This window comes from Mesoplodon mirus (genome assembly GCF_964341445.2).
Source record: "Mesoplodon mirus genome assembly, contig: SUPER_7_unloc_1, whole genome shotgun sequence".
Taxonomy (NCBI): domain Eukaryota; kingdom Metazoa; phylum Chordata; class Mammalia; order Artiodactyla; family Ziphiidae; genus Mesoplodon; species Mesoplodon mirus.
Genome location: NW_028295815.1, coordinates 322,792 through 394,491, shown reverse-complemented (window position 1 = coordinate 394,491; position 71,700 = coordinate 322,792).

The following is a 71,700-nucleotide window of genomic DNA, read 5'->3' as shown; positions in this document are numbered from 1 at the left end:
TATAGCTGTAGTAATATTCCCTTCAACCTGGAGAGGTGGGACCCATGGAATGGTTGCCATGCATTATTGCTTTAAAGGGTCTGCATTTGCTCACCCAATCTCACCAATCCTCTCAGTCCCAAGTGTCCAGCCTCATGCCACATCCAGCTGTCATCGTAGATAGGGTCATTCCAGGTTGCATCAGAGACCCTGAAGGAATTGTAAAGAATTTCCCTGTTTCTTTGTTCTGTTTTTGAAATTCCTTTTTAGAGTGGGTTTGAGCTGATTCTCGCTGCCATGTTTATGCCAGTCTAGACACACTTGATTCCCTTACGGAGACATATCAATACATAGGTTTTAAGATTCTTACTAGTCAGATCTATTCCTCTGCGGGAAATATGGGGTTTTGAGTCCCTTTCACTGAGGAAGGTGTAGGTCTTGTCTATTCCATAGTTGGTTTTTGGAACAGTACCTGTGCTTATATCAAACTCTGGTTTGATGCATCACCCCACCTCTCCTTCCCCCTTAAGCAGGCATAAGAGTGTTTTCTAAATGTGAGACTCTGTTCTCTTTCCTAACTCAGTTCATGTGTAGCCATGTTTACAGGATCTTCCTAAGTGATATCTTATGATAAGTTTCTTTTCCTGTGTGACTTCTTTCCCTTAGAATCATCGTACCTGAATCCACTCATTTTGCTGCTACTGGTCTTATGACATTGATTTCGTGGCTGAGGGATATTCCATCGTACGTAAGTTCCACAATGTTTTGAACCATTTTTATATTTCCTGGGATATTTCAGGTGTACCCAGGTTGAGGTTCTTGTAAGCAGTGCAGCCCTCAATTTGGGGGTGGCTCTGTCTTATGGATTTTCAGTTTTCCCAAGGTATATTCCCTAGACTGGAAGTGCCCTTGGCTCTGTAGCTCTGTTGTTTACTTGTTTTAGGGAACACAATGCACTCCTCCAGTGAGGCAGTTGGCAACTTACATCCCGCCCATCAGCATAACAAGGCTCCCTGTTCTCCAGGGCCTGTCTTGCCTTTCTGGTTTTTACACATTTTGTGGATGTCCCTTTTGACCGGTGGGAAGTGATACTTCTTTGTAGTGCAGTTTTGCATTGCCCGCTCGCTTGCTTGCTTGGCCAAAAAGGGCGTATGCGTTTTCTCCTGAATATATTCAGGAGAAAACGCATACGCCCTTTTTGGCCAAGTGCATCATTGTCGAAGTTGTGCCCCTCTTCCTGTGCTTTACAGGCGATTCTAACGTACCTCTTGAAATCTGTTTCCTGCTATTCTGCCTCGCATTCAAGTCCGCCTCGTTGCCTTCCCTCAACAGATTTTTGGACGATAGTTGGCCTTGATTACTCTGCCAGTTTGTGAATTGCTGTGCCCCTGAGCTCCATTTTTCAACTCGTTTTTTGTGAGCTGAACGCAAGTCCAAACATTTGGTTCAGGACCTATACTGGTTCCCCGTGGGTGGCTGAGACTTTGGTTAATTCTTCTTCCTGCCGTGAAATTAGAGTGAGATGTGCCCATCCAAATGCCTAACAGCTACTCTCTCATTGGTTCTCCCTCTTCCCTTTCCTCCTCTGCCAAATGGGCAACCTGTGTGAACCAGGAGCTTAAAGGGGCTGTCTCTCCAAGTTGGGAGATTGATAGTAAAGCTGTTGGAAAGTCAAACCGGAGCACCAGGAGAGGGACTCTTCGTTGAGTTTTAGAAACCTTTCGTATTCACAGTGTGTCCATTCTCTAGGTTTCCCGTACATGTTATAGCTGTAGTAATATTCCCTTCAACCTGGAGAGGTGGGACCCATGGAATGGTTGCCATGCATTATTGCTTTAAAGGGTCTGCATTTGCTCACCCAATCTCACCAATCCTCTCAGTCCCAAGTGTCCAGCCTCATGCCACATCCAGCTGTCATCGTAGATAGGGTCATTCCAGGTTGCATCAGAGACCCTGAAGGAATTGTAAAGAATTTCCCTGTTTCTTTGTTCTGTTTTTGAAATTCCTTTTTAGAGTGGGTTTGAGCTGATTCTCGCTGCCATGTTTATGCCAGTCTAGACACACTTGATTCCCTTACGGAGACATATCAATACATAGGTTTTAAGATTCTTACTAGTCAGATCTATTCCTCTGCGGGAAATATGGGGTTTTGAGTCCCTTTCACTGAGGAAGGTGTAGGTCTTGTCTATTCCATAGTTGGTTTTTGGAACAGTACCTGTGCTTATATCAAACTCTGGTTTGATGCATCACCCCACCTCTCCTTCCCCCTTAAGCAGGCATAAGAGTGTTTTCTAAATGTGAGACTCTGTTCTCTTTCCTAACTCAGTTCATGTGTAGCCATGTTTACAGGATCTTCCTAAGTGATATCTTATGATAAGTTTATTTTCCTGTGTGACTTCTTTCCCTTAGAATCATCGTACCTGAATCCACTCATTTTGCTGCTACTGGTCTTATGACATTGATTTCGTGGCTGAGGGATATTCCATCGTACGTAAGTTCCACAATGTTTGGAACCATTTTTATATTTCCTGGGATATTTCAGGTGTACCCAGGTTGAGGTTCTTGTAAGCAGTGCAGCCCTCAATTTGGGGGTGGCTCTGTCTTATGCGTTTTCAGTTTTCCCAAGGTATATTCCCTAGACTGGAAGTGCCCTTGGCTCTGTAGCTCTGTTGTTTACTTGTTTTAGGGAACACAATGCACTCCTCCAGTGAGGCAGTTGGCAACTTACATCCCGCCCATCAGCATAACAAGGCTCCCTGTTCTCCAGGGCCTGTCTTGCCTTTCTGGTTTTTACACATTTTGTGGATGTCCCTTTTGACCGGTGGGAAGTGATACTTCTTTGTAGTGCAGTTTTGCATTGCCCGCTCGCTTGCTTGCTTGGCCAAAAAGGGCGTATGCGTTTTCTCCTGAATATATTCAGGAGAAAACGCATACGCCCTTTTTGGCCAAGTGCATCATTGTCGAAGTTGTGCCCCTCTTCCTGTGCTTTACAGGCGATTCTAACGTACCTCTTGAAATCTGTTTCCTGCTATTCTGCCTCGCATTCAAGTCCGCCTCGTTGCCTTCCCTCAACAGATTTTTGGACGATAGTTGGCCTTGATTACTCTGCCAGTTTGTGAATTGCTGTGCCCCTGAGCTCCATTTTTCAACTCGTTTTTTGTGAGCTGAACGCAAGTCCAAACATTTGGTTCAGGACCTATACTGGTTCCCGGTGGGTGGCTGAGACTTTGGTTAATTCTTCTTCCTGCCGGGAAATTAGAGTGACATGTGCCCATCCAAATGCCTAACAGCTACTCTCTCATTGGTTCTCCCTCTTCCCTTTCCTCCTCTGCCAAATGGGCAACCTGTGTGAACCAGGAGCTTAAAGGGGCTGTCTCTCCAAGTTGGGAGATTGATAGTAAAGCTGTTGGAAAGTCAAACCGGAGCACCAGGAGAGGGACTCTTCGTTGAGTTTTAGAAACCTTTCGTATTCACAGTGTGTCCATTCTCTAGGTTTCCCGTACATGTTATAGCTGTAGTAATATTCCCTTCAACCTGGAGAGGTGGGACCCATGGAATGGTTGCCATGCATTATTGCTTTAAAGGGTCTGCATTTGCTCACCCAATCTCACCAATCCTCTCAGTCCCAAGCGTCCAGCCTCATGCCACATCCAGCTGTCATCGTAGATAGGGTCATTCCAGGTTGCATCAGAGACCCTGAAGGAATTGTAAAGAATTTCCCTGTTTCTTTGTTCTGTTTTTGAAATTCCTTTTTAGAGTGGGTTTGAGCTGATTCTCGCTGCCATGTTTATGCCAGTCTAGACACACTTGATTCCCTTACGGAGACATATCAATACATAGGTTTTAAGATTCTTACTAGTCAGATCTATTCCTCTGCGGGAAATATGGGGTTTTGAGTCCCTTTCACTGAGGAAGGTGTAGGTCTTGTCTATTCCATAGTTGGTTTTTGGAACAGTACCTGTGCTTATATCAAACTCTGGTTTGATGCATCACCCCACCTCTCCTTCCCCCTTAAGCAGGCATAAGAATGTTTTCTAAATGTGAGACTCTGTTCTCTTTCCTAACTCAGTTCATGTGTAGCCATGTTTACAGGATCTTCCTAAGTGATATCTTATGATAAGTTTCTTTTCCTGTGTGACTTCTTTCCCTTAGAATCATCGTACCTGAATCCACTCATTTTGCTGCTACTGGTCTTATGACATTGATTTCGTGGCTGAGGGATATTCCATCGTACGTAAGTTCCACAATGTTTGGAACCATTTTTATATTTCCTGGGATATTTCAGGTGTACCCAGGTTGAGGTTCTTGTAAGCAGTGCAGCCCTCAATTTGGGGGTGGCTCTGTCTTATGCGTTTTCAGTTTTCCCAAGGTATATTCCCTAGACTGGAAGTGCCCTTGGCTCTGTAGCTCTGTTGTTTACTTGTTTTAGGGAACACAATGCACTCCTCCAGTGAGGCAGTTGGCAACTTACATCCCGCCCATCAGCATAACAAGGCTCCCTGTTCTCCAGGGCCTGTCTTGCCTTTCTGGTTTTTACACATTTTGTGGATGTCCCTTTTGACCGGTGGGAAGTGATACTTCTTTGTAGTGCAGTTTTGCATTGCCCGCTCGCTTGCTTGCTTGGCCAAAAAGGGCGTATGCGTTTTCTCCTGAATATATTCAGGAGAAAACGCATACGCCCTTTTTGGCCAAGTGCATCATTGTCGAAGTTGTGCCCCTCTTCCTGTGCTTTACAGGCGATTCTAACGTACCTCTTGAAATCTGTTTCCTGCTATTCTGCCTCGCATTCAAGTCCGCCTCGTTGCCTTCCCTCAACAGATTTTTGGACGATAGTTGGCCTTGATTACTCTGCCAGTTTGTGAATTGCTGTGCCCCTGAGCTCCATTTTTCAACTCGTTTTTTGTGAGCTGAACGCAAGTCCAAACATTTGGTTCAGGACCTATACTGGTTCCCGGTGGGTGGCTGAGACTTTGGTTAATTCTTCTTCCTGCCGGGAAATTAGAGTGACATGTGCCCATCCAAATGCCTAACAGCTACTCTCTCATTGGTTCTCCCTCTTCCCTTTCCTCCTCTGCCAAATGGGCAACCTGTGTGAACCAGGAGCTTAAAGGGGCTGTCTCTCCAAGTTGGGAGATTGATAGTAAAGCTGTTGGAAAGTCAAACCGGAGCACCAGGAGAGGGACTCTTCGTTGAGTTTTAGAAACCTTTCGTATTCACAGTGTGTCCATTCTCTAGGTTTCCCGTGCATGTTATAGCTGTAGTAATATTCCCTTCAACCTGGAGAGGTGGGACCCATGGAATGGTCGCCATGCATTATTGCTTTAAAGGGTCTGCATTTGCTCACCCAATCTCACCAATCCTCTCAGTCCCAAGTGTCCAGCCTCATGCCACATCCAGCTGTCATCATAGATAGGGTCATTCCAGGTTGCATCAGAGACCCTGAAGGAATTGTAAAGAATTTCCCTGTTTCTTTGTTCTGTTTTTGAAATTCCTTTTTAGAGTGGGTTTGAGCTGATTCTCGCTGCCATGTTTATGCCAGTCTAGACACACTTGATTCCCTTACGGAGACATATCAATACATAGGTTTTAAGATTCTTACTAGTCAGATCTATTCCTCTGCGGGAAATATGGGGTTTTGAGTCCCTTTCACTGAGGAAGGTGTAGGTCTTGTCTATTCCATAGTTGGTTTTTGGAACAGTACCTGTGCTTATATCAAACTCTGGTTTGATGCATCACCCCACCTCTCCTTCCCCCTTAAGCAGGCATAAGAGTGTTTTCTAAATGTGAGACTCTGTTCTCTTTCCTAACTCAGTTCATGTGTAGCCATGTTTACAGGATCTTCCTAAGTGATATCTTATGATAAGTTTCTTTTCCTGTGTGACTTCTTTCCCTTAGAATCATCGTACCTGAATCCACTCATTTTGCTGCTACTGGTCTTATGACATTGATTTCGTGGCTGAGGGATATTCCATCGTACGTAAGTTCCACAATGTTTGGAACCATTTTTATATTTCCTGGGATATTTCAGGTGTACCCAGTTTGAGGTTCTTGTAAGCAGTGCAGCCCTCAATTTGGGGGTGGCTCTGTCTTATGGATTTTCAGTTTTCCCAAGGTATATTCCCTAGACTGGAAGTGCCCTTGGCTCTGTAGCTCTGTTGTTTACTTGTTTTAGGGAACACAATGCACTCCTCCAGTGAGGCAGTTGGCAACTTACATCCCGCCCATCAGCATAACAAGGCTCCCTGTTCTCCAGGGCCTGTCTTGCCTTTCTGGTTTTTACACATTTTGTGGATGTCCCTTTTGACCGGTGGGAAGTGATACTTCTTTGTAGTGCAGTTTTGCATTGCCCGCTCGCTTGCTTGCTTGGCCAAAAAGGGCGTATGCGTTTTCTCCTGAATATATTCAGGAGAAAACGCATACGCCCTTTTTGGCCAAGTGCATCATTGTCGAAGTTGTGCCCCTCTTCCTGTGCTTTACAGGCGATTCCAACGTACCTCTTGAAATCTGTTTCCTGCTATTCTGCCTCGCATTCAAGTCCGCCTCGTTGCCTTCCCTCAACAGATTTTTGGACGATAGTTGGCCTTGATTACTCTGCCAGTTTGTGAATTGCTGTGCCCCTGAGCTCCATTTTTCAACTCGTTTTTTGTGAGCTGAACGCAAGTCCAAACATTTGGTTCAGGACCTATACTGGTTCCCGGTGGGTGGCTGAGACTTTGGTGAATTCTTCTTCCTGCCGGGAAATTAGAGTGACATGTGCCCATCCAAATGCCTAACAGCTACTCTCTCATTGGTTCTCCCTCTTCCCTTTCCTCCTCTGCCAAATGGGCAACCTGTGTGAACCAGGAGCTTAAAGGGGCTGTCTCTCCAAGTTGGGAGATTGATAGTAAAGCTGTTGGAAAGTCAAACCGGAGCACCAGGAGAGGGACTCTTCGTTGAGTTTTAGAAACCTTTCGTATTCACAGTGTGTCCATTCTCTAGGTTTCCCGTGCATATTATAGCTGTAGTAATATTCCCTTCAACCTGGAGAGGTGGGACCCATGGAATGGTTGCCATGCATTATTGCTTTAAAGGGTCTGCATTTGCTCACCCAATCTCACCAATCCTCTCAGTCCCAAGTGTCCAGCCTCATGCCACATCCAGCTGTCATCGTAGATAGGGTCATTCCAGGTTGCATCAGAGACCCTGAAGGAATTGTAAAGAATTTCCCTGTTTCTTTGTTCTGTTTTTGAAATTCCTTTTTAGAGTGGGTTTGAGCTGATTCTCGCTGCCATGTTTATGCCAGTCTAGACACACTTGATTCCCTTACGGAGACACATCAATACATAGGTTTTAAGATTCTTACTAGTCAGATCTATTCCTCTGCGGGAAATATGGGGTTTTGAGTCCCTTTCACTGAGGAAGGTGTAGGTCTTGTCTATTCCATAGTTGGTTTTTGGAACAGTACCTGTGCTTATATCAAACTCTGGTTTGATGCATCACCCCACCTCTCCTTCCCCCTTAAGCAGGCATAAGAGTGTTTTCTAAATGTGAGACTCTGTTCTCTTTCCTAACTCAGTTCATGTGTTGCCATGTTTACAGGATCTTCCTAAGTGATATCTTATGATAAGTTTCTTTTCCTGTGTGACTTCTTTCCCTTAGAATCATCGTACCTGAATCCACTCATTTTGCTGCTACTGGTCTTATGACATTGATTTCGTGGCTGAGGGATATTCCATCGTACGTAAGTTCCACAATGTTTGGAACCATTTTTATATTTCCTGGGATATTTCAGGTGTACCCAGGTTGAGGTTCTTGTAAGCAGTGCAGCCCTCAATTTGGGGGTGGCTCTGTCTTATGGATTTTCAGTTTTCCCAAGGTATATTCCCTAGACTGGAAGTGCCCTTGGCTCTGTAGCTCTGTTGTTTACTTGTTTTAGGGAACACAATGCACTCCTCCAGTGAGGCAGTTGGCAACTTACATCCCGCCCATCAGCATAACAAGGCTCCCTGTTCTCCAGGGCCTGTCTTGCCTTTCTGGTTTTTACACATTTTGTGGATGTCCCTTTTGACCGGTGGGAAGTGATACTTCTTTGTAGTGCAGATTTGCATTGCCCGCTTGCTTGCTTGGCCAAAAAGGGCGTATGCGTTTTCTCCTGAATATATTCAGGAGAAAACGCATACGCCCTTTTTGGCCAAGTGCATCATTGTCGAAGTTGTGCCCCTCTTCCTGTGCTTTACAGGCGATTCCAACGTACCTCTTGAAATCTGTTTCCTGCTATTCTGCCTCGCATTCAAGTCCGCCTCGTTGCCTTCCCTCAACAGATTTTTGGACGATAGTTGGCCTTGATTACTCTGCCAGTTTGTGAATTGCTGTGCCCCTGAGCTCCATTTTTCAACTCGTTTTTTGTGAGCTGAACGCAAGTCCAAACATTTGGTTCAGGACCTATACTGGTTCCCGGTGGGTGGCTGAGACTTTGGTTAATTCTTCTTCCTGCCGGGAAATTAGAGTGACATGTGCCCATCCAAATGCCTAACAGCTACTCTCTCATTGGTTCTCCCTCTTCCCTTTCCTCCTCTGCCAAATGGGCAACCTGTGTGAACCAGGAGCTTAAAGGGGCTGTCTCTCCAAGTTGGGAGATTGATAGTAAAGCAGTTGGAAAGTCAAACCGGAGCACCAGGAGAGGGACTCTTCGTTGAGTTTTAGAAACCTTTCGTATTCACAGTGTGTCCATTCTCTAGGTTTCCCGTACATGTTATAGCTGTAGTAATATTCCCTTCAACCTGGAGAGGTGGGACCCATGGAATGGTTGCCATGCATTATTGCTTTAAAGGGTCTGCATTTGCTCACCCAATCTCACCAATCCTCTCAGTCCCAAGTGTCCAGCCTCATGCCACATCCAGCTGTCATCGTAGATAGGGTCATTCCAGGTTGCATCAGAGACCCTGAAGGAATTGTAAAGAATTTCCCTGTTTCTTTGTTCTGTTTTTGAAATTCCTTTTTAGAGTGGGTTTGAGCTGATTCTCGCTGCCATGTTTATGCCAGTCTAGACACACTTGATTCCCTTACGGAGACACATCAATACATAGGTTTTAAGATTCTTACTAGTCAGATCTATTCCTCTGCGGGAAATATGGGGTTTTGAGTCCCTTTCACTGAGGAAGGTGTAGGTCTTGTCTATTCCATAGTTGGTTTTTGGAACAGTACCTGTGCTTATATCAAACTCTGGTTTGATGCATCACCCCACCTCTCCTTCCCCCTTAAGCAGGCATAAGAGTGTTTTCTAAATGTGAGACTCTGTTCTCTTTCCTAACTCAGTTCATGTGTTGCCATGTTTACAGGATCTTCCTAAGTGATATCTTATGATAAGTTTCTTTTCCTGTGTGACTTCTTTCCCTTAGAATCATCGTACCTGAATCCACTCATTTTGCTGCTACTGGTCTTATGACATTGATTTCGTGGCTGAGGGATATTCCATCGTACGTAAGTTCCACAATGTTTGGAACCATTTTTATATTTCCTGGGATATTTCAGGTGTACCCAGGTTGAGGTTCTTGTAAGCAGTGCAGCCCTCAATTTGGGGGTGGCTCTGTCTTATGGATTTTCAGTTTTCCCAAGGTATATTCCCTAGACTGGAAGTGCCCTTGGCTCTGTAGCTCTGTTGTTTACTTGTTTTAGGGAACACAATGCACTCCTCCAGTGAGGCAGTTGGCAACTTACATCCCGCCCATCAGCATAACAAGGCTCCCTGTTCTCCAGGGCCTGTCTTGCCTTTCTGGTTTTTACACATTTTGTGGATGTCCCTTTTGACCGGTGGGAAGTGATACTTCTTTGTAGTGCAGATTTGCATTGCCCGCTTGCTTGCTTGGCCAAAAAGGGCGTATGCGTTTTCTCCTGAATATATTCAGGAGAAAACGCATACGCCCTTTTTGGCCAAGTGCATCATTGTCGAAGTTGTGCCCCTCTTCCTGTGCTTTACAGGCGATTCCAACGTACCTCTTGAAATCTGTTTCCTGCTATTCTGCCTCGCATTCAAGTCCGCCTCGTTGCCTTCCCTCAACAGATTTTTGGACAATAGTTGGCCTTGATTACTCTGCCAGTTTGTGAATTGCTGTGCCCCTGAGCTCCATTTTTCAACTCGTTTTTTGTGAGCTGAACGCAAGTCCAAACATTTGGTTCAGGACCTATACTGGTTCCCGGTGGGTGGCTGAGACTTTGGTTAATTCTTCTTCCTGCCGGGAAATTAGAGTGACATGTGCCCATCCAAATGCCTAACAGCTACTCTCTCATTGGTTCTCCCTCTTCCCTTTCCTCCTCTGCCAAATGGGCAACCTGTGTGAACCAGGAGCTTAAAGGGGCTGTCTCTCCAAGTTGGGAGATTGATAGTAAAGCAGTTGGAAAGTCAAACCGGAGCACCAGGAGAGGGACTCTTCGTTGAGTTTTAGAAACCTTTCGTATTCACAGTGTGTCCATTCTCTAGGTTTCCCGTACATGTTATAGCTGTAGTAATATTCCCTTCAACCTGGAGAGGTGGGACCCATGGAATGGTTGCCATGCATTATTGCTTTAAAGGGTCTGCATTTGCTCACCCAATCTCACCAATCCTCTCAGTCCCAAGTGTCCAGCCTCATGCCACATCCAGCTGTCATCGTAGATAGGGTCATTCCAGGTTGCATCAGAGACCCTGAAGGAATTGTAAAGAATTTCCCTGTTTCTTTGTTCTGTTTTTGAAATTCCTTTTTAGAGTGGGTTTGAGCTGATTCTCGCTGCCATGTTTATGCCAGTCTAGACACACTTGATTCCCTTACGGAGACACATCAATACATAGGTTTTAAGATTCTTACTAGTCAGATCTATTCCTCTGCGGGAAATATGGGGTTTTGAGTCCCTTTCACTGAGGAAGGTGTAGGTCTTGTCTATTCCATAGTTGGTTTTTGGAACAGTACCTGTGCTTATATCAAACTCTGGTTTGATGCATCACCCCACCTCTCCTTCCCCCTTAAGCAGGCATAAGAGTGTTTTCTAAATGTGAGACTCTGTTCTCTTTCCTAACTCAGTTCATGTGTTGCCATGTTTACAGGATCTTCCTAAGTGATATCTTATGATAAGTTTCTTTTCCTGTGTGACTTCTTTCCCTTAGAATCATCGTACCTGAATCCACTCATTTTGCTGCTACTGGTCTTATGACATTGATTTCGTGGCTGAGGGATATTCCATCGTACGTAAGTTCCACAATGTTTGGAACCATTTTTATATTTCCTGGGATATTTCAGGTGTACCCAGGTTGAGGTTCTTGTAAGCAGTGCAGCCCTCAATTTGGGGGTGGCTCTGTCTTATGGATTTTCAGTTTTCCCAAGGTATATTCCCTAGACTGGAAGTGCCCTTGGCTCTGTAGCTCTGTTGTTTACTTGTTTTAGGGAACACAATGCACTCCTCCAGTGAGGCAGTTGGCAACTTACATCCCGCCCATCAGCATAACAAGGCTCCCTGTTCTCCAGGGCCTGTCTTGCCTTTCTGGTTTTTACACATTTTGTGGATGTCCCTTTTGACCGGTGGGAAGTGATACTTCTTTGTAGTGCAGATTTGCATTGCCCGCTTGCTTGCTTGGCCAAAAAGGGCGTATGCGTTTTCTCCTGAATATATTCAGGAGAAAACGCATACGCCCTTTTTGGCCAAGTGCATCATTGTCGAAGTTGTGCCCCTCTTCCTGTGCTTTACAGGCGATTCCAACGTACCTCTTGAAATCTGTTTCCTGCTATTCTGCCTCGCATTCAAGTCCGCCTCGTTGCCTTCCCTCAACAGATTTTTGGACGATAGTTGGCCTTGATTACTCTGCCAGTTTGTGAATTGCTGTGCCCCTGAGCTCCATTTTTCAACTCGTTTTTTGTGAGCTGAACGCAAGTCCAAACATTTGGTTCAGGACCTATACTGGTTCCCGGTGGGTGGCTGAGACTTTGGTTAATTCTTCTTCCTGCCGGGAAATTAGAGTGACATGTGCCCATCCAAATGCCTAACAGCTACTCTCTCATTGGTTCTCCCTCTTCCCTTTCCTCCTCTGCCAAATGGGCAACCTGTGTGAACCAGGAGCTTAAAGGGGCTGTCTCTCCAAGTTGGGAGATTGATAGTAAAGCTGTTGGAAAGTCAAACCGGAGCACCAGGAGAGGGACTCTTCGTTGAGTTTTAGAAACCTTTCGTATTCACAGTGTGTCCATTCTCTAGGTTTCCCGTACATGTTATAGCTGTAGTAATATTCCCTTCAACCTGGAGAGGTGGGACCCATGGAATGGTTGCCATGCATTATTGCTTTAAAGGGTCTGCATTTGCTCACCCAATCTCACCAATCCTCTCAGTCCCAAGTGTCCAGCCTCATGCCACATCCAGCTGTCATCGTAGATAGGGTCATTCCAGGTTGCATCAGAGACCCTGAAGGAATTGTAAAGAATTTCCCTGTTTCTTTGTTCTGTTTTTGAAATTCCTTTTTAGAGTGGGTTTGAGCTGATTCTCGCTGCCATGTTTATGCCAGTCTAGACACACTTGATTCCCTTACGGAGACATATCAATACATAGGTTTTAAGATTCTTACTAGTCAGATCTATTCCTCTGCGGGAAATATGGGGTTTTGAGTCCCTTTCACTGAGGAAGGTGTAGGTCTTGTCTATTCCATAGTTGGTTTTTGGAACAGTACCTGTGCTTATATCAAACTCTGGTTTGATGCATCACCCCACCTCTCCTTCCCCCTTAAGCAGGCATAAGAGTGTTTTCTAAATGTGAGACTCTGTTCTCTTTCCTAACTCAGTTCATGTGTAGCCATGTTTACAGGATCTTCCTAAGTGATATCTTATGATAAGTTTCTTTTCCTGTGTGACTTCTTTCCCTTAGAATCATCGTACCTGAATCCACTCATTTTGCTGCTACTGGTCTTATGACATTGATTTCGTGGCTGAGGGATATTCCATCGTACGTAAGTTCCACAATGTTTGGAACCATTTTTATATTTCCTGGGATATTTCAGGTGTACCCAGGTTGAGGTTCTTGTAAGCAGTGCAGCCCTCAATTTGGGGGTGGCTCTGTCTTATGCGTTTTCAGTTTTCCCAAGGTATATTCCCTAGACTGGAAGTGCCCTTGGCTCTGTAGCTCTGTTGTTTACTTGTTTTAGGGAACACAATGCACTCCTCCAGTGAGGCAGTTGGCAACTTACATCCCGCCCATCAGCATAACAAGGCTCCCTGTTCTCCAGGGCCTGTCTTGCCTTTCTGGTTTTTACACATTTTGTGGATGTCCCTTTTGACCGGTGGGAAGTGATACTTCTTTGTAGTGCAGTTTTGCATTGCCCGCTCGCTTGCTTGCTTGGCCAAAAAGGGCGTATGCGTTTTCTCCTGAATATATTCAGGAGAAAACGCATACGCCCTTTTTGGCCAAGTGCATCATTGTCGAAGTTGTGCCCCTCTTCCTGTGCTTTACAGGCGATTCTAACGTACCTCTTGAAATCTGTTTCCTGCTATTCTGCCTCGCATTCAAGTCCGCCTCGTTGCCTTCCCTCAACAGATTTTTGGACGATAGTTGGCCTTGATTACTCTGCCAGTTTGTGAATTGCTGTGCCCCTGAGCTCCATTTTTCAACTCGTTTTTTGTGAGCTGAACGCAAGTCCAAACATTTGGTTCAGGACCTATACTGGTTCCCGGTGGGTGGCTGAGACTTTGGTTAATTCTTCTTCCTGCCGGGAAATTAGAGTGACATGTGCCCATCCAAATGCCTAACAGCTACTCTCTCATTGGTTCTCCCTCTTCCCTTTCCTCCTCTGCCAAATGGGCAACCTGTGTGAACCAGGAGCTTAAAGGGGCTGTCTCTCCAAGTTGGGAGATTGATAGTAAAGCTGTTGGAAAGTCAAACCGGAGCACCAGGAGAGGGACTCTTCGTTGAGTTTTAGAAACCTTTCGTATTCACAGTGTGTCCATTCTCTAGGTTTCCCGTACATGTTATAGCTGTAGTAATATTCCCTTCAACCTGGAGAGGTGGGACCCATGGAATGGTTGCCATGCATTATTGCTTTAAAGGGTCTGCATTTGCTCACCCAATCTCACCAATCCTCTCAGTCCCAAGTGTCCAGCCTCATGCCACATCCAGCTGTCATCGTAGATAGGGTCATTCCAGGTTGCATCAGAGACCCTGAAGGAATTGTAAAGAATTTCCCTGTTTCTTTGTTCTGTTTTTGAAATTCCTTTTTAGAGTGGGTTTGAGCTGATTCTCGCTGCCATGTTTATGCCAGTCTAGACACACTTGATTCCCTTACGGAGACATATCAATACATAGGTTTTAAGATTCTTACTAGTCAGATCTATTCCTCTGCGGGAAATATGGGGTTTTGAGTCCCTTTCACTGAGGAAGGTGTAGGTCTTGTCTATTCCATAGTTGGTTTTTGGAACAGTACCTGTGCTTATATCAAACTCTGGTTTGATGCATCACCCCACCTCTCCTTCCCCCTTAAGCAGGCATAAGAGTGTTTTCTAAATGTGAGACTCTGTTCTCTTTCCTAACTCAGTTCATGTGTAGCCATGTTTACAGGATCTTCCTAAGTGATATCTTATGATAAGTTTCTTTTCCTGTGTGACTTCTTTCCCTTAGAATCATCGTACCTGAATCCACTCATTTTGCTGCTACTGGTCTTATGACATTGATTTCGTGGCTGAGGGATATTCCATCGTACGTAAGTTCCACAATGTTTGGAACCATTTTTATATTTCCTGGGATATTTCAGGTGTACCCAGGTTGAGGTTCTTGTAAGCAGTGCAGCCCTCAATTTGGGGGTGGCTCTGTCTTATGCGTTTTCAGTTTTCCCAAGGTATATTCCCTAGACTGGAAGTGCCCTTGGCTCTGTAGCTCTGTTGTTTACTTGTTTTAGGGAACACAATGCACTCCTCCAGTGAGGCAGTTGGCAACTTACATCCCGCCCATCAGCATAACAAGGCTCCCTGTTCTCCAGGGCCTGTCTTGCCTTTCTGGTTTTTACAGATTTTGTGGATGTCCCTTTTGACCGGTGGGAAGTGATACTTCTTTGTAGTGCAGTTTTGCATTGCCCGCTCGCTTGCTTGCTTGGCCAAAAAGGGCGTATGCGTTTTCTCCTGAATATATTCAGGAGAAAACGCATACGCCCTTTTTGGCCAAGTGCATCATTGTCGAAGTTGTGCCCCTCTTCCTGTGCTTTACAGGCGATTCTAACGTACCTCTTGAAATCTGTTTCCTGCTATTCTGCCTCGCATTCAAGTCCGCCTCGTTGCCTTCCCTCAACAGATTTTTGGACGATAGTTGGCCTTGATTACTCTGCCAGTTTGTGAATTGCTGTGCCCCTGAGCTCCATTTTTCAACTCGTTTTTTGTGAGCTGAACGCAAGTCCAAACATTTGGTTCAGGACCTATACTGGTTCCCGGTGGGTGGCTGAGACTTTGGTTAATTCTTCTTCCTGCCGGGAAATTAGAGTGACATGTGCCCATCCAAATGCCTAACAGCTACTCTCTCATTGGTTCTCCCTCTTCCCTTTCCTCCTCTGCCAAATGGGCAACCTGTGTGAACCAGGAGCTTAAAGGGGCTGTCTCTCCAAGTTGGGAGATTGATAGTAAAGCTGTTGGAAAGTCAAACCGGAGCACCAGGAGAGGGACTCTTCGTTGAGTTTTAGAAACCTTTCGTATTCACAGTGTGTCCATTCTCTAGGTTTCCCGTACATGTTATAGCTGTAGTAATATTCCCTTCAACCTGGAGAGGTGGGACCCATGGAATGGTTGCCATGCATTATTGCTTTAAAGGGTCTGCATTTGCTCACCCAATCTCACCAATCCTCTCAGTCCCAAGTGTCCAGCCTCATGCCACATCCAGCTGTCATCGTAGATAGGGTCATTCCAGGTTGCATCAGAGACCCTGAAGGAATTGTAAAGAATTTCCCTGTTTCTTTGTTCTGTTTTTGAAATTCCTTTTTAGAGTGGGTTTGAGCTGATTCTCGCTGCCATGTTTATGCCAGTCTAGACACACTTGATTCCCTTACGGAGACATATCAATACATAGGTTTTAAGATTCTTACTAGTCAGATCTATTCCTCTGCGGGAAATATGGGGTTTTGAGTCCCTTTCACTGAGGAAGGTGTAGGTCTTGTCTATTCCATAGTTGGTTTTTGGAACAGTACCTGTGCTTATATCAAACTCTGGTTTGATGCATCACCCCACCTCTCCTTCCCCCTTAAGCAGGCATAAGAGTGTTTTCTAAATGTGAGACTCTGTTCTCTTTCCTAACTCAGTTCATGTGTAGCCATGTTTACAGGATCTTCCTAAGTGATATCTTATGATAAGTTTCTTTTCCTGTGTGACTTCTTTCCCTTAGAATCATCGTACCTGAATCCACTCATTTTGCTGCTACTGGTCTTATGACATTGATTTCGTGGCTGAGGGATATTCCATCGTACGTAAGTTCCACAATGTTTGGAACCATTTTTATATTTCCTGGGATATTTCAGGTGTACCCAGGTTGAGGTTCTTGTAAGCAGTGCAGCCCTCAATTTGGGGGTGGCTCTGTCTTATGCGTTTTCAGTTTTCCCAAGGTATATTCCCTAGACTGGAAGTGCCCTTGGCTCTGTAGCTCTGTTGTTTACTTGTTTTAGGGAACACAATGCACTCCTCCAGTGAGGCAGTTGGCAACTTACATCCCGCCCATCAGCATAACAAGGCTCCCTGTTCTCCAGGGCCTGTCTTGCCTTTCTGGTTTTTACACATTTTGTGGATGTCCCTTTTGACCGGTGGGAAGTGATACTTCTTTGTAGTGCAGTTTTGCATTGCCCGCTCGCTTGCTTGCTTGGCCAAAAAGGGCGTATGCGTTTTCTCCTGAATATATTCAGGAGAAAACGCATACGCCCTTTTTGGCCAAGTGCATCATTGTCGAAGTTGTGCCCCTCTTCCTGTGCTTTACAGGCGATTCTAACGTACCTCTTGAAATCTGTTTCCTGCTATTCTGCCTCGCATTCAAGTCCGCCTCGTTGCCTTCCCTCAACAGATTTTTGGACGATAGTTGGCCTTGATTACTCTGCCAGTTTGTGAATTGCTGTGCCCCTGAGCTCCATTTTTCAACTCGTTTTTTGTGAGCTGAACGCAAGTCCAAACATTTGGTTCAGGACCTATACTGGTTCCCGGTGGGTGGCTGAGACTTTGGTTAATTCTTCTTCCTGCCGGGAAATTAGAGTGACATGTGCCCATCCAAATGCCTAACAGCTACTCTCTCATTGGTTCTCCCTCTTCCCTTTCCTCCTCTGCCAAATGGGCAACCTGTGTGAACCAGGAGCTTAAAGGGGCTGTCTCTCCAAGTTGGGAGATTGATAGTAAAGCTGTTGGAAAGTCAAACCGGAGCACCAGGAGAGGGACTCTTCGTTGAGTTTTAGAAACCTTTCGTATTCACAGTGTGTCCATTCTCTAGGTTTCCCGTACATGTTATAGCTGTAGTAATATTCCCTTCAACCTGGAGAGGTGGGACCCATGGAATGGTTGCCATGCATTATTGCTTTAAAGGGTCTGCATTTGCTCACCCAATCTCACCAATCCTCTCAGTCCCAAGTGTCCAGCCTCATGCCACATCCAGCTGTCATCGTAGATAGGGTCATTCCAGGTTGCATCAGAGACCCTGAAGGAATTGTAAAGAATTTCCCTGTTTCTTTGTTCTGTTTTTGAAATTCCTTTTTAGAGTGGGTTTGAGCTGATTCTCGCTGCCATGTTTATGCCAGTCTAGACACACTTGATTCCCTTACGGAGACATATCAATACATAGGTTTTAAGATTCTTACTAGTCAGATCTATTCCTCTGCGGGAAATATGGGGTTTTGAGTCCCTTTCACTGAGGAAGGTGTAGGTCTTGTCTATTCCATAGTTGGTTTTTGGAACAGTACCTGTGCTTATATCAAACTCTGGTTTGATGCATCACCCCACCTCTCCTTCCCCCTTAAGCAGGCATAAGAGTGTTTTCTAAATGTGAGACTCTGTTCTCTTTCCTAACTCAGTTCATGTGTAGCCATGTTTACAGGATCTTCCTAAGTGATATCTTATGATAAGTTTCTTTTCCTGTGTGACTTCTTTCCCTTAGAATCATCGTACCTGAATCCACTCATTTTGCTGCTACTGGTCTTATGACATTGATTTCGTGGCTGAGGGATATTCCATCGTACGTAAGTTCCACAATGTTTGGAACCATTTTTATATTTCCTGGGATATTTCAGGTGTACCCAGGTTGAGGTTCTTGTAAGCAGTGCAGCCCTCAATTTGGGGGTGGCTCTGTCTTATGCGTTTTCAGTTTTCCCAAGGTATATTCCCTAGACTGGAAGTGCCCTTGGCTCTGTAGCTCTGTTGTTTACTTGTTTTAGGGAACACAATGCACTCCTCCAGTGAGGCAGTTGGCAACTTACATCCCGCCCATCAGCATAACAAGGCTCCCTGTTCTCCAGGGCCTGTCTTGCCTTTCTGGTTTTTACACATTTTGTGGATGTCCCTTTTGACCGGTGGGAAGTGATACTTCTTTGTAGTGCAGTTTTGCATTGCCCGCTCGCTTGCTTGCTTGGCCAAAAAGGGCGTATGCGTTTTCTCCTGAATATATTCAGGAGAAAACGCATACGCCCTTTTTGGCCAAGTGCATCATTGTCGAAGTTGTGCCCCTCTTCCTGTGCTTTACAGGCGATTCTAACGTACCTCTTGAAATCTGTTTCCTGCTATTCTGCCTCGCATTCAAGTCCGCCTCGTTGCCTTCCCTCAACAGATTTTTGGACGATAGTTGGCCTTGATTACTCTGCCAGTTTGTGAATTGCTGTGCCCCTGAGCTCCATTTTTCAACTCGTTTTTTGTGAGCTGAACGCAAGTCCAAACATTTGGTTCAGGACCTATACTGGTTCCCGGTGGGTGGCTGAGACTTTGGTGAATTCTTCTTCCTGCCGGGAAATTAGAGTGACATGTGCCCATCCAAATGCCTAACAGCTACTCTCTCATTGGTTCTCCCTCTTCCCTTTCCTCCTCTGCCAAATGGGCAACCTGTGTGAACCAGGAGCTTAAAGGGGCTGTCTCTCCAAGTTGGGAGATTGATAGTAAAGCTGTTGGAAAGTCAAACCGGAGCACCAGGAGAGGGACTCTTCGTTGAGTTTTAGAAACCTTTCGTATTCACAGTGTGTCCATTCTCTAGGTTTCCCGTACATGTTATAGCTGTAGTAATATTCCCTTCAACCTGGAGAGGTGGGACCCATGGAATGGTTGCCATCCATTATTGCTTTAAAGGGTCTGCATTTGCTCACCCAATCTCACCAATCCTCTCAGTCCCAAGTGTCCAGCCTCATGCCACATCCAGCTGTCATCGTAGATAGGGTCATTCCAGGTTGCATCAGAGACCCTGAAGGAATTGTAAAGAATTTCCCTGTTTCTTTGTTCTGTTTTTGAAATTCCTTTTTAGAGTGGGTTTGAGCTGATTCTCGCTGCCATGTTTATGCCAGTCTAGACACACTTGATTCCCTTACGGAGACATATCAATACATAGGTTTTAAGATTCTTACTAGTCAGATCTATTCCTCTGCGGGAAATATGGGGTTTTGAGTCCCTTTCACTGAGGAAGGTGTAGGTCTTGTCTATTCCATAGTTGGTTTTTGGAACAGTACCTGTGCTTATATCAAACTCTGGTTTGATGCATCACCCCACCTCTCCTTCCCCCTTAAGCAGGCATAAGAGTGTTTTCTAAATGTGAGACTCTGTTCTCTTTCCTAACTCAGTTCATGTGTAGCCATGTTTACAGGATCTTCCTAAGTGATATCTTATGATAAGTTTATTTTCCTGTGTGACTTCTTTCCCTTAGAATCATCGTACCTGAATCCACTCATTTTGCTGCTACTGGTCTTATGACATTGATTTCGTGGCTGAGGGATATTCCATCGTACGTAAGTTCCACAATGTTTGGAACCATTTTTATATTTCCTGGGATATTTCAGGTGTACCCAGGTTGAGGTTCTTGTAAGCAGTGCAGCCCTCAATTTGGGGGTGGCTCTGTCTTATGCGTTTTCAGTTTTCCCAAGGTATATTCCCTAGACTGGAAGTGCCCTTGGCTCTGTAGCTCTGTTGTTTACTTGTTTTAGGGAACACAATGCACTCCTCCAGTGAGGCAGTTGGCAACTTACATCCCGCCCATCAGCATAACAAGGCTCCCTGTTCTCCAGGGCCTGTCTTGCCTTTCTGGTTTTTACACATTTTGTGGATGTCCCTTTTGACCGGTGGGAAGTGATACTTCTTTGTAGTGCAGTTTTGCATTGCCCGCTCGCTTGCTTGCTTGGCCAAAAAGGGCGTATGCGTTTTCTCCTGAATATATTCAGGAGAAAACGCATACGCCCTTTTTGGCCAAGTGCATCATTGTCGAAGTTGTGCCCCTCTTCCTGTGCTTTACAGGCGATTCTAACGTACCTCTTGAAATCTCTTTCCTGCTACTCTGCCTCGCATTCAAGTCCGCCTCGTTGCCTTCCCTCAACAGATTTTTGGACGATAGTTGGCCTTGATTACTCTGCCAGTTTGTGAATTGCTGTGCCCCTGAGCTCCATTTTTCAACTCGTTTTTTGTGAGCTGAACGCAAGTCCAAACATTTGGTTCAGGACCTATACTGGTTCCCGGTGGGTGGCTGAGACTTTGGTGAATTCTTCTTCCTGCCGGGAAATTAGAGTGACATGTGCCCATCCAAATGCCTAACAGCTACTCTCTCATTGGTTCTCCCTCTTCCCTTTCCTCCTCTGCCAAATGGGCAACGTGTGTGAACCAGGAGCTTAAAGGGGCTGTCTCTCCAAGTTGGGAGATTGATAGTAAAGCTGTTGGAAAGTCAAACCGGAGCACCAGGAGAGGGACTCTTCGTTGAGTTTTAGAAACCTTTCGTATTCACAGTGTGTCCATTCTCTAGGTTTCCCGTACATGTTATAACTGTAGTAATATTCCCTTCAACCTGGAGAGGTGGGACCCATGGAATGGTTGCCATCCATTATTGCTTTAAAGGGTCTGCATTTGCTCACCCAATCTCACCAATCCTCTCAGTCCCAAGTGTCCAGCCTCATGCCACATCCAGCTGTCATCGTAGATAGGGTCATTCCAGGTTGCATCAGAGACCCTGAAGGAATTGTAAAGAATTTCCCTGTTTCTTTGTTCTGTTTTTGAAATTCCTTTTTAGAGTGGGTTTGAGCTGATTCTCGCTGCCATGTTTATGCCAGTCTAGACACACTTGATTCCCTTACGGAGACATATCAATACATAGGTTTTAAGATTCTTACTAGTCAGATCTATTCCTCTGCGGGAAATATGGGGTTTTGAGTCCCTTTCACTGAGGAAGGTGTAGGTCTTGTCTATTCCATAGTTGGTTTTTGGAACAGTACCTGTGCTTATATCAAACTCTGGTTTGATGCATCACCCCACCTCTCCTTCCCCCTTAAGCAGGCATAAGAGTGTTTTCTAAATGTGAGACTCTGTTCTCTTTCCTAACTCAGTTCATGTGTAGCCATGTTTACAGGATCTTCCTAAGTGATATCTTATGATAAGTTTCTTTTCCTGTGTGACTTCTTTCCCTTAGAATCATCGTACCTGAATCCACTCATTTTGCTGCTACTGGTCTTATGACATTGATTTCGTGGCTGAGGGATATTCCATCGTACGTAAGTTCCACAATGTTTGGAACCATTTTTATATTTCCTGGGATATTTCAGGTGTACCCAGGTTGAGGTTCTTGTAAGCAGTGCAGCCCTCAATTTGGGGGTGGCTCTGTCTTATGGATTTTCAGTTTTCCCAAGGTATATTCCCTAGACTGGAAGTGCCCTTGGCTCTGTAGCTCTGTTGTTTACTTGTTTTAGGGAACACAATGCACTCCTCCAGTGAGGCAGTTGGCAACTTACATCCCGCCCATCAGCATAACAAGGCTCCCTGTTCTCCAGGGCCTGTCTTGCCTTTCTGGTTTTTACACATTTTGTGGATGTCCCTTTTGACCGGTGGGAAGTGATACTTCTTTGTAGTGCAGATTTGCATTGCCCGCTTGCTTGCTTGGCCAAAAAGGGCGTATGCGTTTTCTCCTGAATATATTCAGGAGAAAACGCATATGCCCTTTTTGGCCAAGTGCATCATTGTCGAAGTTGTGCCCCTCTTCCTGTGCTTTACAGGCGATTCTAACGTACCTCTTGAAATCTGTTTCCTGCTATTCTGCCTCGCATTCAAGTCCGCCTCGTTGCCTTCCCTCAACAGATTTTTGGACGATAGTTGGCCTTGATTACTCTGCCAGTTTGTGAATTGCTGTGCCCCTGAGCTCCATTTTTCAACTCGTTTTTTGTGAGCTGAACGCAAGTCCAAACATTTGGTTCAGGACCTATACTGGTTCCCGGTGGGTGGCTGAGACTTTGGTGAATTCTTCTTCCTGCCGGGAAATTAGAGTGACATGTGCCCATCCAAATGCCTAACAGCTACTCTCTCATTGGTTCTCCCTCTTCCCTTTCCTCCTCTGCCAAATGGGCAACCTGTGTGAACCAGGAGCTTAAAGGGGCTGTCTCTCCAAGTTGGGAGATTGATAGTAAAGCTGTTGGAAAGTCAAACCGGAGCACCAGGAGAGGGACTCTTCGTTGAGTTTTAGAAACCTTTCGTATTCACAGTGTGTCCATTCTCTAGGTTTCCCGTACATGTTATAGCTGTAGTAATATTCCCTTCAACCTGGAGAGGTGGGTCCCATGGAATGGTTGCCATCCATTATTGCTTTAAAGGGTCTGCATTTGCTCACCCAATCTCACCAATCCTCTCAGTCCCAAGTGTCCAGCCTCATGCCACATCCAGCTGTCATCGTAGATAGGGTCATTCCAGGTTGCATCAGAGACCCTGAAGGAATTGTAAAGAATTTCCCTGTTTCTTTGTTCTGTTTTTGAAATTCCTTTTTAGAGTGGGTTTGAGCTGATTCTCGCTGCCATGTTTATGCCAGTCTAGACACACTTGATTCCCTTACGGAGACATATCAATACATAGGTTTTAAGATTCTTACTAGTCAGATCTATTCCTCTGCGGGAAATATGGGGTTTTGAGTCCCTTTCACTGAGGAAGGTGTAGGTCTTGTCTATTCCATAGTTGGTTTTTGGAACAGTACCTGTGCTTATATCAAACTCTGGTTTGATGCATCACCCCACCTCTCCTTCCCCCTTAAGCAGGCATAAGAGTGTTTTCTAAATGTGAGACTCTGTTCTCTTTCCTAACTCAGTTCATGTGTAGCCATGTTTACAGGATCTTCCTAAGTGATATCTTATGATAAGTTTCTTTTCCTGTGTGACTTCTTTCCCTTAGAATCATCGTACCTGAATCCACTCATTTTGCTGCTACTGGTCTTATGACATTGATTTCGTGGCTGAGGGATATTCCATCGTACGTAAGTTCCACAATGTTTGGAACCATTTTTATATTTCCTGGGATATTTCAGGTGTACCCAGGTTGAGGTTCTTGTAAGCAGTGCAGCCCTCAATTTGGGGGTGGCTCTGTCTTATGGATTTTCAGTTTTCCCAAGGTATATTCCCTAGACTGGAAGTGCCCTTGGCTCTGTAGCTCTGTTGTTTACTTGTTTTAGGGAACACAATGCACTCCTCCAGTGAGGCAGTTGGCAACTTACATCCCGCCCATCAGCATAACAAGGCTCCCTGTTCTCCAGGGCCTGTCTTGCCTTTCTGGTTTTTACACATTTTGTGGATGTCCCTTTTGACCGGTGGGAAGTGATACTTATTTGTAGTGCAGATTTGCATTGCCCGCTTGCTTGCTTGGCCAAAAAGGGCGTATGCGTTTTCTCCTGAATATATTCAGGAGAAAACGCATACGCCCTTTTTGGCCAAGTGCATCATTGTCGAAGTTGTGCCCCTCTTCCTGTGCTTTACAGGCGATTCTAACGTACCTCTTGAAATCTGTTTCCTGCTATTCTGCCTCGCATTCAAGTCCGCCTCGTTGCCTTCCCTCAACAGATTTTTGGACGATAGTTGGCCTTGATTACTCTGCCAGTTTGTGAATTGCTGTGCCCCTGAGCTCCATTTTTCAACTCGTTTTTTGTGAGCTGAACGCAAGTCCAAACATTTGGTTCAGGACCTATACTGGTTCCCGGTGGGTGGCTGAGACTTTGGTTAATTCTTCTTCCTGCCGGGAAATTAGAGTGACATGTGCCCATCCAAATGCCTAACAGCTACTCTCTCATTGGTTCTCCCTCTTCCCTTTCCTCCTCTGCCAAATGGGCAACCTGTGTGAACCAGGAGCTTAAAGGGGCTGTCTCTCCAAGTTGGGAGATTGATAGTAAAGCTGTTGGAAAGTCAAACCGGAGCACCAGGAGAGGGACTCTTCGTTGAGTTTTAGAAACCTTTCGTATTCACAGTGTGTCCATTCTCTAGGTTTCCCGTACATGTTATAGCTGTAGTAATATCCCCTTCAACCTGGGGAGGTGGGACCCATGGAATGGTTGCCATGCATTATTGCTTTAAAGGGTCTGCATTTGCTCACCCAATCTCACCAATCCTCTCAGTCCCAAGTGTCCAGCCTCATGCCACATCCAGCTGTCATCGTAGATAGGGTCATTCCAGGTTGCATCAGAGACCCTGAAGGAATTGTAAAGAATTTCCCTGTTTCTTTGTTCTGTTTTTGAAATTCCTTTTTAGAGTGGGTTTGAGCTGATTCTCGCTGCCATGTTTATGCCAGTCTAGACACACTTGATTCCCTTACGGAGACATATCAATACATAGGTTTTAAGATTCTTACTAGTCAGATCTATTCCTCTGCGGGAAATATGGGGTTTTGAGTCCCTTTCACTGAGGAAGGTGTAGGTCTTGTCTATTCCATAGTTGGTTTTTGGAACAGTACCTGTGCTTATATCAAACTCTGGTTTGATGCATCACCCCACCTCTCCTTCCCCCTTAAGCAGGCATAAGAGTGTTTTCTAAATGTGAGACTCTGTTCTCTTTCCTAACTCAGTTCATGTGTAGCCATGTTTACAGGATCTTCCTAAGTGATATCTTATGATAAGTTTCTTTTCCTGTGTGACTTCTTTCCCTTAGAATCATCGTACCTGAATCCACTCATTTTGCTGCTACTGGTCTTATGACATTGATTTCGTGGCTGAGGGATATTCCATCGTACGTAAGTTCCACAATGTTTGGAACCATTTTTATATTTCCTGGGATATTTCAGGTGTACCCAGGTTGAGGTTCTTGTAAGCAGTGCAGCCCTCAATTTGGGGGTGGCTCTGTCTTATGGATTTTCAGTTTTCCCAAGGTATATTCCCTAGACTGGAAGTGCCCTTGGCTCTGTAGCTCTGTTGTTTACTTGTTTTAGGGAACACAATGCACTCCTCCAGTGAGGCAGTTGGCAACTTACATCCCGCCCATCAGCATAACAAGGCTCCCTGTTCTCCAGGGCCTGTCTTGCCTTTCTGGTTTTTACACATTTTGTGGATGTCCCTTTTGACCGGTGGGAAGTGATACTTCTTTGTAGTGCAGATTTGCATTGCCCGCTTGCTTGCTTGGCCAAAAAGGGCGTATGCGTTTTCTCCTGAATATATTCAGGAGAAAACGCATACGCCCTTTTTGGCCAAGTGCATCATTGTCGAAGTTGTGCCCCTCTTCCTGTGCTTTACAGGCGATTCTAACGTACCTCTTGAAATCTGTTTCCTGCTACTCTGCCTCGCATTCAAGTCCGCCTCGTTGCCTTCCCTCAACAGATTTTTGGACGATAGTTGGCCTTGATTACTCTGCCAGTTTGTGAATTGCTGTGCCCCTGAGCTCCATTTTTCAACTCGTTTTTTGTGAGCTGAACGCAAGTCCAAACATTTGGTTCAGGACCTATACTGGTTCCCGGTGGGTGGCTGAGACTTTGGTTAATTCTTCTTCCTGCCGGGAAATTAGAGTGACATGTGCCCATCCAAATGCCTAACAGCTACTCTCTCATTGGTTCTCCCTCTTCCCTTTCCTCCTCTGCCAAATGGGCAACCTGTGTGAACCAGGAGCTTAAAGGGGCTGTCTCTCCAAGTTGGGAGATTGATAGTAAAGCTGTTGGAAAGTCAAACCGGAGCACCAGGAGAGGGACTCTTCGTTGAGTTTTAGAAACCTTTCGTATTCACAGTGTGTCCTTTCTCTAGGTTTCCCGTACATGTTATAGCTGTAGTAATATCCCCTTCAACCTGGAGAGGTGGGACCCATGGAATGGTTGCCATGCATTATTGCTTTAAAGGGTCTGCATTTGCTCACCCAATCTCACCAATCCTCTCAGTCCCAAGTGTCCAGCCTCATGCCACATCCAGCTGTCATCGTAGATAGGGTCATTCCAGGTTGCATCAGAGACCCTGAAGGAATTGTAAAGAATTTCCCTGTTTCTTTGTTCTGTTTTTGAAATTCCTTTTTAGAGTGGGTTTGAGCTGATTCTCGCTGCCATGTTTATGCCAGTCTAGACACACTTGATTCCCTTACGGAGACATATCAATACATAGGTTTTAAGATTCTTACTAGTCAGATCTATTCCTCTGCGGGAAATATGGGGTTTTGAGTCCCTTTCACTGAGGAAGGTGTAGGTCTTGTCTATTCCATAGTTGGTTTTTGGAACAGTACCTGTGCTTATATCAAACTCTGGTTTGATGCATCACCCCACCTCTCCTTCCCCCTTAAGCAGGCATAAGAGTGTTTTCTAAATGTGAGACTCTGTTCTCTTTCCTAACTCAGTTCATGTGTAGCCATGTTTACAGGATCTTCCTAAGTGATATCTTATGATAAGTTTCTTTTCCTGTGTGACTTCTTTCCCTTAGAATCATCGTACCTGAATCCACTCATTTTGCTGCTACTGGTCTTATGACATTGATTTCGTGGCTGAGGGATATTCCATCGTACGTAAGTTCCACAATGTTTGGAACCATTTTTATATTTCCTGGGATATTTCAGGTGTACCCAGGTTGAGGTTCTTGTAAGCAGTGCAGCCCTCAATTTGGGGGTGGCTCTGTCTTATGGATTTTCAGTTTTCCCAAGGTATATTCCCTAGACTGGAAGTGCCCTTGGCTCTGTAGCTCTGTTGTTTACTTGTTTTAGGGAACACAATGCACTCCTCCAGTGAGGCAGTTGGCAACTTACATCCCGCCCATCAGCATAACAAGGCTCCCTGTTCTCCAGGGCCTGTCTTGCCTTTCTGGTTTTTACACATTTTGTGGATGTCCCTTTTGACCGGTGGGAAGTGATACTTCTTTGTAGTGCAGATTTGCATTGCCCGCTTGCTTGCTTGGCCAAAAAGGGCGTATGCGTTTTCTCCTGAATATATTCAGGAGAAAACGCATACGCCCTTTTTGGCCAAGTGCATCATTGTCGAAGTTGTGCCCCTCTTCCTGTGCTTTACAGGCGATTCTAACGTACCTCTTGAAATCTCTTTCCTGCTACTCTGCCTCGCATTCAAGTCCGCCTCGTTGCCTTCCCTCAACAGATATTTGGACGATAGTTGGCCTTGATTACTCTGCCAGTTTGTGAATTGCTGTGCCCCTGAGCTCCATTTTTCAACTCGTTTTTTGTGAGCTGAACGCAAGTCCAAACATTTGGTTCAGGACCTATACTGGTTCCCGGTGGGTGGCTGAGACTTTGGTTAATTCTTCTTCCTGCCGGGAAATTAGAGTGACATGTGCCCATCCAAATGCCTAACAGCTACTCTCTCATTGGTTCTCCCTCTTCCCTTTCCTCCTCTGCCAAATGGGCAACCTGTGTGAACCAGGAGCTTAAAGGGGCTGTCTCTCCAAGTTGGGAGATTGATAGTAAAGCTGTTGGAAAGTCAAACCGGAGCACCAGGAGAGGGACTCTTCGTTGAGTTTTAGAAACCTTTCGTATTCACAGTGTGTCCTTTCTCTAGGTTTCCCGTACATGTTATAGCTGTAGTAATATCCCCTTCAACCTGGAGAGGTGGGACCCATGGAATGGTTGCCATGCATTATTGCTTTAAAGGGTCTGCATTTGCTCACCCAATCTCACCAATCCTCTCAGTCCCAAGTGTCCAGCCTCATGCCACATCCAGCTGTCATCGTAGATAGGGTCATTCCAGGTTGCATCAGAGACCCTGAAGGAATTGTAAAGAATTTCCCTGTTTCTTTGTTCTGTTTTTGAAATTCCTTTTTAGAGTGGGTTTGAGCTGATTCTCGCTGCCATGTTTATGCCAGTCTAGACACACTTGATTCCCTTACGGAGACATATCAATACATAGGTTTTAAGATTCTTACTAGTCAGATCTATTCCTCTGCGGGAAATATGGGGTTTTGAGTCCCTTTCACTGAGGAAGGTGTAGGTCTTGTCTATTCCATAGTTGGTTTTTGGAACAGTACCTGTGCTTATATCAAACTCTGGTTTGATGCATCACCCCACCTCTCCTTCCCCCTTAAGCAGGCATAAGAGTGTTTTCTAAATGTGAGACTCTGTTCTCTTTCCTAACTCAGTTCATGTGTAGCCATGTTTACAGGATCTTCCTAAGTGATATCTTATGATAAGTTTCTTTTCCTGTGTGACTTCTTTCCCTTAGAATCATCGTACCTGAATCCACTCATTTTGCTGCTACTGGTCTTATGACATTGATTTCGTGGCTGAGGGATATTCCATCGTACGTAAGTTCCACAATGTTTGGAACCATTTTTATATTTCCTGGGATATTTCAGGTGTACCCAGGTTGAGGTTCTTGTAAGCAGTGCAGCCCTCAATTTGGGGGTGGCTCTGTCTTATGGATTTTCAGTTTTCCCAAGGTATATTCCCTAGACTGGAAGTGCCCTTGGCTCTGTAGCTCTGTTGTTTACTTGTTTTAGGGAACACAATGCACTCCTCCAGTGAGGCAGTTGGCAACTTACATCCCGCCCATCAGCATAACAAGGCTCCCTGTTCTCCAGGGCCTGTCTTGCCTTTCTGGTTTTTACACATTTTGTGGATGTCCCTTTTGACCGGTGGGAAGTGATACTTCTTTGTAGTGCAGATTTGCATTGCCCGCTTGCTTGCTTGGCCAAAAAGGGCGTATGCGTTTTCTCCTGAATATATTCAGGAGAAAACGCATACGCCCTTTTTGGCCAAGTGCATCATTGTCGAAGTTGTGCCCCTCTTCCTGTGCTTTACAGGCGATTCTAACGTACCTCTTGAAATCTCTTTCCTGCTACTCTGCCTCGCATTCAAGTCCGCCTCGTTGCCTTCCCTCAACAGATTTTTGGACGATAGTTGGCCTTGATTACTCTGCCAGTTTGTGAATTGCTGTGCCCCTGAGCTCCATTTTTCAACTCGTTTTTTGTGAGCTGAACGCAAGTCCAAACATTTGGTTCAGGACCTATACTGGTTCCCGGTGGGTGGCTGAGACTTTGGTTAATTCTTCTTCCTGCCGGGAAATTAGAGTGACATGTGCCCATCCAAATGCCTAACAGCTACTCTCTCATTGGTTCTCCCTCTTCCCTTTCCTCCTCTGCCAAATGGGCAACCTGTGTGAACCAGGAGCTTAAAGGGGCTGTCTCTCCAAGTTGGGAGATTGATAGTAAAGCTGTTGGAAAGTCAAACCGGAGCACCAGGAGAGGGACTCTCCGTTGAGTTTTAGAAACCTTTCGTATTCACAGTGTGTCCATTCTCTAGGTTTCCCGTACATGTTATAGGTGTAGTAATATCCCCTTCAACCTGGAGAGGTGGGACCCATGGAATGGTTGCCATGCATTATTGCTTTAAAGGGTCTGCATTTGCTCACCCAATCTCACCAATCCTCTCAGTCCCAAGTGTCCAGCCTCATGCCACATCCAGCTGTCATCGTAGATAGGGTCATTCCAGGTTGCATCAGAGACCCTGAAGGAATTGTAAAGAATTTCCCTGTTTCTTTGTTCTGTTTTTGAAATTCCTTTTTAGAGTGGGTTTGAGCTGATTCTCGCTGCCATGTTTATGCCAGTCTAGACACACTTGATTCCCTTACGGAGACATATCAATACATAGGTTTTAAGATTCTTACTAGTCAGATCTATTCCTCTGCGGGAAATATGGGGTTTTGAGTCCCTTTCACTGAGGAAGGTGTAGGTCTTGTCTATTCCATAGTTGGATTTTGGAACAGTACCTGTGCTTATATCAAACTCTGGTTTGATGCATCACCCCACCTCTCCTTCCCCCTTAAGCAGGCATAAGAGTGTTTTCTAAATGTGAGACTCTGTTCTCTTTCCTAACTCAGTTCATGTGTAGCCATGTTTACAGGATCTTCCTAAGTGATATCTTATGATAAGTTTCTTTTCCTGTGTGACTTCTTTCCCTTACAATCATCGTACCTCAATCCACTCATTTTGCTGCTACTGGTCTTATGACATTGATTTCGTGGCTGAGGGATATTCCATCGTACGTAAGTTCCACAATGTTTGGAACCATTTTTATATTTCCTGGGATATTTCAGGTGTACCCAGGTTGAGGTTCTTGTAAGCAGTGCAGCCCTCAATTTGGGGGTGGCTCTGTCTTATGGATTTTCAGTTTTCCCAAGGTATATTCCCTAGACTGGAAGTGCCCTTGGCTCTGTAGCTCTGTTGTTTACTTGTTTTAGGGAACACAATGCACTCCTCCAGTGAGGCAGTTGGCAACTTACATCCCGCCCATCAGCATAACAAGGCTCCCTGTTCTCCAGGGCCTGTCTTGCCTTTCTGGTTTTTACACATTTTGTGGATGTCCCTTTTGACCGGTGGGAAGTGATACTTCTTTGTAGTGCAGATTTGCATTGCCCGCTTGCTTGCTTGGCCAAAAAGGGCGTATGCGTTTTCTCCTGAATATATTCAGGAGAAAACGCATACGCCCTTTTTGGCCAAGTGCATCATTGTCGAAGTTGTGCCCCTCTTCCTGTGCTTTACAGGCGATTCTAACGTACCTCTTGAAATCTCTTTCCTGCTACTCTGCCTCGCATTCAAGTCCGCCTCGTTGCCTTCCCTCAACAGATTTTTGGACGATAGTTGGCCTTGATTACTCTGCCAGTTTGTGAATTGCTGTGCCCCTGAGCTCCATTTTTCAACTCGTTTTTTGTGAGCTGAACGCAAGTCCAAACATTTGGTTCAGGACCTATACTGGTTCCCGGTGGGTGGCTGAGACTTTGGTTAATTCTTCTTCCTGCCGGGAAATTAGAGTGACATGTGCCCATCCAAATGCCTAACAGCTACTCTCTCATTGGTTCTCCCTCTTCCCTTTCCTCCTCTGCCAAATGGGCAACCTGTGTGAACCAGGAGCTTAAAGGGGCTGTCTCTCCAAGTTGGGAGATTGATAGTAAAGCTGTTGGAAAGTCAAACCGGAGCACCAGGAGAGGGACTCTTCGTTGAGTTTTAGAAACCTTTCGTATTCACAGTGTGTCCATTCTCTAGGTTTCCCGTACATGTTATAGCTGTAGTAATATCCCCTTCAACCTGGAGAGGTGGGACCCATGGAATGGTTGCCATGCATTATTGCTTTAAAGGGTCTGCATTTGCTCACCCAATCTCACCAATCCTCTCAGTCCCAAGTGTCCAGCCTCATGCCACATCCAGCTGTCATCGTAGATAGGGTCATTCCAGGTTGCATCAGAGACCCTGAAGGAATTGTAAAGAATTTCCCTGTTTCTTTGTTCTGTTTTTGAAATTCCTTTTTAGAGTGGGTTTGAGCTGATTCTCGCTGCCATGTTTATGCCAGTCTAGACACACTTGATTCCCTTACGGAGACACATCAATACATAGGTTTTAAGATTCTTACTAGTCAGATCTATTCCTCTGCGGGAAATATGGGGTTTTGAGTCCCTTTCACTGAGGAAGGTGTAGGTCTTGTCTATTCCATAGTTGGTTTTTGGAACAGTACCTGTGCTTATATCAAACTCTGGTTTGATGCATCACCCCACCTCTCCTTCCCCCTTAAGCAGGCATAAGAGTGTTTTCTAAATGTGAGACTCTGTTCTCTTTCCTAACTCAGTTCATGTGTTGCCATGTTTACAGGATCTTCCTAAGTGATATCTTATGATAAGTTTCTTTTCCTGTGTGACTTCTTTCACTTAGAATCATCGTACCTGAATCCACTCATTTTGCTGCTACTGGTCTTATGACATTGATTTCGTGGCTGAGGGATATTCCATCGTACGTAAGTTCCACAATGTTTGGAACCATTTTTATATTTCCTGGGATATTTCAGGTGTACCCAGGTTGAGGTTCTTGTAAGCAGTGCAGCCCTCAATTTGGGGGTGGCTCTGTCTTATGGATTTTCAGTTTTCCCAAGGTATATTCCCTAGACTGGAAGTGCCCTTGGCTCTGTAGCTCTGTTGTTTACTTGTTTTAGGGAACACAATGCACTCCTCCAGTGAGGCAGTTGGCAACTTACATCCCGCCCATCAGCATAACAAGGCTCCCTGTTCTCCAGGGCCTGTCTTGCCTTTCTGGTTTTTACACATTTTGTGGATGTCCCTTTTGACCGGTGGGAAGTGATACTTCTTTGTAGTGCAGATTTGCATTGCCCGCTTGCTTGCTTGGCCAAAAAGGGCGTATGCGTTTTCTCCTGAATATATTCAGGAGAAAACGCATACGCCCTTTTTGGCCAAGTGCATCATTGTCGAAGTTGTGCCCCTCTTCCTGTGCTTTACAGGCGATTCTAACGTACCTCTTGAAATCTGTTTCCTGCTATTCTGCCTCGCATTCAAGTCCGCCTCGTTGCCTTCCCTCAACAGATTTTTGGACGATAGTTGGCCTTGATTACTCTGCCAGTTTGTGAATTGCTGTGCCCCTGAGCTCCATTTTTCAACTCGTTTTTTGTGAGCTGAACGCAAGTCCAAACATTTGGTTCAGGACCTATACTGGTTCCCGGTGGGTGGCTGAGACTTTGGTTAATTCTTCTTCCTGCCGGGAAATTAGAGTGACATGTGCCCATCCAAATGCCTAACAGCTACTCTCTCATTGGTTCTCCCTCTTCCCTTTCCTCCTCTGCCAAATGGGCAACCTGTGTGAACCAGGAGCTTAAAGGGGCTGTCTCTCCAAGTTGGGAGATTGATAGTAAAGCTGTTGGAAAGTCAAACCGGAGCACCAGGAGAGGGACTCTTCGTTGAGTTTTAGAAACCTTTCGTATTCACAGTGTGTCCATTCTCTAGGTTTCCCGTACATGTTATAGCTGTAGTAATATCCCCTTCAACCTGGAGAGGTGGGACCCATGGAATGGTTGCCATGCATTATTGCTTTAAAGGGTCTGCATTTGCTCACCCAATCTCACCAATCCTCTCAGTCCCAAGTGTCCAGCCTCATGCCACATCCAGCTGTCATCGTAGATAGGGTCATTCCAGGTTGCATCAGAGACCCTGAAGGAATTGTAAAGAATTTCCCTGTTTCTTTGTTCTGTTTTTGAAATTCCTTTTTAGAGTGGGTTTGAGCTGATTCTCGCTGCCATGTTTATGCCAGTCTAGACACACTTGATTCCCTTACGGAGACACATCAATACATAGGTTTTAAGATTCTTACTAGTCAGATCTATTCCTCTGCGGGAAATATGGGGTTTTGAGTCCCTTTCACTGAGGAAGGTGTAGGTCTTGTCTATTCCATAGTTGGTTTTTGGAACAGTACCTGTGCTTATATCAAACTCTGGTTTGATGCATCACCCCACCTCTCCTTCCCCCTTAAGCAGGCATAAGAGTGTTTTCTAAATGTGAGACTCTGTTCTCTTTCCTAACTCAGTTCATGTGTTGCCATGTTTACAGGATCTTCCTAAGTGATATCTTATGATAAGTTTCTTTTCCTGTGTGACTTCTTTCACTTAGAATCATCGTACCTGAATCCACTCATTTTGCTGCTACTGGTCTTATGACATTGATTTCGTGGCTGAGGGATATTCCATCGTACGTAAGTTCCACAATGTTTGGAACCATTTTTATATTTCCTGGGATATTTCAGGTGTACCCAGGTTGAGGTTCTTGTAAGCAGTGCAGCCCTCAATTTGGGGGTGGCTCTGTCTTCTGGATTTTCAGTTTTCCCAAGGTATATTCCCTAGACTGGAAGTGCCCTTGGCTCTGTAGCTCTGTTGTTTACTTGTTTTAGGGAACACAATGCACTCCTCCAGTGAGGCAGTTGGCAACTTACATCCCGCCCATCAGCATAACAAGGCTCCCTGTTCTCCAGGGCCTGTCTTGCCTTTCTGGTTTTTACACATTTTGTGGATGTCCCTTTTGACCGGTGGGAAGTGATACTTCTTTGTAGTGCAGATTTGCATTGCCCGCTTGCTTGCTTGGCCAAAAAGGGCGTATGCGTTTTCTCCTGAATATATTCAGGAGAAAACGCATACGCCCTTTTTGGCCAAGTGCATCATTGTCGAAGTTGTGCCCCTCTTCCTGTGCTTTACAGGCGATTCTAACGTACCTCTTGAAATCTGTTTCCTGCTATTCTGCCTCGCATTCAAGTCCGCCTCGTTGCCTTCCCTCAACAGATTTTTGGACGATAGTTGGCCTTGATTACTCTGCCAGTTTGTGAATTGCTGTGCCCCTGAGCTCCATTTTTCAACTCGTTTTTTGTGAGCTGAACGCAAGTCCAAACATTTGGTTCAGGACCTATACTGGTTCCCGGTGGGTGGCTGAGACTTTGGTTAATTCTTCTTCCTGCCGGGAAATTAGAGTGACATGTGCCCATCCAAATGCCTAACAGCTACTCTCTCATTGGTTCTCCCTCTTCCCTTTCCTCCTCTGCCAAATGGGCAACCTGTGTGAACCAGGAGCTTAAAGGGGCTGTCTCTCCAAGTTGGGAGATTGATAGTAAAGCTGTTGGAAAGTCAAACCGGAGCACCAGGAGAGGGACTCTTCGTTGAGTTTTAGAAACCTTTCGTATTCACAGTGTGTCCATTCTCTAGGTTTCCCGTACATGTTATAGCTGTAGTAATATCCCCTTCAACCTGGAGAGGTGGGACCCATGGAATGGTTGCCATGCATTATTGCTTTAAAGGGTCTGCATTTGCTCACCCAATCTCACCAATCCTCTCAGTCCCAAGTGTCCAGCCTCATGCCACATCCAGCTGTCATCGTAGATAGGGTCATTCCAGGTTGCATCAGAGACCCTGAAGGAATTGTAAAGAATTTCCCTGTTTCTTTGTTCTGTTTTTGAAATTCCTTTTTAGAGTGGGTTTGAGCTGATTCTCGCTGCCATGTTTATGCCAGTCTAGACACACTTGATTCCCTTACGGAGACACATCAATACATAGGTTTTAAGATTCTTACTAGTCAGATCTATTCCTCTGCGGGAAATATGGGGTTTTGAGTCCCTTTCACTGAGGAAGGTGTAGGTCTTGTCTATTCCATAGTTGGTTTTTGGAACAGTACCTGTGCTTATATCAAACTCTGGTTTGATGCATCACCCCACCTCTCCTTCCCCCTTAAGCAGGCATAAGAGTGTTTTCTAAATGTGAGACTCTGTTCTCTTTCCTAACTCAGTTCATGTGTTGCCATGTTTACAGGATCTTCCTAAGTGATATCTTATGATAAGTTTCTTTTCCTGTGTGACTTCTTTCCCTTAGAATCATCGTACCTGAATCCACTCATTTTGCTGCTACTGGTCTTATGACATTGATTTCGTGGCTGAGGGATATTCCATCGTACGTAAGTTCCACAATGTTTGGAACCATTTTTATATTTCCTGGGATATTTCAGGTGTACCCAGGTTGAGGTTCTTGTAAGCAGTGCAGCCCTCAATTTGGGGGTGGCTCTGTCTTCTGGATTTTCAGTTTTCCCAAGGTATATTCCCTAGACTGGAAGTGCCCTTGGCTCTGTAGCTCTGTTGTTTACTTGTTTTAGGGAACACAATGCACTCCTCCAGTGAGGCAGTTGGCAACTTACATCCCGCCCATCAGCATAACAAGGCTCCCTGTTCTCCAGGGCCTGTCTTGCCCTTCTGGTTTTTACACATTTTGTGGATGTCCCTTTTGACCGGTGGGAAGTGATACTTCTTTGTAGTGCAGATTTGCATTGCCCGCTTGCTTGCTTGGCCAAAAAGGGCGTATGCGTTTTCTCCTGAATATATTCAGGAGAAAACGCATACGCCCTTTTTGGCCAAGTGCATCATTGTCGAAGTTGTGCCCCTCTTCCTGTGCTTTACAGGCGATTCTAACGTACCTCTTGAAATCTGTTTCCTGCTATTCTGCCTCGCATTCAAGTCCGCCTCGTTGCCTTCCCTCAACAGATTTTTGGACGATAGTTGGCCTTGATTACTCTGCCAGTTTGTGAATTGCTGTGCCCCTGAGCTCCATTTTTCAACTCGTTTTTTGTGAGCTGAACGCAAGTCCAAACATTTGGTTCAGGACCTATACTGGTTCCCGGTGGGTGGCTGAGACTTTGGTTAATTCTTCTTCCTGCCGGGAAATTAGAGTGACATGTGCCCATCCAAATGCCTAACAGCTACTCTCTCATTGGTTCTCCCTCTTCCCTTTCCTCCTCTGCCAAATGGGCAACCTGTGTGAACCAGGAGCTTAAAGGGGCTGTCTCTCCAAGTTGGGAGATTGATAGTAAAGCTGTTGGAAAGTCAAACCGGAGCACCAGGAGAGGGACTCTTCGTTGAGTTTTAGAAACCTTTCGTATTCACAGTGTGTCCATTCTCTAGGTTTCCCGTACATGTTATAGCTGTAGTAATATCCCCTTCAACCTGGAGAGGTGGGACCCATGGAATGGTTGCCATGCATTATTGCTTTAAAGGGTCTGCATTTGCTCACCCAATCTCACCAATCCTCTCAGTCCCAAGTGTCCAGCCTCATGCCACATCCAGCTGTCATCGTAGATAGGGTCATTCCAGGTTGCATCAGAGACCCTGAAGGAATTGTAAAGAATTTCCCTGTTTCTTTGTTCTGTTTTTGAAATTCCTTTTTAGAGTGGGTTTGAGCTGATTCTCGCTGCCATGTTTATGCCAGTCTAGACACACTTGATTCCCTTACGGAGACACATCAATACATAGGTTTTAAGATTCTTACTAGTCAGATCTATTCCTCTGCGGGAAATATGGGGTTTTGAGTCCCTTTCACTGAGGAAGGTGTAGGTCTTGTCTATTCCATAGTTGGTTTTTGGAACAGTACCTGTGCTTATATCAAACTCTGGTTTGATGCATCACCCCACCTCTCCTTCCCCCTTAAGCAGGCATAAGAGTGTTTTCTAAATGTGAGACTCTGTTCTCTTTCCTAACTCAGTTCATGTGTTGCCATGTTTACAGGATCTTCCTAAGTGATATCTTATGATAAGTTTCTTTTCCTGTGTGACTTCTTTCCCTTAGAATCATCGTACCTGAATCCACTCATTTTGCTGCTACTGGTCTTATGACATTGATTTCGTGGCTGAGGGATATTCCATCGTACGTAAGTTCCACAATGTTTGGAACCATTTTTATATTTCCTGGGATATTTCAGGTGTACCCAGGTTGAGGTTCTTGTAAGCAGTGCAGCCCTCAATTTGGGGGTGGCTCTGTCTTATGGATTTTCAGTTTTCCCAAGGTATATTCCCTAGACTGGAAGTGCCCTTGGCTCTGTAGCTCTGTTGTTTACTTGTTTTAGGGAACACAATGCACTCCTCCAGTGAGGCAGTTGGCAACTTACATCCCGCCCATCAGCATAACAAGGCTCCCTGTTCTCCAGGGCCTGTCTTGCCCTTCTGGTTTTTACACATTTTGTGGATGTCCCTTTTGACCGGTGGGAAGTGATACTTCTTTGTAGTGCAGATTTGCATTGCCCGCTTGCTTGCTTGGCCAAAAAGGGCGTATGCGTTTTCTCCTGAATATATTCAGGAGAAAACGCATACGCCCTTTTTGGCCAAGTGCATCATTGTCGAAGTTGTGCCCCTCTTCCTGTGCTTTACAGGCGATTCTAACGTACCTCTTGAAATCTGTTTCCTGCTATTCTGCCTCGCATTCAAGTCCGCCTCGTTGCCTTCCCTCAACAGATTTTTGGACGATAGTTGGCCTTGATTACTCTGCCAGTTTGTGAATTGCTGTGCCCCTGAGCTCCATTTTTCAACTCGTTTTTTGTGAGCTGAACGCAAGTCCAAACATTTGGTTCAGGACCTATACTGGTTCCCGGTGGGTGGCTGAGACTTTGGTGAATTCTTCTTCCTGCCGGGAAATTAGAGTGACATGTGCCCATCCAAATGCCTAACAGCTACTCTCTCATTGGTTCTCCCTCTTCCCTTTCCTCCTCTGCCAAATGGGCAACCTGTGTGAACCAGGAGCTTAAAGGGGCTGTCTCTCCAAGTTGGGAGATTGATAGTAAAGCTGTTGGAAAGTCAAACCGGAGCACCAGGAGAGGGACTCTTCGTTGAGTTTTAGAAACCTTTCGTATTCACAGTGTGTCCATTCTCTAGGTTTCCCGTACATGTTATAGCTGTAGTAATATTCCCTTCAACCTGGAGAGGTGGGACCCATGGAATGGTTGCCATGCATTATTGCTTTAAAGGGTCTGCATTTGCTCACCCAATCTCACCAATCCTCTCAGTCCCAAGTGTCCAGCCTCATGCCACATCCAGCTGTCATCGTAGATAGGGTCATTCCAGGTTGCATCAGAGACCCTGAAGGAATTGTAAAGAATTTCCCTGTTTCTTTGTTCTGTTTTTGAAATTCCTTTTTAGAGTGGGTTTGAGCTGATTCTCGCTGCCATGTTTATGCCAGTCTAGACACACTTGATTCCCTTACGGAGACACATCAATACATAGGTTTTAAGATTCTTACTAGTCAGATCTATTCCTCTGCGGGAAATATGGGGTTTTGAGTCCCTTTCACTGAGGAAGGTGTAGGTCTTGTCTATTCCATAGTTGGTTTTTGGAACAGTACCTGTGCTTATATCAAACTCTGGTTTGATGCATCACCCCACCTCTCCTTCCCCCTTAAGCAGGCATAAGAGTGTTTTCTAAATGTGAGACTCTGTTCTCTTTCCTAACTCAGTTCATGTGTTGCCATGTTTACAGGATCTTCCTAAGTGATATCTTATGATAAGTTTCTTTTCCTGTGTGACTTCTTTCACTTAGAATCATCGTACCTGAATCCACTCATTTTGCTGCTACTGGTCTTATGACATTGATTTCGTGGCTGAGGGATATTCCATCGTACGTAAGTTCCACAATGTTTGGAACCATTTTTATATTTCCTGGGATATTTCAGGTGTACCCAGGTTGAGGTTCTTGTAAGCAGTGCAGCCCTCAATTTGGGGGTGGCTCTGTCTTCTGGATTTTCAGTTTTCCCAAGGTATATTCCCTAGACTGGAAGTGCCCTTGGCTCTGTAGCTCTGTTGTTTACTTGTTTTAGGGAACACAATGCACTCCTCCAGTGAGGCAGTTGGCAACTTACATCCCGCCCATCAGCATAACAAGGCTCCCTGTTCTCCAGGGCCTGTCTTGCCTTTCTGGTTTTTACACATTTTGTGGATGTCCCTTTTGACCGTTGGGAAGTGATACTTCTTTGTAGTGCAGATTTGCATTGCCCGCTTGCTTGCTTGGCCAAAAAGGGCGTATGCGTTTTCTCCTGAATATATTCAGGAGAAAACGCATACGCCCTTTTTGGCCAAGTGCATCATTGTCGAAGTTGTGCCCCTCTTCCTGTGCTTTACAGGCGATTCTAACGTACCTCTTGAAATCTGTTTCCTGCTATTCTGCCTCGCATTCAAGTCCGCCTCGTTGCCTTCCCTCAACAGATTTTTGGACGATAGTTGGCCTTGATTACTCTGCCAGTTTGTGAATTGCTGTGCCCCTGAGCTCCATTTTTCAACTCGTTTTTTGTGAGCTGAACGCAAGTCCAAACATTTGGTTCAGGACCTATACTGGTTCCCGGTGGGTGGCTGAGACTTTGGTGAATTCTTCTTCCTGCCGGGAAATTAGAGTGACATGTGCCCATCCAAATGCCTAACAGCTACTCTCTCATTGGTTCTCCCTCTTCCCTTTCCTCCTCTGCCAAATGGGCAACCTGTGTGAACCAGGAGCTTAAAGGGGCTGTCTCTCCAAGTTGGGAGATTGATAGTAAAGCTGTTGGAAAGTCAAACCGGAGCACCAGGAGAGGGACTCTTCGTTGAGTTTTAGAAACCTTTCGTATTCACAGTGTGTCCATTCTCTAGGTTTCCCGTACATGTTATAGCTGTAGTAATATCCCCTTCAACCTGGAGAGGTGGGACCCATGGAATGGTCGCCATGCATTATTGCTTTAAAGGGTCTGCATTTGCTCACCCAATCTCACCAATCCTCTCAGTCCCAAGTGTCCAGCCTCATGCCACATCCAGCTGTCATCGTAGATAGGGTCATTCCAGGTTGCATCAGAGACCCTGAAGGAATTGTAAAGAATTTCCCTGTTTCTTTGTTCTGTTTTTGAAATTCCTTTTTAGAGTGGGTTTGAGCTGATTCTCGCTGCCATGTTTATGCCAGTCTAGACACACTTGATTCCCTTACGGAGACACATCAATACATAGGTTTTAAGATTCTTACTAGTCAGATCTATTCCTCTGCGGGAAATATGGGGTTTTGAGTCCCTTTCACTGAGGAAGGTGTAGGTCTTGTCTATTCCATAGTTGGTTTTTGGAACAGTACCTGTGCTTATATCAAACTCTGGTTTGATGCATCACCCCACCTCTCCTTCCCCCTTAAGCAGGCATAAGAGTGTTTTCTAAATGTGAGACTCTGTTCTCTTTCCTAACTCAGTTCATGTGTTGCCATGTTTACAGGATCTTCCTAAGTGATATCTTATGATAAGTTTCTTTTCCTGTGTGACTTCTTTCACTTAGAATCATCGTACCTGAATCCACTCATTTTGCTGCTACTGGTCTTATGACATTGATTTCGTGGCTGAGGGATATTCCATCGTACGTAAGTTCCACAATGTTTGGAACCATTTTTATATTTCCTGGGATATTTCAGGTGTACCCAGGTTGAGGTTCTTGTAAGCAGTGCAGCCCTCAATTTGGGGGTGGCTCTGTCTTATGGATTTTCAGTTTTCCCAAGGTATATTCCCTAGACTGGAAGTGCCCTTGGCTCTGTAGCTCTGTTGTTTACTTGTTTTAGGGAACACAATGCACTCCTCCAGTGAGGCAGTTGGCAACTTACATCCCGCCCATCAGCATAACAAGGCTCCCTGTTCTCCAGGGCCTGTCTTGCCTTTCTGGTTTTTACACATTTTGTGGATGTCCCTTTTGACCGGTGGGAAGTGATACTTCTTTGTAGTGCAGATTTGCATTGCCCGCTTGCTTGCTTGGCCAAAAAGGGCGTATGCGTTTTCTCCTGAATATATTCAGGAGAAAACGCATACGCCCTTTTTGGCCAAGTGCATCATTGTCGAAGTTGTGCCCCTCTTCCTGTGCTTTACAGGCGATTCTAACGTACCTCTTGAAATCTGTTTCCTGCTATTCTGCCTCGCATTCAAGTCCGCCTCGTTGCCTTCCCTCAACAGATTTTTGGACGATAGTTGGCCTTGATTACTCTGCCAGTTTGTGAATTGCTGTGCCCCTGAGCTCCATTTTTCAACTCGTTTTTTGTGAGCTGAACGCAAGTCCAAACATTTGGTTCAGGACCTATACTGGTTCCCGGTGGGTGGCTGAGACTTTGGTTAATTCTTCTTCCTGCCGGGAAATTAGAGTGACATGTGCCCATCCAAATGCCTAACAGCTACTCTCTCATTGGTTCTCCCTCTTCCCTTTCCTCCTCTGCCAAATGGGCAACCTGTGTGAACCAGGAGCTTAAAGGGGCTGTCTCTCCAAGTTGGGAGATTGATAGTAAAGCTGTTGGAAAGTCAAACCGGAGCACCAGGAGAGGGACTCTTCGTTGAGTTTTAGAAACCTTTCGTATTCACAGTGTGTCCATTCTCTAGGTTTCCCGTACATGTTATAGCTGTAGTAATATCCCCTTCAACCTGGAGAGGTGGGACCCATGGAATGGTTGCCATGCATTATTGCTTTAAAGGGTCTGCATTTGCTCACCCAATCTCACCAATCCTCTCAGTCCCAAGTGTCCAGCCTCATGCCACATCCAGCTGTCATCGTAGATAGGGTCATTCCAGGTTGCATCAGAGACCCTGAAGGAATTGTAAAGAATTTCCCTGTTTCTTTGTTCTGTTTTTGAAATTCCTTTTTAGAGTGGGTTTGAGCTGATTCTCGCTGCCATGTTTATGCCAGTCTAGACACACTTGATTCCCTTACGGAGACACATCAATACATAGGTTTTAAGATTCTTACTAGTCAGATCTATTCCTCTGCGGGAAATATGGGGTTTTGAGTCCCTTTCACTGAGGAAGGTGTAGGTCTTGTCTATTCCATAGTTGGTTTTTGGAACAGTACCTGTGCTTATATCAAACTCTGGTTTGATGCATCACCCCACCTCTCCTTCCCCCTTAAGCAGGCATAAGAGTGTTTTCTAAATGTGAGACTCTGTTCTCTTTCCTAACTCAGTTCATGTGTTGCCATGTTTACAGGATCTTCCTAAGTGATATCTTATGATAAGTTTCTTTTCCTGTGTGACTTCTTTCCCTTAGAATCATCGTACCTGAATCCACTCATTTTGCTGCTACTGGTCTTATGACATTGATTTCGTGGCTGAGGGATATTCCATCGTACGTAAGTTCCACAATGTTTGGAACCATTTTTATATTTCCTGGGATATTTCAGGTGTACCCAGGTTGAGGTTCTTGTAAGCAGTGCAGCCCTCAATTTGGGGGTGGCTCTGTCTTATGGATTTTCAGTTTTCCCAAGGTATATTCCCTAGACTGGAAGTGCCCTTGGCTCTGTAGCTCTGTTGTTTACTTGTTTTAGGGAACACAATGCACTCCTCCAGTGAGGCAGTTGGCAACTTACATCCCGCCCATCAGCATAACAAGGCTCCCTGTTCTCCAGGGCCTGTCTTGCCCTTCTGGTTTTTACACATTTTGTGGATGTCCCTTTTGACCGGTGGGAAGTGATACTTCTTTGTAGTGCAGATTTGCATTGCCCGCTTGCTTGCTTGGCCAAAAAGGGCGTATGCGTTTTCTCCTGAATATATTCAGGAGAAAACGCATACGCCCTTTTTGGCCAAGTGCATCATTGTCGAAGTTGTGCCCCTCTTCCTGTGCTTTACAGGCGATTCTAACGTACCTCTTGAAATCTGTTTCCTGCTATTCTGCCTCGCATTCAAGTCCGCCTCGTTGCCTTCCCTCAACAGATTTTTGGACGATAGTTGGCCTTGATTACTCTGCCAGTTTGTGAATTGCTGTGCCCCTGAGCTCCATTTTTCAACTCGTTTTTTGTGAGCTGAACGCAAGTCCAAACATTTGGTTCAGGACCTATACTGGTTCCCGGTGGGTGGCTGAGACTTTGGTGAATTCTTCTTCCTGCCGGGAAATTAGAGTGACATGTGCCCATCCAAATGCCTAACAGCTACTCTCTCATTGGTTCTCCCTCTTCCCTTTCCTCCTCTGCCAAATGGGCAACCTGTGTGAACCAGGAGCTTAAAGGGGCTGTCTCTCCAAGTTGGGAGATTGATAGTAAAGCTGTTGGAAAGTCAAACCGGAGCACCAGGAGAGGGACTCTTCGTTGAGTTTTAGAAACCTTTCGTATTCACAGTGTGTCCATTCTCTAGGTTTCCCGTACATGTTATAGCTGTAGTAATATCCCCTTCAACCTGGAGAGGTGGGACCCATGGAATGGTCGCCATGCATTATTGCTTTAAAGGGTCTGCATTTGCTCACCCAATCTCACCAATCCTCTCAGTCCCAAGTGTCCAGCCTCATGCCACATCCAGCTGTCATCGTAGATAGGGTCATTCCAGGTTGCATCAGAGACCCTGAAGGAATTGTAAAGAATTTCCCTGTTTCTTTGTTCTGTTTTTGAAATTCCTTTTTAGAGTGGGTTTGAGCTGATTCTCGCTGCCATGTTTATGCCAGTCTAGACACACTTGATTCCCTTACGGAGACACATCAATACATAGGTTTTAAGATTCTTACTAGTCAGATCTATTCCTCTGCGGGAAATATGGGGTTTTGAGTCCCTTTCACTGAGGAAGGTGTAGGTCTTGTCTATTCCATAGTTGGTTTTTGGAACAGTACCTGTGCTTATATCAAACTCTGGTTTGATGCATCACCCCACCTCTCCTTCCCCCTTAAGCAGGCATAAGAGTGTTTTCTAAATGTGAGACTCTGTTCTCTTTCCTAACTCAGTTCATGTGTTGCCATGTTTACAGGATCTTCCTAAGTGATATCTTATGATAAGTTTCTTTTCCTGTGTGACTTCTTTCACTTAGAATCATCGTACCTGAATCCACTCATTTTGCTGCTACTGGTCTTATGACATTGATTTCGTGGCTGAGGGATATTCCATCGTACGTAAGTTCCACAATGTTTGGAACCATTTTTATATTTCCTGGGATATTTCAGGTGTACCCAGGTTGAGGTTCTTGTAAGCAGTGCAGCCCTCAATTTGGGGGTGGCTCTGTCTTATGGATTTTCAGTTTTCCCAAGGTATATTCCCTAGACTGGAAGTGCCCTTGGCTCTGTAGCTCTGTTGTTTACTTGTTTTAGGGAACACAATGCACTCCTCCAGTGAGGCAGTTGGCAACTTACATCCCGCCCATCAGCATAACAAGGCTCCCTGTTCTCCAGGGCCTGTCTTGCCTTTCTGGTTTTTACACATTTTGTGGATGTCCCTTTTGACCGGTGGGAAGTGATACTTCTTTGTAGTGCAGATTTGCATTGCCCGCTTGCTTGCTTGGCCAAAAAGGGCGTATGCGTTTTCTCCTGAATATATTCAGGAGAAAACGCATACGCCCTTTTTGGCCAAGTGCATCATTGTCGAAGTTGTGCCCCTCTTCCTGTGCTTTACAGGCGATTCTAACGTACCTCTTGAAATCTGTTTCCTGCTATTCTGCCTCGCATTCAAGTCCGCCTCGTTGCCTTCCCTCAACAGATTTTTGGACGATAGTTGGCCTTGATTACTCTGCCAGTTTGTGAATTGCTGTGCCCCTGAGCTCCATTTTTCAACTCGTTTTTTGTGAGCTGAACGCAAGTCCAAACATTTGGTTCAGGACCTATACTGGTTCCCGGTGGGTGGCTGAGACTTTGGTTAATTCTTCTTCCTGCCGGGAAATTAGAGTGACATGTGCCCATCCAAATGCCTAACAGCTACTCTCTCATTGGTTCTCCCTCTTCCCTTTCCTCCTCTGCCAAATGGGCAACCTGTGTGAACCAGGAGCTTAAAGGGGCTGTCTCTCCAAGTTGGGAGATTGATAGTAAAGCTGTTGGAAAGTCAAACCGGAGCACCAGGAGAGGGACTCTTCGTTGAGTTTTAGAAACCTTTCGTATTCACAGTGTGTCCATTCTCTAGGTTTCCCGTACATGTTATAGCTGTAGTAATATCCCCTTCAACCTGGAGAGGTGGGACCCATGGAATGGTTGCCATGCATTATTGCTTTAAAGGGTCTGCATTTGCTCACCCAATCTCACCAATCCTCTCAGTCCCAAGTGTCCAGCCTCATGCCACATCCAGCTGTCATCGTAGATAGGGTCATTCCAGGTTGCATCAGAGACCCTGAAGGAATTGTAAAGAATTTCCCTGTTTCTTTGTTCTGTTTTTGAAATTCCTTTTTAGAGTGGGTTTGAGCTGATTCTCGCTGCCATGTTTATGCCAGTCTAGACACACTTGATTCCCTTACGGAGACACATCAATACATAGGTTTTAAGATTCTTACTAGTCAGATCTATTCCTCTGCGGGAAATATGGGGTTTTGAGTCCCTTTCACTGAGGAAGGTGTAGGTCTTGTCTATTCCATAGTTGGTTTTTGGAACAGTACCTGTGCTTATATCAAACTCTGGTTTGATGCATCACCCCACCTCTCCTTCCCCCTTAAGCAGGCATAAGAGTGTTTTCTAAATGTGAGACTCTGTTCTCTTTCCTAACTCAGTTCATGTGTTGCCATGTTTACAGGATCTTCCTAAGTGATATCTTATGATAAGTTTCTTTTCCTGTGTGACTTCTTTCCCTTAGAATCATCGTACCTGAATCCACTCATTTTGCTGCTACTGGTCTTATGACATTGATTTCGTGGCTGAGGGATATTCCATCGTACGTAAGTTCCACAATGTTTGGAACCATTTTTATATTTCCTGGGATATTTCAGGTGTACCCAGGTTGAGGTTCTTGTAAGCAGTGCAGCCCTCAATTTGGGGGTGGCTCTGTCTTATGGATTTTCAGTTTTCCCAAGGTATATTCCCTAGACTGGAAGTGCCCTTGGCTCTGTAGCTCTGTTGTTTACTTGTTTTAGGGAACACAATGCACTCCTCCAGTGAGGCAGTTGGCAACTTACATCCCGCCCATCAGCATAACAAGGCTCCCTGTTCTCCAGGGCCTGTCTTGCCCTTCTGGTTTTTACACATTTTGTGGATGTCCCTTTTGACCGGTGGGAAGTGATACTTCTTTGTAGTGCAGATTTGCATTGCCCGCTTGCTTGCTTGGCCAAAAAGGGCGTATGCGTTTTCTCCTGAATATATTCAGGAGAAAACGCATACGCCCTTTTTGGCCAAGTGCATCATTGTCGAAGTTGTGCCCCTCTTCCTGTGCTTTACAGGCGATTCTAACGTACCTCTTGAAATCTGTTTCCTGCTATTCTGCCTCGCATTCAAGTCCGCCTCGTTGCCTTCCCTCAACAGATTTTTGGACGATAGTTGGCCTTGATTACTCTGCCAGTTTGTGAATTGCTGTGCCCCTGAGCTCCATTTTTCAACTCGTTTTTTGTGAGCTGAACGCAAGTCCAAACATTTGGTTCAGGACCTATACTGGTTCCCGGTGGGTGGCTGAGACTTTGGTTAATTCTTCTTCCTGCCGGGAAATTAGAGTGACATGTGCCCATCCAAATGCCTAACAGCTACTCTCTCATTGGTTCTCCCTCTTCCCTTTCCTCCTCTGCCAAATGGGCAACCTGTGTGAACCAGGAGCTTAAAGGGGCTGTCTCTCCAAGTTGGGAGATTGATAGTAAAGCTGTTGGAAAGTCAAACCGGAGCACCAGGAGAGGGACTCTTCGTTGAGTTTTAGAAACCTTTCGTATTCACAGTGTGTCCATTCTCTAGGTTTCCCGTACATGTTATAGCTGTAGTAATATTCCCTTCAACCTGGAGAGGTGGGACCCATGGAATGGTTGCCATGCATTATTGCTTTAAAGGGTCTGCATTTGCTCACCCAATCTCACCAATCCTCTCAGTCCCAAGTGTCCAGCCTCATGCCACATCCAGCTGTCATCGTAGATAGGGTCATTCCAGGTTGCATCAGAGACCCTGAAGGAATTGTAAAGAATTTCCCTGTTTCTTTGTTCTGTTTTTGAAATTCCTTTTTAGAGTGGGTTTGAGCTGATTCTCGCTGCCATGTTTATGCCAGTCTAGACACACTTGATTCCCTTACGGAGACACATCAATACATAGGTTTTAAGATTCTTACTAGTCAGATCTATTCCTCTGCGGGAAATATGGGGTTTTGAGTCCCTTTCACTGAGGAAGGTGTAGGTCTTGTCTATTCCATAGTTGGTTTTTGGAACAGTACCTGTGCTTATATCAAACTCTGGTTTGATGCATCACCCCACCTCTCCTTCCCCCTTAAGCAGGCATAAGAGTGTTTTCTAAATGTGAGACTCTGTTCTCTTTCCTAACTCAGTTCATGTGTTGCCATGTTTACAGGATCTTCCTAAGTGATATCTTATGATAAGTTTCTTTTCCTGTGTGACTTCTTTCCCTTAGAATCATCGTACCTGAATCCACTCATTTTGCTGCTACTGGTCTTATGACATTGATTTCGTGGCTGAGGGATATTCCATCGTACGTAAGTTCCACAATGTTTGGAACCATTTTTATATTTCCTGGGATATTTCAGGTGTACCCAGGTTGAGGTTCTTGTAAGCAGTGCAGCCCTCAATTTGGGGGTGGCTCTGTCTTATGGATTTTCAGTTTTCCCAAGGTATATTCCCTAGACTGGAAGTGCCCTTGGCTCTGTAGCTCTGTTGTTTACTTGTTTTAGGGAACACAATGCACTCCTCCAGTGAGGCAGTTGGCAACTTACATCCCGCCCATCAGCATAACAAGGCTCCCTGTTCTCCAGGGCCTGTCTTGCCCTTCTGGTTTTTACACATTTTGTGGATGTCCCTTTTGACCGGTGGGAAGTGATACTTCTTTGTAGTGCAGATTTGCATTGCCCGCTTGCTTGCTTGGCCAAAAAGGGCGTATGCGTTTTCTCCTGAATATATTCAGGAGAAAACGCATACGCCCTTTTTGGCCAAGTGCATCATTGTCGAAGTTGTGCCCCTCTTCCTGTGCTTTACAGGCGATTCTAACGTACCTCTTGAAATCTGTTTCCTGCTATTCTGCCTCGCATTCAAGTCCGCCTCGTTGCCTTCCCTCAACAGATTTTTGGACGATAGTTGGCCTTGATTACTCTGCCAGTTTGTGAATTGCTGTGCCCCTGAGCTCCATTTTTCAACTCGTTTTTTGTGAGCTGAACGCAAGTCCAAACATTTGGTTCAGGACCTATACTGGTTCCCGGTGGGTGGCTGAGACTTTGGTGAATTCTTCTTCCTGCCGGGAAATTAGAGTGACATGTGCCCATCCAAATGCCTAACAGCTACTCTCTCATTGGTTCTCCCTCTTCCCTTTCCTCCTCTGCCAAATGGGCAACCTGTGTGAACCAGGAGCTTAAAGGGGCTGTCTCTCCAAGTTGGGAGATTGATAGTAAAGCTGTTGGAAAGTCAAACCGGAGCACCAGGAGAGGGACTCTTCGTTGAGTTTTAGAAACCTTTCGTATTCACAGTGTGTCCATTCTCTAGGTTTCCCGTACATGTTATAGCTGTAGTAATATTCCCTTCAACCTGGAGAGGTGGGACCCATGGAATGGTTGCCATGCATTATTGCTTTAAAGGGTCTGCATTTGCTCACCCAATCTCACCAATCCTCTCAGTCCCAAGTGTCCAGCCTCATGCCACATCCAGCTGTCATCGTAGATAGGGTCATTCCAGGTTGCATCAGAGACCCTGAAGGAATTGTAAAGAATTTCCCTGTTTCTTTGTTCTGTTTTTGAAATTCCTTTTTAGAGTGGGTTTGAGCTGATTCTCGCTGCCATGTTTATGCCAGTCTAGACACACTTGATTCCCTTACGGAGACACATCAATACATAGGTTTTAAGATTCTTACTAGTCAGATCTATTCCTCTGCGGGAAATATGGGGTTTTGAGTCCCTTTCACTGAGGAAGGTGTAGGTCTTGTCTATTCCATAGTTGGTTTTTGGAACAGTACCTGTGCTTATATCAAACTCTGGTTTGATGCATCACCCCACCTCTCCTTCCCCCTTAAGCAGGCATAAGAGTGTTTTCTAAATGTGAGACTCTGTTCTCTTTCCTAACTCAGTTCATGTGTTGCCATGTTTACAGGATCTTCCTAAGTGATATCTTATGATAAGTTTCTTTTCCTGTGTGACTTCTTTCACTTAGAATCATCGTACCTGAATCCACTCATTTTGCTGCTACTGGTCTTATGACATTGATTTCGTGGCTGAGGGATATTCCATCGTACGTAAGTTCCACAATGTTTGGAACCATTTTTATATTTCCTGGGATATTTCAGGTGTACCCAGGTTGAGGTTCTTGTAAGCAGTGCAGCCCTCAATTTGGGGGTGGCTCTGTCTTCTGGATTTTCAGTTTTCCCAAGGTATATTCCCTAGACTGGAAGTGCCCTTGGCTCTGTAGCTCTGTTGTTTACTTGTTTTAGGGAACACAATGCACTCCTCCAGTGAGGCAGTTGGCAACTTACATCCCGCCCATCAGCATAACAAGGCTCCCTGTTCTCCAGGGCCTGTCTTGCCTTTCTGGTTTTTACACATTTTGTGGATGTCCCTTTTGACCGTTGGGAAGTGATACTTCTTTGTAGTGCAGATTTGCATTGCCCGCTTGCTTGCTTGGCCAAAAAGGGCGTATGCGTTTTCTCCTGAATATATTCAGGAGAAAACGCATACGCCCTTTTTGGCCAAGTGCATCATTGTCGAAGTTGTGCCCCTCTTCCTGTGCTTTACAGGCGATTCTAACGTACCTCTTGAAATCTGTTTCCTGCTATTCTGCCTCGCATTCAAGTCCGCCTCGTTGCCTTCCCTCAACAGATTTTTGGACGATAGTTGGCCTTGATTACTCTGCCAGTTTGTGAATTGCTGTGCCCCTGAGCTCCATTTTTCAACTCGTTTTTTGTGAGCTGAACGCAAGTCCAAACATTTGGTTCAGGACCTATACTGGTTCCCGGTGGGTGGCTGAGACTTTGGTGAATTCTTCTTCCTGCCGGGAAATTAGAGTGACATGTGCCCATCCAAATGCCTAACAGCTACTCTCTCATTGGTTCTCCCTCTTCCCTTTCCTCCTCTGCCAAATGGGCAACCTGTGTGAACCAGGAGCTTAAAGGGGCTGTCTCTCCAAGTTGGGAGATTGATAGTAAAGCTGTTGGAAAGTCAAACCGGAGCACCAGGAGAGGGACTCTTCGTTGAGTTTTAGAAACCTTTCGTATTCACAGTGTGTCCATTCTCTAGGTTTCCCGTACATGTTATAGCTGTAGTAATATCCCCTTCAACCTGGAGAGGTGGGACCCATGGAATGGTCGCCATGCATTATTGCTTTAAAGGGTCTGCATTTGCTCACCCAATCTCACCAATCCTCTCAGTCCCAAGTGTCCAGCCTCATGCCACATCCAGCTGTCATCGTAGATAGGGTCATTCCAGGTTGCATCAGAGACCCTGAAGGAATTGTAAAGAATTTCCCTGTTTCTTTGTTCTGTTTTTGAAATTCCTTTTTAGAGTGGGTTTGAGCTGATTCTCGCTGCCATGTTTATGCCAGTCTAGACACACTTGATTCCCTTACGGAGACACATCAATACATAGGTTTTAAGATTCTTACTAGTCAGATCTATTCCTCTGCGGGAAATATGGGGTTTTGAGTCCCTTTCACTGAGGAAGGTGTAGGTCTTGTCTATTCCATAGTTGGTTTTTGGAACAGTACCTGTGCTTATATCAAACTCTGGTTTGATGCATCACCCCACCTCTCCTTCCCCCTTAAGCAGGCATAAGAGTGTTTTCTAAATGTGAGACTCTGTTCTCTTTCCTAACTCAGTTCATGTGTTGCCATGTTTACAGGATCTTCCTAAGTGATATCTTATGATAAGTTTCTTTTCCTGTGTGACTTCTTTCACTTAGAATCATCGTACCTGAATCCACTCATTTTGCTGCTACTGGTCTTATGACATTGATTTCGTGGCTGAGGGATATTCCATCGTACGTAAGTTCCACAATGTTTGGAACCATTTTTATATTTCCTGGGATATTTCAGGTGTACCCAGGTTGAGGTTCTTGTAAGCAGTGCAGCCCTCAATTTGGGGGTGGCTCTGTCTTATGGATTTTCAGTTTTCCCAAGGTATATTCCCTAGACTGGAAGTGCCCTTGGCTCTGTAGCTCTGTTGTTTACTTGTTTTAGGGAACACAATGCACTCCTCCAGTGAGGCAGTTGGCAACTTACATCCCGCCCATCAGCATAACAAGGCTCCCTGTTCTCCAGGGCCTGTCTTGCCTTTCTGGTTTTTACACATTTTGTGGATGTCCCTTTTGACCGGTGGGAAGTGATACTTCTTTGTAGTGCAGATTTGCATTGCCCGCTTGCTTGCTTGGCCAAAAAGGGCGTATGCGTTTTCTCCTGAATATATTCAGGAGAAAACGCATACGCCCTTTTTGGCCAAGTGCATCATTGTCGAAGTTGTGCCCCTCTTCCTGTGCTTTACAGGCGATTCTAACGTACCTCTTGAAATCTGTTTCCTGCTATTCTGCCTCGCATTCAAGTCCGCCTCGTTGCCTTCCCTCAACAGATTTTTGGACGATAGTTGGCCTTGATTACTCTGCCAGTTTGTGAATTGCTGTGCCCCTGAGCTCCATTTTTCAACTCGTTTTTTGTGAGCTGAACGCAAGTCCAAACATTTGGTTCAGGACCTATACTGGTTCCCGGTGGGTGGCTGAGACTTTGGTGAATTCTTCTTCCTGCCGGGAAATTAGAGTGACATGTGCCCATCCAAATGCCTAACAGCTACTCTCTCATTGGTTCTCCCTCTTCCCTTTCCTCCTCTGCCAAATGGGCAACCTGTGTGAACCAGGAGCTTAAAGGGGCTGTCTCTCCAAGTTGGGAGATTGATAGTAAAGCTGTTGGAAAGTCAAACCGGAGCACCAGGAGAGGGACTCTTCGTTGAGTTTTAGAAACCTTTCGTATTCACAGTGTGTCCATTCTCTAGGTTTCCCGTACATGTTATAGCTGTAGTAATATCCCCTTCAACCTGGAGAGGTGGGACCCATGGAATGGTCGCCATGCATTATTGCTTTAAAGGGTCTGCATTTGCTCACCCAATCTCACCAATCCTCTCAGTCCCAAGTGTCCAGCCTCATGCCACATCCAGCTGTCATCGTAGATAGGGTCATTCCAGGTTGCATCAGAGACCCTGAAGGAATTGTAAAGAATTTCCCTGTTTCTTTGTTCTGTTTTTGAAATTCCTTTTTAGAGTGGGTTTGAGCTGATTCTCGCTGCCATGTTTATGCCAGTCTAGACACACCTGATTCCCTTACGGAGACATATCAATACATAGGTTTTAAGATTCTTACTAGTCAGATCTATTCCTCTGCGGGAAATATGGGGTTTTGAGTCCCTTTCACTGAGGAAGGTGTAGGTCTTGTCTATTCCATAGTTGGTTTTTGGAACAGTACCTGTGCTTATATCAAACTCTGGTTTGATGCATCACCCCACCTCTCCTTCCCCCTTAAGCAGGCATAAGAGTGTTTTCTAAATGTGAGACTCTGTTCTCTTTCCTAACTCAGTTCATGTGTTGCCATGTTTACAGGATCTTCCTAAGTGATATCTTATGATAAGTTTCTTTTCCTGTGTGACTTCTTTCCCTTAGAATCATCGTACCTGAATCCACTCATTTTGCTGCTACTGGTCTTATGACATTGATTTCGTGGCTGAGGGATATTCCATCGTACGTAAGTTCCACAATGTTTTGAACCATTTTTATATTTCCTGGGATATTTCAGGTGTACCCAGGTTGAGGTTCTTGTAAGCAGTGCAGCCCTCAATTTGGGGGTGGCTCTGTCTTATGGATTTTCAGTTTTCCCAAGGTATATTCCCTAGACTGGAAGTGCCCTTGGCTCTGTAGCTCTGTTGTTTACTTGTTTTAGGGAACACAATGCACTCCTCCAGTGAGGCAGTTGGCAACTTACATCCCGCCCATCAGCATAACAAGGCTCCCTGTTCTCCAGGGCCTGTCTTGCCTTTCTGGTTTTTACACATTTTGTGGATGTCCCTTTTGACCGGTGGGAAGTGATACTTCTTTGTAGTGCAGATTTGCATTGCCCGCTTGCTTGCTTGGCCAAAAAGGGCGTATGCGTTTTCTCCTGAATATATTCAGGAGAAAACGCATACGCCCTTTTTGGCCAAGTGCATCATTGTCGAAGTTGTGCCCCTCTTCCTGTGCTTTACAGGCGATTCTAACGTACCTCTTGAAATCTGTTTCCTGCTATTCTGCCTCGCATTCAAGTCCGCCTCGTTGCCTTCCCTCAACAGATTTTTGGACGATAGTTGGCCTTGATTACTCTGCCAGTTTGTGAATTGCTGTGCCCCTGAGCTCCATTTTTCAACTCGTTTTTTGTGAGCTGAACGCAAGTCCAAACATTTGGTTCAGGACCTATACTGGTTCCCGGTGGGTGGCTGAGACTTTGGTTAATTCTTCTTCCTGCCGGGAAATTAGAGTGACATGTGCCCATCCAAATGCCTAACAGCTACTCTCTCATTGGTTCTCCCTCTTCCCTTTCCTCCTCTGCCAAATGGGCAACCTGTGTGAACCAGGAGCTTAAAGGGGCTGTCTCTCCAAGTTGGGAGATTGATAGTAAAGCTGTTGGAAAGTCAAACCGGAGCACCAGGAGAGGGACTCTTCGTTGAGTTTTAGAAACCTTTCGTATTCACAGTGTGTCCATTCTCTAGGTTTCCCGTACATGTTATAGCTGTAGTAATATCCCCTTCAACCTGGAGAGGTGGGACCCATGGAATGGTCGCCATGCATTATTGCTTTAAAGGGTCTGCATTTGCTCACCCAATCTCACCAATCCTCTCAGTCCCAAGTGTCCAGCCTCATGCCACATCCAGCTGTCATCGTAGATAGGGTCATTCCAGGTTGCATCAGAGACCCTGAAGGAATTGTAAAGAATTTCCCTGTTTCTTTGTTCTGTTTTTGAAATTCCTTTTTAGAGTGGGTTTGAGCTGATTCTCGCTGCCATGTTTATGCCAGTCTAGACACACCTGATTCCCTTACGGAGACATATCAATACATAGGTTTTAAGATTCTTACTAGTCAGATCTATTCCTCTGCGGGAAATATGGGGTTTTGAGTCCTTTTCACTGAGGAAGGTGTAGGTCTTGTCTATTCCATAGTTGGTTTTTGGAACAGTACCTGTGCTTATATCAAACTCTGGTTTGATGCATCACCCCACCTCTCCTTCCCCCTTAAGCAGGCATAAGAGTGTTTTCTAAATGTGAGACTCTGTTCTCTTTCCTAACTCAGTTCATGTGTTGCCATGTTTACAGGATCTTCCTAAGTGATATCTTATGATAAGTTTCTTTTCCTGTGTGACTTCTTTCCCTTAGAATCATCGTACCTGAATCCACTCATTTTGCTGCTACAGGTCTTATGACATTGATTTCGTGGCTGAGGGATATTCCATCGTACGTAAGTTCCACAATGTTTTGAACCATTTTTATATTTCCTGGGATATTTCAGGTGTACCCAGGTTGAGGTTCTTGTAAGCAGTGCAGCCCTCAATTTGGGGGTGGCTCTGTCTTATGGATTTTCAGTTTTCCCAAGGTATATTGCCTAGACTGGAAGTGCCCTTGGCTCTGTAGCTCTGTTGTTTACTTGTTTTAGGGAACACAATGCACTCCTCCAGTGAGGCAGTTGGCAACTTACATCCCGCCCATCAGCATAACAAGGCTCCCTGTTCTCCAGGGCCTGTCTTGCCTTTCTGGTTTTTACACATTTTGTGGATGTCCCTTTTGACCGGTGGGAAGTGATACTTCTTTGTAGTGCAGATTTGCATTGCCCGCTTGCTTGCTTGGCCAAAAAGGGCGTATGCGTTTTCTCCTGAATATATTCAGGAGAAAACGCATACGCCCTTTTTGGCCAAGTGCATCATTGTCGAAGTTGTGCCCCTCTTCCTGTGCTTTACAGGCGATTCTAACGTACCTCTTGAAATCTGTTTCCTGCTATTCTGCCTCGCATTCAAGTCCGCCTCGTTGCCTTCCCTCAACAGATTTTTGGACGATAGTTGGCCTTGATTACTCTGCCAGTTTGTGAATTGCTGTGCCCCTGAGCTCCATTTTTCAACTCGTTTTTTGTGAGCTGAACGCAAGTCCAAACATTTGGTTCAGGACCTATACTGGTTCCCGGTGGGTGGCTGAGACTTTGGTTAATTCTTCTTCCTGCCGGGAAATTAGAGTGACATGTGCCCATCCAAATGCCTAACAGCTACTCTCTCATTGGTTCTCCCTCTTCCCTTTCCTCCTCTGCCAAATGGGCAACCTGTGTGAACCAGGAGCTTAAAGGGGCTGTCTCTCCAAGTTGGGAGATTGATAGTAAAGCTGTTGGAAAGTCAAACCGGAGCACCAGGAGAGGGACTCTTCGTTGAGTTTTAGAAACCTTTCGTATTCACAGTGTGTCCATTCTCTAGGTTTCCCGTACATGTTATAGCTGTAGTAATATCCCCTTCAACCTGGAGAGGTGGGACCCATGGAATGGTCGCCATGCATTATTGCTTTAAAGGGTCTGCATTTGCTCACCCAATCTCACCAATCCTCTCAGTCCCAAGTGTCCAGCCTCATGCCACATCCAGCTGTCATCGTAGATAGGGTCATTGCAGGTTGCATCAGAGACCCTGAAGGAATTGTAAAGAATTTCCCTGTTTCTTTGTTCTGTTTTTGAAATTCCTTTTTAGAGTGGGTTTGAGCTGATTCTCGCTGCCATGTTTATGCCAGTCTAGACACACTTGATTCCCTTACGGAGACATATCAATACATAGGTTTTAAGATTCTTACTAGTCAGATCTATTCCTCTGCGGGAAATATGGGGTTTTGAGTCCCTTTCACTGAGGAAGGTGTAGGTCTTGTCTATTCCATAGTTGGTTTTTGGAACAGTACCTGTGCTTATATCAAACTCTGGTTTGATGCATCACCCCACCTCTCCTTCCCCCTTAAGCAGGCATAAGAGTGTTTTCTAAATGTGAGACTCTGTTCTCTTTCCTAACTCAGTTCATGTGTTGCCATGTTTACAGGATCTTCCTAAGTGATATCTTATGATAAGTTTCTTTTCCTGTGTGACTTCTTTCCCTTAGAATCATCGTACCTGAATCCACTCATTTTGCTGCTACTGGTCTTATGACATTGATTTCGTGGCTGAGGGATATTCCATCGTACGTAAGTTCCACAATGTTTTGAACCATTTTTATATTTCCTGGGATATTTCAGGTGTACCCAGGTTGAGGTTCTTGTAAGCAGTGCAGCCCTCAATTTGGGGGTGGCTCTGTCTTATGGATTTTCAGTTTTCCCAAGGTATATTGCCTAGACTGGAAGTGCCCTTGGCTCTGTAGCTCTGTTGTTTACTTGTTTTAGGGAACACAATGCACTCCTCCAGTGAGGCAGTTGGCAACTTACATCCCGCCCATCAGCATAACAAGGCTCCCTGTTCTCCAGGGCCTGTCTTGCCTTTCTGGTTTTTACACATTTTGTGGATGTCCCTTTTGACCGGTGGGAAGTGATACTTCTTTGTAGTGCAGATTTGCATTGCCCGCTTGCTTGCTTGGCCAAAAAGGGCGTATGCGTTTTCTCCTGAATATATTCAGGAGAAAACGCATACGCCCTTTTTGGCCAAGTGCATCATTGTCGAAGTTGTGCCCCTCTTCCTGTGCTTTACAGGCGATTCTAACGTACCTCTTGAAATCTGTTTCCTGCTATTCTGCCTCGCATTCAAGTCCGCCTCGTTGCCTTCCCTCAACAGATTTTTGGACGATAGTTGGCCTTGATTACTCTGCCAGTTTGTGAATTGCTGTGCCCCTGAGCTCCATTTTTCAACTCGTTTTTTGTGAGCTGAACGCAAGTCCAAACATTTGGTTCAGGACCTATACTGGTTCCCGGTGGGTGGCTGAGACTTTGGTTAATTCTTCTTCCTGCCGGGAAATTAGAGTGACATGTGCCCATCCAAATGCCTAACAGCTACTCTCTCATTGGTTCTCCCTCTTCCCTTTCCTCCTCTGCCAAATGGGCAACCTGTGTGAACCAGGAGCTTAAAGGGGCTGTCTCTCCAAGTTGGGAGATTGATAGTAAAGCTGTTGGAAAGTCAAACCGGAGCACCAGGAGAGGGACTCTTCGTTGAGTTTTAGAAACCTTTCGTATTCACAGTGTGTCCATTCTCTAGGTTTCCCGTACATGTTATAGCTGTAGTAATATCCCCTTCAACCTGGAGAGGTGGGACCCATGGAATGGTCGCCATGCATTATTGCTTTAAAGGGTCTGCATTTGCTCACCCAATCTCACCAATCCTCTCAGTCCCAAGTGTCCAGCCTCATGCCACATCCAGCTGTCATCGTAGATAGGGTCATTGCAGGTTGCATCAGAGACCCTGAAGGAATTGTAAAGAATTTCCCTGTTTCTTTGTTCTGTTTTTGAAATTCCTTTTTAGAGTGGGTTTGAGCTGATTCTCGCTGCCATGTTTATGCCAGTCTAGACACACTTGATTCCCTTACGGAGACATATCAATACATAGGTTTTAAGATTCTTACTAGTCAGATCTATTCCTCTGCGGGAAATATGGGGTTTTGAGTCCCTTTCACTGAGGAAGGTGTAGGTCTTGTCTATTCCATAGTTGGTTTTTGGAACAGTACCTGTGCTTATATCAAACTCTGGTTTGATGCATCACCCCACCTCTCCTTCCCCCTTAAGCAGGCATAAGAGTGTTTTCTAAATGTGAGACTCTGTTCTCTTTCCTAACTCAGTTCATGTGTTGCCATGTTTACAGGATCTTCCTAAGTGATATCTTATGATAAGTTTCTTTTCCTGTGTGACTTCTTTCACTTAGAATCATCGTACCTGAATCCACTCATTTTGCTGCTACTGGTCTTATGACATTGATTTCGTGGCTGAGGGATATTCCATCGTACGTAAGTTCCACAATGTTTTGAACCATTTTTATATTTCCTGGGATATTTCAGGTGTACCCAGGTTGAGGTTCTTGTAAGCAGTGCAGCCCTCAATTTGGGGGTGGCTCTGTCTTATGGATTTTCAGTTTTCCCAAGGTATATTGCCTAGACTGGAAGTGTCCTTGGCTCTGTAGCTCTGTTGTTTACTTGTTTTAGGGAACACAATGCACTCCTCCAGTGAGGCAGTTGGCAACTTACATCCCGCCCATCAGCATAACAAGGCTCCCTGTTCTCCAGGGCCTGTCTTGCCTTTCTGGTTTTTACACATTTTGTGGATGTCCCTTTTGACCGGTGGGAAGTGATACTTCTTTGTAGTGCAGATTTGCATTGCCCGCTTGCTTGCTTGGCCAAAAAGGGCGTATGCGTTTTCTCCTGAATATATTCAGGAGAAAACGCATACGCCCTTTTTGGCCAAGTGCATCATTGTCGAAGTTGTGCCCCTCTTCCTGTGCTTTACAGGCGATTCTAACGTACCTCTTGAAATCTGTTTCCTGCTATTCTGCCTCGCATTCAAGTCCGCCTCGTTGCCTTCCCTCAACAGATTTTTGGACGATAGTTGGCCTTGATTACTCTGCCAGTTTGTGAATTGCTGTGCCCCTGAGCTCCATTTTTCAACTCGTTTTTTGTGAGCTGAACGCAAGTCCAAACATTTGGTTCAGGACCTATACTGGTTCCCGGTGGGTGGCTGAGACTTTGGTTAATTCTTCTTCCTGCCGGGAAATTAGAGTGACATGTGCCCATCCAAATGCCTAACAGCTACTCTCTCATTGGTTCTCCCTCTTCCCTTTCCTCCTCTGCCAAATGGGCAACCTGTGTGAACCAGGAGCTTAAAGGGGCTGTCTCTCCAAGTTGGGAGATTGATAGTAAAGCTGTTGGAAAGTCAAACCGGAGCACCAGGAGAGGGACTCTTCGTTGAGTTTTAGAAACCTTTCGTATTCACAGTGTGTCCATTCTCTAGGTTTCCCGTACATGTTATAGCTGTAGTAATATCCCCTTCAACCTGGAGAGGTGGGACCCATGGAATGGTCGCCATGCATTATTGCTTTAAAGGGTCTGCATTTGCTCACCCAATCTCACCAATCCTCTCAGTCCCAAGTGTCCAGCCTCATGCCACATCCAGCTGTCATCGTAGATAGGGTCATTGCAGGTTGCATCAGAGACCCTGAAGGAATTGTAAAGAATTTCCCTGTTTCTTTGTTCTGTTTTTGAAATTCCTTTTTAGAGTGGGTTTGAGCTGATTCTCGCTGCCATGTTTATGCCAGTCTAGACACACTTGATTCCCTTACGGAGACATATCAATACATAGGTTTTAAGATTCTTACTAGTCAGATCTATTCCTCTGCGGGAAATATGGGGTTTTGAGTCCCTTTCACTGAGGAAGGTGTAGGTCTTGTCTATTCCATAGTTGGTTTTTGGAACAGTACCTGTGCTTATATCAAACTCTGGTTTGATGCATCACCCCACCTCTCCTTCCCCCTTAAGCAGGCATAAGAGTGTTTTCTAAATGTGAGACTCTGTTCTCTTTCCTAACTCAGTTCATGTGTTGCCATGTTTACAGGATCTTCCTAAGTGATATCTTATGATAAGTTTCTTTTCCTGTGTGACTTCTTTCCCTTAGAATCATCGTACCTGAATCCACTCATTTTGCTGCTACTGGTCTTATGACATTGATTTCGTGGCTGAGGGATATTCCATCGTACGTAAGTTCCACAATGTTTTGAACCATTTTTATATTTCCTGGGATATTTCAGGTGTACCCAGGTTGAGGTTCTTGTAAGCAGTGCAGCCCTCAATTTGGGGGTGGCTCTGTCTTATGGATTTTCAGTTTTCCCAAGGTATATTGCCTAGACTGGAAGTGCCCTTGGCTCTGTAGCTCTGTTGTTTACTTGTTTTAGGGAACACAATGCACTCCTCCAGTGAGGCAGTTGGCAACTTACATCCCGCCCATCAGCATAACAAGGCTCCCTGTTCTCCAGGGCCTGTCTTGCCTTTCTGGTTTTTACACATTTTGTGGATGTCCCTTTTGACCGGTGGGAAGTGATACTTCTTTGTAGTGCAGATTTGCATTGCCCGCTTGCTTGCTTGGCCAAAAAGGGCGTATGCGTTTTCTCCTGAATATATTCAGGAGAAAACGCATACGCCCTTTTTGGCCAAGTGCATCATTGTCGAAGTTGTGCCCCTCTTCCTGTGCTTTACAGGCGATTCTAACGTACCTCTTGAAATCTGTTTCCTGCTATTCTGCCTCGCATTCAAGTCCGCCTCGTTGCCTTCCCTCAACAGATTTTTGGACGATAGTTGGCCTTGATTACTCTGCCAGTTTGTGAATTGCTGTGCCCCTGAGCTCCATTTTTCAACTCGTTTTTTGTGAGCTGAACGCAAGTCCAAACATTTGGTTCAGGACCTATACTGGTTCCCGGTGGGTGGCTGAGACTTTGGTTAATTCTTCTTCCTGCCGGGAAATTAGAGTGACATGTGCCCATCCAAATGCCTAACAGCTACTCTCTCATTGGTTCTCCCTCTTCCCTTTCCTCCTCTGCCAAATGGGCAACCTGTGTGAACCAGGAGCTTAAAGGGGCTGTCTCTCCAAGTTGGGAGATTGATAGTAAAGCTGTTGGAAAGTCAAACCGGAGCACCAGGAGAGGGACTCTTCGTTGAGTTTTAGAAACCTTTCGTATTCACAGTGTGTCCATTCTCTAGGTTTCCCGTACATGTTATAGCTGTAGTAATATCCCCTTCAACCTGGAGAGGTGGGACCCATGGAATGGTCGCCATGCATTATTGCTTTAAAGGGTCTGCATTTGCTCACCCAATCTCACCAATCCTCTCAGTCCCAAGTGTCCAGCCTCATGCCACATCCAGCTGTCATCGTAGATAGGGTCATTGCAGGTTGCATCAGAGACCCTGAAGGAATTGTAAAGAATTTCCCTGTTTCTTTGTTCTGTTTTTGAAATTCCTTTTTAGAGTGGGTTTGAGCTGATTCTCGCTGCCATGTTTATGCCAGTCTAGACACACTTGATTCCCTTACGGAGACATATCAATACATAGGTTTTAAGATTCTTACTAGTCAGATCTATTCCTCTGCGGGAAATATGGGGTTTTGAGTCCCTTTCACTGAGGAAGGTGTAGGTCTTGTCTATTCCATAGTTGGTTTTTGGAACAGTACCTGTGCTTATATCAAACTCTGGTTTGATGCATCACCCCACCTCTCCTTCCCCCTTAAGCAGGCATAAGAGTGTTTTCTAAATGTGAGACTCTGTTCTCTTTCCTAACTCAGTTCATGTGTTGCCATGTTTACAGGATCTTCCTAAGTGATATCTTATGATAAGTTTCTTTTCCTGTGTGACTTCTTTCACTTAGAATCATCGTACCTGAATCCACTCATTTTGCTGCTACTGGTCTTATGACATTGATTTCGTGGCTGAGGGATATTCCATCGTACGTAAGTTCCACAATGTTTTGAACCATTTTTATATTTCCTGGGATATTTCAGGTGTACCCAGGTTGAGGTTCTTGTAAGCAGTGCAGCCCTCAATTTGGGGGTGGCTCTGTCTTATGGATTTTCAGTTTTCCCAAGGTATATTGCCTAGACTGGAAGTGTCCTTGGCTCTGTAGCTCTGTTGTTTACTTGTTTTAGGGAACACAATGCACTCCTCCAGTGAGGCAGTTGGCAACTTACATCCCGCCCATCAGCATAACAAGGCTCCCTGTTCTCCAGGGCCTGTCTTGCCTTTCTGGTTTTTACACATTTTGTGGATGTCCCTTTTGACCGGTGGGAAGTGATACTTCTTTGTAGTGCAGATTTGCATTGCCCGCTTGCTTGCTTGGCCAAAAAGGGCGTATGCGTTTTCTCCTGAATATATTCAGGAGAAAACGCATACGCCCTTTTTGGCCAAGTGCATCATTGTCGAAGTTGTGCCCCTCTTCCTGTGCTTTACAGGCGATTCTAACGTACCTCTTGAAATCTGTTTCCTGCTATTCTGCCTCGCATTCAAGTCCGCCTCGTTGCCTTCCCTCAACAGATTTTTGGACGATAGTTGGCCTTGATTACTCTGCCAGTTTGTGAATTGCTGTGCCCCTGAGCTCCATTTTTCAACTCGTTTTTTGTGAGCTGAACGCAAGTCCAAACATTTGGTTCAGGACCTATACTGGTTCCCGGTGGGTGGCTGAGACTTTGGTTAATTCTTCTTCCTGCCGGGAAATTAGAGTGACATGTGCCCATCCAAATGCCTAACAGCTACTCTCTCATTGGTTCTCCCTCTTCCCTTTCCTCCTCTGCCAAATGGGCAACCTGTGTGAACCAGGAGCTTAAAGGGGCTGTCTCTCCAAGTTGGGAGATTGATAGTAAAGCTGTTGGAAAGTCAAACCGGAGCACCAGGAGAGGGACTCTTCGTTGAGTTTTAGAAACCTTTCGTATTCACAGTGTGTCCATTCTCTAGGTTTCCCGTACATGTTATAGCTGTAGTAATATCCCCTTCAACCTGGAGAGGTGGGACCCATGGAATGGTCGCCATGCATTATTGCTTTAAAGGGTCTGCATTTGCTCACCCAATCTCACCAATCCTCTCAGTCCCAAGTGTCCAGCCTCATGCCACATCCAGCTGTCATCGTAGATAGGGTCATTGCAGGTTGCATCAGAGACCCTGAAGGAATTGTAAAGAATTTCCCTGTTTCTTTGTTCTGTTTTTGAAATTCCTTTTTAGAGTGGGTTTGAGCTGATTCTCGCTGCCATGTTTATGCCAGTCTAGACACACTTGATTCCCTTACGGAGACATATCAATACATAGGTTTTAAGATTCTTACTAGTCAGATCTATTCCTCTGCGGGAAATATGGGGTTTTGAGTCCCTTTCACTGAGGAAGGTGTAGGTCTTGTCTATTCCATAGTTGGTTTTTGGAACAGTACCTGTGCTTATATCAAACTCTGGTTTGATGCATCACCCCACCTCTCCTTCCCCCTTAAGCAGGCATAAGAGTGTTTTCTAAATGTGAGACTCTGTTCTCTTTCCTAACTCAGTTCATGTGTTGCCATGTTTACAGGATCTTCCTAAGTGATATCTTATGATAAGTTTCTTTTCCTGTGTGACTTCTTTCCCTTAGAATCATCGTACCTGAATCCACTCATTTTGCTGCTACTGGTCTTATGACATTGATTTCGTGGCTGAGGGATATTCCATCGTACGTAAGTTCCACAATGTTTGGAACCATTTTTATATTTCCTGGGATATTTCAGGTGTACCCAGGTTGAGGTTCTTGTAAGCAGTGCAGCCCTCAATTTGGGGGTGGCTCTGTCTTATGGATTTTCAGTTTTCCCAAGGTATATTCCCTAGACTGGAAGTGCCCTTGGCTCTGTAGCTCTGTTGTTTACTTGTTTTAGGGAACACAATGCACTCCTCCAGTGAGGCAGTTGGCAACTTACATCCCGCCCATCAGCATAACAAGGCTCCCTGTTCTCCAGGGCCTGTCTTGCCTTTCTGGTTTTTACACATTTTGTGGATGTCCCTTTTGACCGGTGGGAAGTGATACTTCTTTGTAGTGCAGATTTGCATTGCCCGCTTGCTTGCTTGGCCAAAAAGGGCGTATGCGTTTTCTCCTGAATATATTCAGGAGAAAACGCATACGCCCTTTTTGGCCAAGTGCATCATTGTCGAAGTTGTGCCCCTCTTCCTGTGCTTTACAGGCGATTCTAACGTACCTCTTGAAATCTGTTTCCTGCTATTCTGCCTCGCATTCAAGTCCGCCTCGTTGCCTTCCCTCAACAGATTTTTGGACGATAGTTGGCCTTGATTACTCTGCCAGTTTGTGAATTGCTGTGCCCCTGAGCTCCATTTTTCAACTCGTTTTTTGTGAGCTGAACGGAAGTCCAAACATTTGGTTCAGGACCTATACTGGTTCCCGGTGGGTGGCTGAGACTTTGGTTAATTCTTCTTCCTGCCGGGAAATTAGAGTGACATGTGCCCATCCAAATGCCTAACAGCTACTCTCTCATTGGTTCTCCCTCTTCCCTTTCCTCCTCTGCCAAATGGGCAACCTGTGTGAACCAGGAGCTTAAAGGGGCTGTCTCTCCAAGTTGGGAGATTGATAGTAAAGCTGTTGGAAAGTCAAACCGGAGCACCAGGAGAGGGACTCTTCTTTGAGTTTTAGAAACCTTTCGTATTCACAGTGTGTCCATTCTCTAGGTTTCCCGTACATGTTATAGCTGTAGTAATATCCCCTTCAACCTGGAGAGGTGGGACCCATGGAATGGTCGCCATGCATTATTGCTTTAAAGGGTCTGCATTTGCTCACCCAATCTCACCAATCCTCTCAGTCCCAAGTGTCCAGCCTCATGCCACATCCAGCTGTCATCGTAGATAGGGTCATTGCAGGTTGCATCAGAGACCCTGAAGGAATTGTAAAGAATTTCCCTGTTTCTTTGTTCTGTTTTTGAAATTCCTTTTTAGAGTGGGTTTGAGCTGATTCTCGCTGCCATGTTTATGCCAGTCTAGACACACTTGATTCCCTTACGGAGACATATCAATACATAGGTTTTAAGATTCTTACTAGTCAGATCTATTCCTCTGCGGGAAATATGGGGTTTTGAGTCCCTTTCACTGAGGAAGGTGTAGGTCTTGTCTATTCCATAGTTGGTTTTTGGAACAGTACCTGTGCTTATATCAAACTCTGGTTTGATGCATCACCCCACCTCTCCTTCCCCCTTAAGCAGGCATAAGAGTGTTTTCTAAATGTGAGACTCTGTTCTCTTTCCTAACTCAGTTCATGTGTTGCCATGTTTACAGGATCTTCCTAAGTGATATCTTATGATAAGTTTCTTTTCCTGTGTGACTTCTTTCCCTTAGAATCATCGTACCTGAATCCACTCATTTTGCTGCTACTGGTCTTATGACATTGATTTCGTGGCTGAGGGATATTCCATCGTACGTAAGTTCCACAATGTTTGGAACCATTTTTATATTTCCTGGGATATTTCAGGTGTACCCAGGTTGAGGTTCTTGTAAGCAGTGCAGCCCTCAATTTGGGGGTGGCTCTGTCTTATGGATTTTCAGTTTTCCCAAGGTATATTCCCTAGACTGGAAGTGCCCTTGGCTCTGTAGCTCTGTTGTTTACTTGTTTTAGGGAACACAATGCACTCCTCCAGTGAGGCAGTTGGCAACTTACATCCCGCCCATCAGCATAACAAGGCTCCCTGTTCTCCAGGGCCTGTCTTGCCTTTCTGGTTTTTACACATTTTGTGGATGTCCCTTTTGACCGGTGGGAAGTGATACTTCTTTGTAGTGCAGATTTGCATTGCCCGCTTGCTTGCTTGGCCAAAAAGGGCGTATGCGTTTTCTCCTGAATATATTCAGGAGAAAACGCATACGCCCTTTTTGGCCAAGTGCATCATTGTCGAAGTTGTGCCCCTCTTCCTGTGCTTTACAGGCGATTCTAACGTACCTCTTGAAATCTGTTTCCTGCTATTCTGCCTCGCATTCAAGTCCGCCTCGTTGCCTTCCCTCAACAGATTTTTGGACGATAGTTGGCCTTGATTACTCTGCCAGTTTGTGAATTGCTGTGCCCCTGAGCTCCATTTTTCAACTCGTTTTTTGTGAGCTGAACGCAAGTCCAAACATTTGGTTCAGGACCTATACTGGTTCCCGGTGGGTGGCTGAGACTTTGGTTAATTCTTCTTCCTGCCGGGAAATTAGAGTGACATGTGCCCATCCAAATGCCTAACAGCTACTCTCTCATTGGTTCTCCCTCTTCCCTTTCCTCCTCTGCCAAATGGGCAACCTGTGTGAACCAGGAGCTTAAAGGGGCTGTCTCTCCAAGTTGGGAGATTGATAGTAAAGCTGTTGGAAAGTCAAACCGGAGCACCAGGAGAGGGACTCTTCGTTGAGTTTTAGAAACCTTTCGTATTCACAGTGTGTCCATTCTCTAGGTTTCCCGTACATGTTATAGCTGTAGTAATATCCCCTTCAACCTGGAGAGGTGGGACCCATGGAATGGTCGCCATGCATTATTGCTTTAAAGGGTCTGCATTTGCTCACCCAATCTCACCAATCCTCTCAGTCCCAAGTGTCCAGCCTCATGCCACATCCAGCTGTCATCGTAGATAGGGTCATTCCAGGTTGCATCAGAGACCCTGAAGGAATTGTAAAGAATTTCCCTGTTTCTTTGTTCTGTTTTTGAAATTCCTTTTTAGAGTGGGTTTGAGCTGATTCTCGCTGCCATGTTTATGCCAGTCTAGACACACTTGATTCCCTTACGGAGACATATCAATACATAGGTTTTAAGATTCTTACTAGTCAGATCTATTCCTCTGCGGGAAATATGGGGTTTTGAGTCCCTTTCACTGAGGAAGGTGTAGGTCTTGTCTATTCCATAGTTGGTTTTTGGAACAGTACCTGTGCTTATATCAAACTCTGGTTTGATGCATCACCCCACCTCTCCTTCCCCCTTAAGCAGGCATAAGAGTGTTTTCTAAATGTGAGACTCTGTTCTCTTTCCTAACTCAGTTCATGTGTTGCCATGTTTACAGGATCTTCCTAAGTGATATCTTATGATAAGTTTCTTTTCCTGTGTGACTTCTTTCCCTTAGAATCATCGTACCTGAATCCACTCATTTTGCTGCTACTGGTCTTATGACATTGATTTCGTGGCTGAGGGATATTCCATCGTACGTAAGTTCCACAATGTTTGGAACCATTTTTATATTTCCTGGGATATTTCAGGTGTACCCAGGTTGAGGTTCTTGTAAGCAGTGCAGCCCTCAATTTGGGGGTGGCTCTGTCTTATGGATTTTCAGTTTTCCCAAGGTATATTCCCTAGACTGGAAGTGCCCTTGGCTCTGTAGCTCTGTTGTTTACTTGTTTTAGGGAACACAATGCACTCCTCCAGTGAGGCAGTTGGCAACTTACATCCCGCCCATCAGCATAACAAGGCTCCCTGTTCTCCAGGGCCTGTCTTGCCTTTCTGGTTTTTACACATTTTGTGGATGTCCCTTTTGACCGGTGGGAAGTGATACTTCTTTGTAGTGCAGATTTGCATTGCCCGCTTGCTTGCTTGGCCAAAAAGGGCGTATGCGTTTTCTCCTGAATATATTCAGGAGAAAACGCATACGCCCTTTTTGGCCAAGTGCATCATTGTCGAAGTTGTGCCCCTCTTCCTGTGCTTTACAGGCGATTCTAACGTACCTCTTGAAATCTGTTTCCTGCTATTCTGCCTCGCATTCAAGTCCGCCTCGTTGCCTTCCCTCAACAGATTTTTGGACGATAGTTGGCCTTGATTACTCTGCCAGTTTGTGAATTGCTGTGCCCCTGAGCTCCATTTTTCAACTCGTTTTTTGTGAGCTGAACGCAAGTCCAAACATTTGGTTCAGGACCTATACTGGTTCCCGGTGGGTGGCTGAGACTTTGGTTAATTCTTCTTCCTGCCGGGAAATTAGAGTGACATGTGCCCATCCAAATGCCTAACAGCTACTCTCTCATTGGTTCTCCCTCTTCCCTTTCCTCCTCTGCCAAATGGGCAACCTGTGTGAACCAGGAGCTTAAAGGGGCTGTCTCTCCAAGTTGGGAGATTGATAGTAAAGCTGTTGGAAAGTCAAACCGGAGCACCAGGAGAGGGACTCTTCGTTGAGTTTTAGAAACCTTTCGTATTCACAGTGTGTCCATTCTCTAGGTTTCCCGTACATGTTATAGCTGTAGTAATATTCCCTTCAACCTGGAGAGGTGGGACCCATGGAATGGTCGCCATGCATTATTGCTTTAAAGGGTCTGCATTTGCTCACCCAATCTCACCAATCCTCCCAGTCCCAAGTGTCCAGCCTCATGCCACATCCAGCTGTCATCGTAGATAGGGTCATTCCAGGTTGCATCAGAGACCCTGAAGGAATTGTAAAGAATTTCCCTGTTTCTTTGTTCTGTTTTTGAAATTCCTTTTTAGAGTGGGTTTGAGCTGATTCTCGCTGCCATGTTTATGCCAGTCTAGACACACTTGATTCCCTTACGGAGACATATCAATACATAGGTTTTAAGATTCTTACTAGTCAGATCTATTCCTCTGCGGGAAATATGGGGTTTTGAGTCCCTTTCACTGAGGAAGGTGTAGGTCTTGTCTATTCCATAGTTGGTTTTTGGAACAGTACCTGTGCTTATATCAAACTCTGGTTTGATGCATCACCCCACCTCTCCTTCCCCCTTAAGCAGGCATAAGAGTGTTTTCTAAATGTGAGACTCTGTTCTCTTTCCTAACTCAGTTCATGTGTTGCCATGTTTACAGGATCTTCCTAAGTGATATCTTATGATAAGTTTCTTTTCCTGTGTGACTTCTTTCCCTTAGAATCATCGTACCTGAATCCACTCATTTTGCTGCTACTGGTCTTATGACATTGATTTCGTGGCTGAGGGATATTCCATCGTACGTAAGTTCCACAATGTTTTGAACCATTTTTATATTTCCTGGGATATTTCAGGTGTACCCAGGTTGAGGTTCTTGTAAGCAGTGCAGCCCTCAATTTGGGGGTGGCTCTGTCTTATGGATTTTCAGTTTTCCCAAGGTATATTGCCTAGACTGGAAGTGCCCTTGGCTCTGTAGCTCTGTTGTTTACTTGTTTTAGGGAACACAATGCACTCCTCCAGTGAGGCAGTTGGCAACTTACATCCCGCCCATCAGCATAACAAGGCTCCCTGTTCTCCAGGGCCTGTCTTGCCTTTCTGGTTTTTACACATTTTGTGGATGTCCCTTTTGACCGGTGGGAAGTGATACTTCTTTGTAGTGCAGATTTGCATTGCCCGCTTGCTTGCTTGGCCAAAAAGGGCGTATGCGTTTTCTCCTGAATATATTCAGGAGAAAACGCATACGCCCTTTTTGGCCAAGTGCATCATTGTCGAAGTTGTGCCCCTCTTCCTGTGCTTTACAGGCGATTCTAACGTACCTCTTGAAATCTGTTTCCTGCTATTCTGCCTCGCATTCAAGTCCGCCTCGTTGCCTTCCCTCAACAGATATTTGGACGATAGTTGGCCTTGATTACTCTGCCAGTTTGTGAATTGCTGTGCCCCTGAGCTCCATTTTTCAACTCGTTTTTTGTGAGCTGAACGCAAGTCCAAACATTTGGTTCAGGACCTATACTGGTTCCCGGTGGGTGGCTGAGACTTTGGTTAATTCTTCTTCCTGCCGGGAAATTAGAGTGACATGTGCCCATCCAAATGCCTAACAGCTACTCTCTCATTGGTTCTCCCTCTTCCCTTTCCTCCTCTGCCAAATGGGCAACCTGTGTGAACCAGGAGCTTAAAGGGGCTGTCTCTCCAAGTTGGGAGATTGATAGTAAAGCTGTTGGAAAGTCAAACCGGAGCACCAGGAGAGGGACTCTTCGTTGAGTTTTAGAAACCTTTCGTATTCACAGTGTGTCCATTCTCTAGGTTTCCCGTACATGTTATAGCTGTAGTAATATTCCCTTCAACCTGGAGAGGTGGGACCCATGGAATGGTCGCCATGCATTATTGCTTTAAAGGGTCTGCATTTGCTCACCCAATCTCACCAATCCTCTCAGTCCCAAGTGTCCAGCCTCATGCCACATCCAGCTGTCATCGTAGATAGGGTCATTCCAGGTTGCATCAGAGACCCTGAAGGAATTGTAAAGAATTTCCCTGTTTCTTTGTTCTGTTTTTGAAATTCCTTTTTAGAGTGGGTTTGAGCTGATTCTCGCTGCCATGTTTATGCCAGTCTAGACACACTTGATTCCCTTACGGAGACATATCAATACATAGGTTTTAAGATTCTTACTAGTCAGATCTATTCCTCTGCGGGAAATATGGGGTTTTGAGTCCCTTTCACTGAGGAAGGTGTAGGTCTTGTCTATTCCATAGTTGGTTTTTGGAACAGTACCTGTGCTTATATCAAACTCTGGTTTGATGCATCACCCCACCTCTCCTTCCCCCTTAAGCAGGCATAAGAGTGTTTTCTAAATGTGAGACTCTGTTCTCTTTCCTAACTCAGTTCATGTGTTGCCATGTTTACAGGATCTTCCTAAGTGATATCTTATGATAAGTTTCTTTTCCTGTGTGACTTCTTTCCCTTAGAATCATCGTACCTGAATCCACTCATTTTGCTGCTACTGGTCTTATGACATTGATTTCGTGGCTGAGGGATATTCCATCGTACGTAAGTTCCACAATGTTTGGAACCATTTTTATATTTCCTGGGATATTTCAGGTGTACCCAGGTTGAGGTTCTTGTAAGCAGTGCAGCCCTCAATTTGGGGGTGGCTCTGTCTTATGGATTTTCAGTTTTCCCAAGGTATATTCCCTAGACTGGAAGTGCCCTTGGCTCTGTAGCTCTGTTGTTTACTTGTTTTAGGGAACACAATGCACTCCTCCAGTGAGGCAGTTGGCAACTTACATCCCGCCCATCAGCATAACAAGGCTCCCTGTTCTCCAGGGCCTGTCTTGCCTTTCTGGTTTTTACACATTTTGTGGATGTCCCTTTTGACCGGTGGGAAGTGATACTTCTTTGTAGTGCAGATTTGCATTGCCCGCTTGCTTGCTTGGCCAAAAAGGGCGTATGCGTTTTCTCCTGAATATATTCAGGAGAAAACGCATACGCCCTTTTTGGCCAAGTGCATCATTGTCGAAGTTGTGCCCCTCTTCCTGTGCTTTACAGGCGATTCTAACGTACCTCTTGAAATCTGTTTCCTGCTATTCTGCCTCGCATTCAAGTCCGCCTCGTTGCCTTCCCTCAACAGATTTTTGGACGATAGTTGGCCTTGATTACTCTGCCAGTTTGTGAATTGCTGTGCCCCTGAGCTCCATTTTTCAACTCGTTTTTTGTGAGCTGAACGCAAGTCCAAACATTTGGTTCAGGACCTATACTGGTTCCCGGTGGGTGGCTGAGACTTTGGTTAATTCTTCTTCCTGCCGGGAAATTAGAGTGACATGTGCCCATCCAAATGCCTAACAGCTACTCTCTCATTGGTTCTCCCTCTTCCCTTTCCTCCTCTGCCAAATGGGCAACCTGTGTGAACCAGGAGCTTAAAGGGGCTGTCTCTCCAAGTTGGGAGATTGATAGTAAAGCTGTTGGAAAGTCAAACCGGAGCACCAGGAGAGGGACTCTTCGTTGAGTTTTAGAAACCTTTCGTATTCACAGTGTGTCCATTCTCTAGGTTTCCCGTACATGTTATAGCTGTAGTAATATTCCCTTCAACCTGGAGAGGTGGGACCCATGGAATGGTCGCCATGCATTATTGCTTTAAAGGGTCTGCATTTGCTCACCCAATCTCACCAATCCTCTCAGTCCCAAGTGTCCAGCCTCATGCCACATCCAGCTGTCATCGTAGATAGGGTCATTCCAGGTTGCATCAGAGACCCTGAAGGAATTGTAAAGAATTTCCCTGTTTCTTTGTTCTGTTTTTGAAATTCCTTTTTAGAGTGGGTTTGAGCTGATTCTCGCTGCCATGTTTATGCCAGTCTAGACACACTTGATTCCCTTACGGAGACATATCAATACATAGGTTTTAAGATTCTTACTAGTCAGATCTATTCC